This window comes from Thalia democratica, chromosome 9 (assembly GCF_965202585.1).
Source record: "Thalia democratica chromosome 9, ktThaDemo2.hap1.1, whole genome shotgun sequence".
Taxonomy (NCBI): Eukaryota; Metazoa; Chordata; class Thaliacea; order Salpida; family Salpidae; genus Thalia; species Thalia democratica.
In genome coordinates, this window is record NC_139173.1 from 22,755,282 (window position 1) to 22,827,370 (window position 72,089).

Here is a 72,089-nt window from a genome sequence, read left to right on the forward strand (position 1 = left end):
ATTAAAATAACTATTTACTAAAACAACTTTGTTTTCGTAACCATTGAAATTAGTTACATCAAACTTAATGAGAAAACTAAAAACTGTTCATCACACAAACTGTTAAAGTACCGTTATAATTCAAACAAACCATTTTGAATGTAGGTTAAAAATGCAGTATCAAAGGCGGGCACGGATCCGGCGTCACCTAAAATGTATTTTATTGTTTCAGTGAAAATACAAAACTCCTTCTAATTTTATCAGATCGTTCTTACTTATACTAAAGCTCGCGTCGTTTTTGAACGAGGCACTCGACCCCGTTTCAATTTTCAACCAGTAGTTAGTGTGGCGAATGAAGTATCCTGGCCAATTGAACGATTCAAATGATACGAAACCCTGTGTAAGAAGATGATAAAAATAAAACTGCATTGCATTTACCTAACGTTAAATTTTTTTAAAGTTTAACACACTTCGTGGAACGCGCCCATGACGGGCCGGAAACTAGCGTCTTTCTTGAAACTTTCAGTAGTTTCTTCTTTGCTTAATATCACCCAGTAGTTCTGGGACTGCCTTAAGAAATACCCAGGCGATTTGATCGACTCGAACGAAATGGTGTCCGCATTTCCGCAGAGACCACGTGTCAGCTTGAAGTGTTGAAAAATTCCGGTTTTTTGTGTGATTTTTCCCCAGTAAGCATTGTAAATACCAATTGCGTAGTCCGGGTAGTTTTTGGACACAAACCTCAAAGCTTTGCCTGATAAAATTGAATTGTAAGTACTTTGTTTTATAAATTCTAGATTTTCTTGTTTGCTTTACATATATTACTTTGTTGTATTCTTAAACGTAAAAATATTGTAAGTTTTCCAACTAGCTTCTTTACTATGCTACTATCGAACATTTTTTAAATCAATGTATCCATTTTTGTGCTTTACTTATGTTTCTAAAAACAATTTGAACAAGTAATCATAACGACTTAGCACAAGTCATATATTTAACTAATTAATTCGTATATTAAATCACAGCTTGTTCAGAATGTCTGTTTTAATTAGTATAACTAGTTAAAACACTCTTTATAACAAGTTTTTTTTAAAGTTTAATGCAATAACTGTCAAATTCTTACCAGATGTCACGTAACTGTTATCGAACTTCGGAAGCTCTTTAGCGTAACCTAAAACAATTGTTTGTTTTTTAGTCAAAATAAAAAGGTTGCTATTCTTTAAAAGTCTGTCGTATATATTTCTTACTTATACTAAAGCTGGCATCGTTTTGAAACGAATTGCTCGATCCCGTTTCAACCTTCAACCAGTTGTTGGAGTGTCGAATGAAGTATCCCGCCCATTTGACCGACTCAAAAGAAACGAAACCCTGTATAAAGATAGAAAGTATAACTAATAGGTAATGTAAGAACTTTTATTTTTTAATTTTTGAGCAACGTACTTCATGAAACGCGCCCATAATTGGCCTGAAACTTGCGTCCTTCTTGTAAGCTTCATTGTCTTTATGACGGTTCAACACAACCCAGTAGTTCTTGGACTGTCTCAGGAAATGTCCAGGCGATTTGATCGACTCGAACGAAACGGAGTCTGCATCCCCACAGAGACCACGTCTCAGCTTGAAATGTTGGAAAATTCCGTCGACGTTTGTAATTTTCCCCCAGTTGGCATTGTCGACGCCCATCGCGTATTTTGGATAGTTTTTCGAGACGAACCTCAGAGCTTTGTCTGAACCATTTAAATGTTGAAAACTTTTTTCATACATATATTTTTTTTAATTGTTTGTTAAAAAAATTAAGCCATCTTAACCGTTAAGATATGTAGGTTTTTAAAAAAGTTTAAAACATTCTAATAACATCTTAACGACTTTAAATCAATATTTTCGATGTTTATTTAAACTTATATTTATAATTACTGATAAAAGTGACTTAAAACAAGTAAAAATGCATTTGAAAAAAGTTTACTTACCAGTATTAAACTAATTTTTATTACTGCAACTAATTGAAGTAAAAATAAAACAAAACGTTTAACGTATCACTTGTTGAAAAATTTTTGAAATAAAAACATACCTGATGTAATGTAACTGTCATCAAAATTTTGGACTTCCTCAGCATTACCTAAAATGAATATATTTTACGGCAAACATATAGTTAGAATTTTTGAATTTTTTCTTTTTCATTTTAAGTCATTTTGTACTACATAGACAGTATAACAATTTTAAGCTAAACCATAACAAATTAGTTTGTAAAAAGGTTATAATAGTTTTTGCTTTATCTTTATAACTTTCAAGAATTCTGACTCAACTTTGATTATTTTTGTTTGTAGTTTTGTACATAAACCTAACCATTATATGGTATTATAAGTTAAAACATACTTTTTTTTACAAACTCAACTACACTTTTATAAATTATCGCGTAGTTGCTCAGTAATATTTTCTAATACAGAATTACAGCTTGATAATCCGTTAAGCAGTTAAACTGTCTGAATTGTTAATAAACTTTTATGTTATTTACATATAAAGGTTTTTCTATTTTAAGTTTATTTTTCAGATCTTTCTTACTTATACTAAAGCTGGCATCATCTTTGAACGAGGCGCTTGAACCCCACTCAATTTTTAACCAGTAGCTAGTGTGGCGAATGTAGTATCCCGACCAATTGAACGATTCAAACGATACGAAACCCTGTTAAAAGTTGAACGTTACATTTGCCTTAATGTTAACAAAAAACTGTAAAGAAACACACACATCATGAAATGCGTCCTGTACTGGCCGGAAACTCGCGTCTTTCTTGAAACCTTCAGTGCCATCTTCTTTGTTTAATATTACCCAGTAGTTCTGGGACTGCCTCAAGAAATATCCCGGCGATTTAATCGACTCGAAAGAAACGGTGTCCGCATTTCCGCAGAGACCGCGTATCAGCTTGAAGTGTTGGAAAATTCCGGTTTGATTTGTAATTTTTCCCCACTTTCCACTTAGACCCATCGCATAACTCGGGTAGTTCTTTGACACAAACCTCAACGCTTTGCCTGAACAATGTTAATATTAAAAATCTTTCACACGTTTGCATGAATGATTTAGACACAAAGGTGTAATGTTTCAATTGTAAAATCTTGTAAAATTTCGTACAAACATAATTTATACAAGAATATCGTAAAATTCGAAAGCCAAAGCATCCGTACCGTGCTTAGTTTATTTTTTTAGCAATACAACTCAAACAAAACGAGTCTTAATAATGTTGATTGCTCTCTAACTGAGTAAATTTTATATCAAAAACAAATGTTGCTATAGCTTTCCTTTCCTGTTTTCGCTAAAACTTAAAGTATATTATATAAAAAGAAGTTTAACGCATCAGCTGTTAAAACACACACGATTTAAAACTCACCTGAGGTGATGTAACTGTCATCAAATTTCGCTGGTTCTTCGACATCAGCTGAAATAGTTATTTTTTAGTTATTACGTTATTAGTTGTTGTTATTTTGTAAATTTTATTCCAGATCTTTCTTACTCAGTTTGAAGCTGGTATCATCTTTGAATGTGGCGCTCGACCCCCATTCAACTTTCAACCAGTAGTTGTTGTGCCGGATGAAGTACCCCGCCCAGTTGACCGACTCGAACGACACGAAACCCTGTTAGAAGACAGCACGACTAAGTAACGCTCAACCTAAAACAAGTTGTAAAAAACGAAACTGCGAGCAACGTACGTCGTGGAACTTGTTCAAAAGCGGCCTGAAGCTCGCGTCCTTCTTGAATCGCTCGGTGTCTTGTTTCAAGTGCGACTTGACCCAGTAATTTTGGGTTTGCCGCAGAAAGCGCCCCGGTTCTTTCACGGACTCGAACGAAACGGTGCCCGCTTCCCCGTTGAGGCCGCGCCTCAGCTTGAAGTGTTGGAAAATTCCGGTGTGGTTCGTGATCTTTCCCCATTTTCCACTGTCGACACCCATGGCGTAGGTGGGGTAGTTTTTCGACACGAACCTCAGAGATTGGCCTTGAAAATAGTTAACATTGTTGCACTGACTTGTAAGTTAAATTTAAATTTCTTGAAAAAATTCAAACAGTTTAAAATCCTTTGTTTCGTACAATAGCAATACACTGCAAGTTTTTTGGACGCCAATAGTTATATCATACAAATGCAGCGTTTGAACGTTGATTAATGTTTTTACTTTTTATATTACAGTAGACTACCGCTTAAGTACGCACTTTTTTTGGTACGCATCACGCCTTAAGTACGCACTTATCAAGAAAGGTAGAATGGCCAACCTGCTGAGTTAGCCTAAGACTTTTACAAATTTTAAACTAAAGTGAGTAATCCTGAGCAGTCTAAGTGGCCAGAAATTGTGACAGTCCTGTTATTAAAAGTTAATAAACTAAATATTTATGTAGTTGTTGCAGAAAAATGAAATGAATAATGATATTTGAGCTGTAATGCTATTAAATAAATAAATCTAGATGACAAAGCTAAAAAAACCTACAAATACGACATAGTTAAGTGATAACTTAATTTAAATGTACCCTCATTGATGTTTTCAAAATGTTTGGTAAACACAATGTAGTTTGGTACTTAACCTCTAACAAAACAAAATATAGCTTAGTATTCTTTTTTATACCATTGACTGACATTGACTTTCTATATTAATAGTATGTAATAATTATGTAGAAACTTTTTATAGACAAAATAAATCATTTTAAAATCTAATAAAAAGTTTTGCAGATTAGAATTATGTATTAAATGTTATTTAAAATAAAAATACTTGTTTATTTGGCTTAATTATTTGGTGGCTAGTTGTAAGAAAGAAAACAAACAACTAAAGTTCATATTATACTATGTCTTCAAAAAGTACGCACTACCCGTGCTAAGTACGCACTTTTTGGTCGGGTTCAGTTTGCGTACTTAAGCGGTAGTGTACTGTACATACTTTTTTATTTGAAAAGATGTCACACGTGTATTTAAGTCTAGGTTTGAATTTAATTTTTTTAATGTTTACAACGCAACACTTTAATATTTTGTACAATAAGATGATTTGAAATGTTCTGCAAAGTTTGTAACATACCAGATGTGACGTACTGTTCAATGTCCAAAATTTCTGTAAAACAAAATTTCATTATTAGCTTTGAATGTTTTTTATAACTAGCAATAAAAGTTACATTTTTACAAGTATTATTACAACAAAATTTATATAGTTTTTTTTTTTTTATCAGAAGTAAACCTAGGCTATTAGTTTCATAAATTTGTTTTTAAGCATGCAAATTAATTAAGATGATTAAAAAATTAAAAAGAGTAAAAATAATTTTTATTATTAAAGAGTTTAAAAGTTTTATGGTTTTAAAACAGTTAGGGCAATTTATTATAAAAAATTTTTAAATTCAAAAGAGCTAGCGTAAAAATGACATTATCATACTTAAGTATACAAACCTATAAGTATAAGCATTTAATCAAACTAATACAAAAGTCTAAATCTTTTGTAGCTTTTAACTTTTTCAAGCACTTCAAAAACTTTAAAATAATTAAAACTGTAAACTAACTATCTTGGCTTGCCATGTTGCTTAGGTTAAGTATCTAAACAATCTATTCAAAGTTCTGTTTAAGCAAGCTTTGATAAGTAGTATTTAAAGTGTTTGTAACTTTATGTTCAACGTTTAATAATAGTCGTTTAAAATAATAATAGCGTAAAAAAGAACAAAAGTGTTACATTTTACATTTGTAATAAAAATGTTGTTGGAAATATACAACAACAACAACAACAACAACAACAGCCATCAATAATACAACTGTTGATAAGGAAAGTCGTTTTGATAGATGAAAACAGAAAGTTAATTAGTAAAAATACTATGTGTAAAACTTAACCATTATTTTGAACTAAATTTAAAATATTTAAAACATTTAAGAAAAAAATTATTTAGCTTTTATAGGCAATTAAGACTTTGCAATACTTGATATCGTACAAATTTCTATTATTTAGTGCTCAATTTTTTTGTACTGTTTTTAAGGAAATGTTAAATATTTTTGTTTCACTACTAGGATATTATGTATGAAAGTTATCCTGTATAAACATTTCAGTTCTCACTTAGTACAAAGCGAAAAGTACTACCATTAAAAATTTGTTGCTTTTATCAGTAAAAACAGCTATAAAACTATTCAAATTTATAAAAAATTGGTGATAAATGACAACTTAAATAAAAGCTTTGCATGAAAATAGCAATTACTGATGTATAAAACTTTGAACGGACTTTAAAAGTATAGTAAAATAAGAAAAAAGTAGTTTCCGATATTAATATAAAATTTTAAATAATGTTAACACCTATTTTTACTCTTACTTAGATTATTGAAGTAAATATAAAACAGTCATTCGAAAAATATTAAATAATAACTTGAGACAAAGTCTTTGAATTTACAAAATATAGATTTCTTAATTATTTTAAAAGTATGTTAATTGTTCGTAGTAGATAAATTTAACGTTTATGTAGTATTTCAAACGAACAAATTGTAACAAAAAAACTAATAAATATGATAGTAAAATAATGTATCTAAAACTTTAACTGAAAATCTATCTAACTGTTGTTATCAACTGTTACTGTAAATATAAAAGTATAAAAAAATTTGCATGTTAAAACGCTATTTTTTTTTTAATAGAATGCCTAGTCACTATTTAATGTCTATATATTAAAATCTCAAACTAGTTCAATAAAACATCAGTTGAAAGTTTTTGAATTATAGCTTTGTATCTGTGCAGATATTAGTTTGTGCCCATTGTACTTTTTAAAAGCTTTAACACGATAAAGAAGCACCAGCAAACATGCACTTTATAATACTTTTAAAAAATCACGTCTGCCTTCAGCTGCTTATTGCGTTTTGTGCTAACTAACATATCTTACCAAGCTGCAAGCTGCTTAAATCAAAGCAAATTACCAATTACTAACATCCTGCGTGGGTGGGTGAATTCATAAACAAACGTTAGCAATAACAAAGTACAAGCTGTGTACGTACAGTTTACTTTAAAGTTTAACTTTTTGCACTAAAGTTTTTCACGTTTTCCTAAGTTTTTTCTTAATGCTACAAAAAACACTTGATTTCGCTTCAGTGTCGTTAACCGTCGTTAGAGTTTATTTTAAGTAAGTTTGAGTATGTTTGAAGTTTGTATTAAACATTTAATGTTGAGCTAAACCTAAGCCTCAATGTAAAAAATAATACCAACATTAAAGCTTGCCAATGTCTATAGAGTGTTTTTGTGCAATCCAATATAAATTTATCAAATACATAAGCTGAGCAAGAATAAGAAAAGTCTCGTTTAAATACTTATTTAACTACTTATGTTTTAAACATATGTTTGTTGAAAATGTAGCTAAATATCAACTGTACCATTTTTATTTTCATTATAACAAATTTATCATCTTAGATATAATTTTAACAAAACAAAAGTTCTTACCATTGTAAAAATAACGTTTTCTGTGATTGTATTTAAACTTTTAGTATACTATTTTTGTGGAAATCTATAATCATTGTATTAAGGTGTAAACTACCTAACATAATAACTTGTTATAATAGAAACATCTTTTTAAACTTTATTACTTACACAGTAAGGTCAAGGATGAATAGTTGAAGATAGTCTGCCTTTTCCAGGAGAGATTCAGACAGCTTGTGATGGTTCGAAAAATTAAGATTGTTTTAAAACAATTGAAAAATCTGTCTCAATTATTGAAACAGAAGCACTTAAAAAGTGATCTTTCGTTATTAAAAAATTGTTAAGTCTTATTGTAATAAAAACAAAATAAAAAGCTTGAAGCAAGACCAAAAATAGCTCGAACTCTTGAATGTGTAATGGTACAAGTTTTGTTCTGAGCACGGTAAAAATTCAACTCTCAAACGTTTTGGTCAAAGGGTCTGGTGTAAGAAAGGCCTTTCGGTCATCGAGCTACACACCAAGTACACCCATAACACCTAGCATTGGTTGAATAGAAAAACAAGTTTACATTTATTTTGGATAAATTGTTGAAAACATTTTTGGTAATAGCATTTTTAAATCAAAGTTTCAATCGCCATAGATAATTTATTTCGACTGTTTTAAAAGTCTTTTTTGGCTTTAGATGAAAGTAGTTGTTATATCAAAAACTAAGTTTGCTTGTAATTAATTACTTTTTTCAACTTTAGTGCAGAAAAGAACTTTATTATAGCATGACTACAAGTTAATGTAAGTTTGTGACTAATTTTTACGTAATCAGTTATTAGATGTGGTGTTTTTATTACTTGTTTCTTACTAAGTTGAAATAACCACTGTAAAGCCAAGGTGTAAACAAAAGTCTTTAAGTTTGAAAATACACTTTTGTATAAGATTTGTTACAAAAATTTCTTTGAATAAACTATAAAAATATTTTCAAATGAACAAAATTGTTATAACTATACTATAATAACTCAACAAATATTAAAAAAATAAGATAAATCACCTTTTTCATACAAAGTTTAAGCTACTAAGCCATTTTATTTTTATTGCTTTGTTTAAACTTTATGACTTGTTTTTAGATAAAATTATAATAATTTCACGTTTAATACTGAATAATTAAAAATATTCTAATTTAATATTGATGCTATTGAAATTATCTTAAGGTAGTTAAAAATTACATGTCAAATTAAAATAAAAATTGGTCAGATTTAAAATTCAAAAACTAACTAAATCTTCAATAAAATAATTAAAAATAAAAATTAAATGCAACAACTTTTGTTGTTTTTAAGACAACTTTTTATTTGTTTAACAAAACTTTAATCAGAAGTACATTAACTTTTACAACTTACATTTTTTTAAAGAAATATATTTTGAATTTTTTGTCGTTAATTATAGATCAAATTTTATTTCCACATGAAAGTTTTGCTTTTTTTAAACTTCTTAAATCTATAAGTTGAAACTAGCGAGTTTGAAGTATAAGTTATTTTTTACACTTTAAAAATATTAATGTTCATATGTTGATTTGTGTAACACGAAAAATAGGAAAAACTTGTTTTTATTTTAAAAAGTATTACATACATAGACAACTCAAGAAGGTACTCTACTAGATTATAGAGATACGCAACGTATAACCTGGGGACCGGGTACGAACAGTGGTGTGAAAATGTGGCCCAAGAGCATGAAAATCGAAAACTTACGGTAGGTGTTCTATTAATGGCAAGTAAAAGAAAAGTGGTTATAATCGAGGGAAGATTTAGAGCTTACAGTGTATATAGTAAAAATAAGACCACATAGAATTGTTATTTTGTCGAAATAAATTGGATAACTTATCAAATTTCGTGAATTAAGTAAAACTTACTTAATTCCTTTGTCCCGCCAAGGATTAAAGTATAAATAAAATGTTTATTTTGTAAATAAGACATAAACTTTTACGTATCTATCAAGCTGATAATAACATTGCCCACTCCTAATTTAAAACGATTATTGCCAATTTTTGCTGAAAATTAGCACTTTTAAAAATAACAGTAAATTTTGAGCTCTTAGATTTAAATAAAGTTCTTAAGTTTGATATTTTTTGTAAGCTTAAAGATCATATATAACTTTAGGCACAAATAAGAAAGTGTGCATGTACAAAAAATTTTGACAAATCAACAGAATAACTAGTTTTTTATATCAAAACAGTCTAATAACATAAATATAAAATAAAAAGCTTAAACTTTTAAAAATTCATCTATCTGTATTCAAAGTTTCTACATCAACATAATTTTAGAAAGTATATTAAAATTACATCTAGAATTAAGTACTAAAGTTTTCTTTTATCCCAAAACTATTACAAAATTAATTTAAAGTTAATATTATAAAACAATTAAACCCATATTCTTAATAAATAAAATTGCACAAGAGCTTTTTCAGTGCAACCATGCAATGACAGTAGCCTTTTTTATAAAGGTTACTATTTAAACGTTTTTTACAAAATAATATTTAAATCGCTACTTAGTTTTTATTAAAATTCAAAATACAACATACTTAAAATATAGAGGTTTAATATGTTAGGTATTTTTTAAATAAAAGGTACTGTTGCATTCATAATATATACAAAAATCACATACAAAAATATATATAAATATTTAATATTTATAAAAAAAACTTTTGAGGGCCACATTTATTAAAAATAAGTTCTTTTAATCTGTATAAAAGTTCTTTTAATCTGTATTTAAGATAAAAATATGACAGGTTAAGCAACTTAGAGAACTTAGAGCACTAATAAAGAGTATTTATTGAATTAAGAACCTAACTGTAAGTTTGTTTTACAAAATCTTGAAATTTAGTTGTTTTAAAAATGTAAATTTTTGGCTGAAAAGGAGCTCGCGGGTCACAGATTTTGACTTTCAGGGTCGCATTTGGCCCGTGGGATGCAGATCGCCGACTCCTTAGTATATTGTTGGTTTATGATTTACTATTTAGACAAACATTTTTTTTATCTTTACGGCTAAATGTCAGTACAAATGCTAGAAATCCTTATTAACATTTTAAAGAAATTTGACAATTTGTTGGATAAATTAGTAAACTGGAGAAAATGCTAAAGAAGTAATTAATTTTGAAAACAAAATGAGTTTTGAAAAGAAGTGAATATATTTAAATTTCAGAGGGTAGTACATATCGTAAAGTGAATGTATAATTGTAGATGTAGACGATTTATTTAGAATTTGAAGAGTGAGTAAGCTAGCACTCGAAAGTACATATTAGGTATGTCTGTACCAGTTAAACAAACAATTCAAGTTTTTAAAACAACGAGTTTTTTAGGGACATCTTTTTAAAAATCTTAACATGAAACGCTATAGAACGTATTATTACTTAATTGTTACGTAATTAATTTAATAAGCTGTTGTTTCATCTAATTTTAAGATCAACTAAGCGCGGACTAACAGTAAGAGAATTGTTATTCAAAGTCACCTAACGAATACCCCTTTGGCAGAAATTTTGCAAATCAGACCGGACCATTTTAAATTCTTTCATAAAAGTATATCAGAAACTAAGGTTTGCTGCCTCTTTAGGTAGCCATCAATCACAAATTAATATTGCGTAGGTACAAACAGCACTAACCTACGTAATAGAAATTCAACAAAAAACAACTTCATTAAGGTTTTAATTATTCTACAAAAACTTTTCATCGAAGTTGGAGATGTCCGAATACACTGCGTGTCTAAAAAATACAACTTTTGAAAATGAACTTATAATGTGTTCCAAAAACAAAAATCGCACATTTTAAGGTCTTTTCAAACTTAGTTTTTTAACCTCTCAACAATTTGAAAAAAATAAAATCATCCTTATGATAATATTTATTTGAGTGGCAGATCAAAAAATTTACAGAATTAAAAAGTAAATCAGGGGTCGGCGGGCGAAATTTCCAACTTTGATGTTTAATAAATTTCAATAATTGACAACATAACTTCAGTCTTTTCAATCAATACACTAAAGTAGAAAACTAAACCAACAAAATTACTTATACTATTAAAAAAAGCATGCTAGCTTTAAAATTTTGCGTTTAAAGTTAAGTAAGCTATTTGTTTTTATTAAACACGGCCCCATTTTGAAACAAAAATTTAATCTAGATAATTTAACTTAATTATGTTAAAATTATAAAAGGTTAATGAAAATTGCTAGTCAGGTACTAATACCAATACTATTATTGTGATTACTTTAGTGCCTAACTACTTTCGAAATTTTTACACCAAAAGGATTAAAAAAAAAGACAACCTTATCTAATAATCAATTAAAACAACTTAATTGTCATATTTTAAAACTTAAACTAGATATTTAGGAGTTGCTGATGAAGAGCAAAAAACTGTCCTAGATATTTTTTATAGTAGTTTTTGAGTAATAAAGGGGGCCAAAGCTTTTTTAATTTCTTTAAAGGAAGACATTTGAAAAAAAGTTTGGGAAACCTAGATCTAAACTGTATTTCCGTCTTTATTCTCATATCTGACATGTAAACTGCTACTGATTTCAAGTTCAAAACTAATTGAAGTTTTATCAGATTTAATTTTGGGTTTGCCACTTGAGTTTAGATGGTCACTTCTTTCTGTATTAAGTTTTTAGTTTCATCTGGTGTTATCAGGACTTTTGAAGATTTAACTTTTGCAATCAGCATACCTTTTTTTAACTAGAAAATATATTTTTTTATAGCTTAATTTTTTTCATTAAAATCCAACAGAGTTTAAGACTTATCGAGAACTAAATACTTTTTGACAATACAATGTTTAATATCAAAAACAATTTATCAAGTACTAAAAAATCATGTCCGTAAAATCAAGACTGTAGTTTATAAGTTAATCAACTGAGAAATTTGTAAAAAGTTAAGTGTTAAAATTGTTAAACAGTATTTAATAAACGTTTTGAAAAACAAGCGGTTTGTAAAAGTAACATGCATTGGTAACAGTACTTAAACACAGGTTAAACTACACAAACAAATAAAAAAGCTAACACTTAATTAAAAATTATTTCAGTTAAACTTTAGTAGTTTAAGTTAAAAACTTAATTTATGCAAGAATTGAATTGCTTAGATAAAGAAAAAACATTCTATTAATTAAATTTTTTTAAATAAGTGACTTTACTTAGCATACGCTTGATAAATAAAAATTTTTATTTATTTATTAGCTTCAAAGTAAAAGTTTTCTGTGTTTCAAATAAAACCATTCACTGTTATACCCACGTTTCAAATTTAAGAATCAACAAACAAAGTATTAATATAACTAACAAGTATTTAAATATTTTTTTGTTCTTAATCAAACATTAATAAGTACTTAAAAAAGTTATATTAACATTTTCACTGACATATCAGGTTCACTTATTTTTTTCAACAAGCGTCCGATAGTTATTGTTTATAACTGTTATTTATTAAATTTCAAAATCAGTTTTTTTCTATGGTCAAAAACTATTTGATATCAGTCTACTGTCTAAAATTTCTATTTAATTTCGTTGTCAGTTTAAAAACGTTTCAATTTATTTTTAACATTTTATTGTATGATGAATCTAAAAGGATATTGCTTAGGATTGAAGGTAAAAGTTTTTTTATAGTTAAAACTTCAATGATCAGAGAAAAAAAGTATTTGCTAATTTTCTAGATGTAGGTTTTAGTTATAGTACTCAAAAATGACTTAAATATATTAATAAAAAGTAAGAACATAATAAGGTAAAATAATCTGTACATTTTTGCTCATTATTTTAATATTCTAAGAGCTTTTCTAAAATTATAAGTATTCAAGTCTATACTGTTCATACAAAACGTCTACACAGTTTAATACTATGTAGGTTTTAAAAACTGTTTAGTGTTGCTTCGATGTTAATATGTTGAAATTTCTTTTTAATAAAGTATAACTTGTTGTACAGAGAACTAGATGGAATTTTCATTGACTCAAAAACATCTTTGTATTTTTTTCTGAAATGACTTTTACAATTACAGTTTTATTATTGAGCCAATCCAACGATTGATTAGGTGTCAATTTAGCAAGAATTTTAAAACTAAATTCAAAATAAAATTCTGTTATTAAAGAATCTTTGAAATATAATGTAACATATTTTTGAAAGCTGAATTTGAATTTAAAAAAAATATAGAAATATATTTATGGTGTTGTCGTGGTTTAGTGATAAAAATGACATGGATAGTTTTAATAAACTATAAGAATCAAAACTTGAAAAACCTCATATTATCGATGAATTTCAAAGACACTGGAACAATGTTGTTTTTAAAATTTATAACTTATTGGTTGAGATCCGCCTCTGAAAGGTTGCAGTTTGCCGCCTATTGTACTATTTTGTAAGGAAATATACCATTTAATTGTGTATAAAAAAATAAGTTATTATCTCTTAAAACAGATGAAGTAAGACTTGATAACAAAAATAGGACTGCGTGAACTTAAAAGCCTTTTCAACAGTTGTTAATTAAAAATATTGTTTATAAGTCAACATTAAACTTAAGAAGATTTTAATGCTGAGCAAAATTGAAAAACTTTATAATACCAATTTCCTTATTATTTTTAACTTAAGTAATTTAATTCAGACGTTGTTTCATGAACGCAAAAAAAAGTTCCATCAGACGAGATTAGCAGACGATGGTTGTTTCTAAATTAATGTATATCTTCTTTTCATTGAGATAATACAAAAGTATTCTAAAGCGGTCTTAGAAAAACAAAACGTTTTAAACACGCCTTAAAAACTTAGCTGAGATTAATTTTTAAATGTGAAATAATTTTGTAAAGTGAAAAAGTTTCAAAAAGAGTAAAGGTGTTAAACAGTAGTGATTTGGTAGTTATAAAAACGAAAATAAACCATCTATTACTAACTGTTTATAACTAACGTATTCATGCAATATAGTTTCTAAACTTCACATAAAAAATAAACAAGTTAAAACTACTATTTGAGTTATTGTCACAACTTATATGAGCATATGTCACAACCACAAATTAAAATAAAAACAGTTTTATTATATAATTTTAATGATATGAAGTCCTGTAAGAACTTGAAACAAATTTAAACAAAATCTATATCTGAAATTTAAGTAGTAATGCTGTTTGACACGAAATTATCTAGAAGGATTATATTATAACATAACACAAAATTTAACTAAAAATAAGTCTAAAATCACTGAATTGAAATTGGATTATATTATTTGATCTCTACTTTTACAGTTTAAAAAATAATTTTCAAAGTTTTTTTTATTTTGTTTATGAAAACTTTTATGCAAAAACTTAAATAAAATTCACTTTTTGCTCTAATTTTTGATCCACGCCTGATAAATCTCAGAAGTTGTTGAAATCTTCCTATTAGAGACTAAATTCAGAAGAAAACCCAAGACTTAAATAATTCCAGTGATAACATTTTCGATAAAACTAAACATTAATGGTACTTAGTAATTTTTAAAAAGATAAACAACTTTAATCACTCACTTTAGGTGTGTACTCTTTTTTTAGAAAACTAAAGAACAGTCAATAGTTTTAATTTGCGACTCTTTACTTATAATAAAAGAGGTCTCTAAAACTTTAAAAATATTGCTATATTTATCCGAGCAAAAAGTATGCTTTTTAACCTTAGTTGTTGTAAACTTAACATTTACTAATCATATATAAGCTGTTTAGTCATTTAAAAGCTTAAAATGAGTTAAACTTTCCCTTTCTTACACAAAAAACCTCTTTTAAATACAACGTAGATAGTAGTTTCATATACATAGCTTTAGATAATCTAGGCCAGTGCTTCTGAAATAAGGTTCCGCGGAACCCTAGGGTTCCGCGACGCCTCTCAGGGGTTCCGCGAAGCCTTTCGAAATTTAAAAAAGAACATTTATTTAATTAAACATTTTATGTAGAATTATAATTAGGGGTTCCGCGGAAAAGTTGAAGTTTGGAAAAGGGTTTGCCACTAGTAAAAGGTTCAAAAGCACTGATCTAGGCTATCTGAAAAAATCATCTTCAAAATATTTTTAAAATATTGATACTTTCCTTATTTTAAAAAACCAGTAATTTCAGACTGTCCAGGCCAGCTATTCTTAACCTGGGGTAAATTGCTGTGTTTTAGTGGTAAATTTTGTTACGAGCATAAAGTTAATTTTATAGGCAAATTTATTAATTTTTTAAAAAACATAAAAATTTAATGTGAATTATTTTCCTTATCTTAAAAGCTATCTAAAAAATTTTATTTTTATTTTAGAGAACGCACCTTTGTCTTCAATTAAAAAAAAAAATATTTGGTTTGGGGTTGGAACTATTTCATGGGGTCCCTCCAAAAATAAAGGTTTTTTTTTTCTTTTTTTTAATCATATGGTATTAAAACCAAAAATAAATATTATTTTTTTATATTTTTCCGTTAGTTTGCATGTTATTTAAACTCTTAAATGTTTATTTTATAAATAATGTTAATATTTTTTACGATTTGGCCCCAAATCAAAATGATGTATACTACACTATCATTTACCTTGGCCATTTCCTAGATAAAAAATTGATAAAAGGAAAAAAAAGAATTAATAAGAATGTGAATTACAACAAATTTAATTAAATTATTTTAATTAAATTTTATGTAATTCACATTCTTATTAACTTTTTTCCTTATAAAAAGAACATTATATGAAATAATTCCAACCTCAAACCAAATATTTTTTTTTTTAATTGAAGACAAAGGCGCGTTCTCTAAAATAGAAATAATTTTTTTTAGATAGCTTTTAAGATAAGGAAAATAATTCACTTTAAAGTTTTATGTTTTTTGAAAAATTAATAAATTTGCCTATAAAATTAACTTTATGCTCGTAATTTTGTTTAGTACAAGTTAGTAATTAATGTTTATTATTTTTTTTAGTTTACAAGTATGTGTTTAACTGTACTTTTTTTATGGTTTTATAAGCTCTTAAGTTTTACAATTTTTTATATTTAATAAGCTTAAAGTTCAAAAATTCTAGTTTTTTTCTCAAAATTAAACACTATTTTGTAAATTTAGGCTTAATTTGGTAATTACCTTCTAAAAAGGGGTAAATTTGGTAATAACCTTCCAAAAAGGAGTAAAACATAAAAAAAAGTTTAAGAACTGCTGACCTAGGTTATCTCAAAATTCAATCTTTAAAAAATTTATAAATTATTGATACTTTCCAAAATTTAAAAAAGCCTAAACTCTCAGTTCCAAATCAGCTCAACTTTGATATAACTGTGGCAGTATAACACACTTACTTAACAGAAATATTTAAGAAAGAGCTGAATTATTATAAATAGTTTCTGAACGTTTATGGTGTTTCAATGAAAATTTAAACATTGAAAAAATTGTGTTTACGTTTTTGAAACAAGAAAAATTAAGACTGAGTAGTTAAAAAAGTATTATAATGCAAATAACTCAACTGTAAAAAAAAACATTTAAAATCAAGGAGTTTTATACTATCTTTATTCAAAAACTTAAGTTCATTAAACTTTTATTCTAATTTGTTTTTTTTTTCATAAAGAGTGTTTAAAATTAAATTATTGAAAAGCGATTTGAAATTAAAGAAAATTATTTTTATATTTTCGAACTTTTAAAAGTTGCTCTAATTTACAGACATCAAAGTAAATATGAAAAGTTATATTTTAACACATTGAAAATATAAACCGTTTAAAAAAACTATGATTTTGAAAAGGGAAACAGACAAAATTATTGCATGGAATTCAATGACAATTTAAAAAAATAAAAACTTCAAATATCAAGTTTTAAAAACAGAGGCTCATTTAAAAGCACTAGAATGAATTAAATTTTTCAAAGAGTGGAGAGTGCTAACAAAGTATTATTTGGGTTGATAAGCTTTTCTTTAAAGTACGCAGAAAAAATGTAAAAAAAATCTAAAACTTTTTAGCGACTTTAAAACTCTACTAATCCATAACCTTTAAATTCTGGTAATTTATATTATTTTTTTAAGTTAAAATTCGAAAAGCTGTTGCTCGTACAAATATCATACTTTAACAGTGAAAACATATAAAACCTATATAAAAACTTAACATTGAAGTTATGATTGAATTAATCTTTCGGTGGAGTCGTCTATTTCAACCTGTATAAATTAAAACAAGTAATAACAAAAGATTTGATAAAAACTAAATATCAAAAAAAAAAATTTATTTAATTACTTATTATTGTATTAAAATAAAACTTTAAAAGTTTTCTAGGTTTTTTTAAATCTTGTACAATGATTAAAACTATCTTAAGCATTAAAAAAAACAATAAATTTTTGATCATTTATATAAAATTAACTCTTTTCAAATAAATTTTTGTTATATTTTGTTTTAGCTATGAACGTAATTCTAAATTTCAGTGCAACAAACTTTTGCTTTTATTGCTTTTCTGTTCAAAGCTTCTTCTACTGTTTGGGGGGCGACGAACCCAAGAGTCCTGGGCAGAGCAAACAGGCAAGCGATCGAGAAGAAGCAAGCTACACTGAACATCAAGTAGGGAAGACTGGCGTGGTTGATTTTCTGGGAAGAAAATATTTTTTTTTTTCACACAAAAGTCACAAAACATTGTCTATGGAAAACTTTAAAACAAAATAGCAACAGCATTTAAATAAATATTAAGATTTGTTGTTGTTATATTTGAGTAACTGTTTTTACTAAAAGCGTGTGTTTATAAGCAATATGACAAAATAAAAGTTAAACAAGTTTGTTTTACTAAGTTAAAGTTGTTTTGAGCAAATTAAGTAATTGATATTATATAAATTTTGTTTAAATTTTTATTACGGGAACGGGTCATATATGCACGAAGGTAAATTTTGCACGAGAGTAAAAAAGAATAACAATAAAAAATTTATTACAAAAAAATAACGACCAAGAGTAATGGTTATGCGTAACAGTGATGGTTAAAAAAAGCGTGATTTCAAAAAAAAGTAATAGTTATAAAATAAAAAGAAGAAAAAAAGTTACCGACTAAGGGTTAGGGGTAACAGTGAAAAAAAAGAAAAACATTTAGTTTATAAAAAAAATTCAATCCGTACAAAAGTCTCTTTGGGCAAAAGTGACCCTTCGTGCATATTTGACACATATTCATTTAATATATAAAAAAGTTAAAGATTGCTAACCAAAAATACTGTAGTTTTAATTATTATTATTGTTGTTGTATATTGTGCTTAGATATCAAAATCTGAGATTTTTAGACAGATGAAACACGATGAGTATCAACGAAAATCAAATACTAAGAAAAACATATTTTTTTAAGTTATAAATGTATAGAAAGTAGTACTAAATAAATAAAACTCAACAACTCAAAAAAAAAATTACACAAAAACTATATTTTAAGTAAAACCTCATTGTAAGATAATATTTATAAAAACCACAACAAGTAAACACAACAAATCTTTCAATTTAAATAGCCGAAATAGCTTTTTTAATAACATATAAAGTTTCATAATTGATAAAACTTTTAAATACTAAAGAGAGGACATGTGAGGAAAGTATCATTAGTTCTTATTTGCATTCATTAGTAGTAAATTTTTTGATAATGTACAGTTCTTTTGAGTATTTGGGTAGTTTATCGAACTTTACTGTCAACTGTTTTATTCAAATTACATTTTTTAAGTTTAGATCGAAAATTCTCTCACACGAAAATACATCATGTGGTAGCTTGTTCCACAAAACATTATTCTGTGGAAAAAATAATTTTGCCATTGGCTATTTGTAAAATAAAGTTTGCATTTTATTTTCTTGTTGTCTCTTTTTAAATACAAAGGTACAAATATCATTCACTTTCAAAAACTTTATTACTAAAACGTCTTAACAAGTTCAGTATAGAAAATTTTTACGTGCATTTACTAGAAAAAAATGTTATTGTAGAAAACTATTATCTTAAATTAAACTATATAAGACAAACTTTATGTTTTTATAAAAATTTAAACTATACAATCTCTTAAATGCTTTAAGCGCATAGGCGGGTCAAACATCTTTTAACTATTGACTTTAGATCATAAATTAAAGCTTAAATGTATGAATTAAATAAGTTTTTATAGAGTACGAAACTTGAATAAACTTTTAAGATATAGTTTTTTTTTAATTTCCTATACAAACTTAAAAGTTGTAAATTTTATCGAAGGCTTATAAATTCCTAATAGTAATCTATCGACTTTCTGTTTATTTTTGCAGTAAAACAATTTTGATAATGAAGTTACTCGAATCCTCTTAGTATGCCAAATTTTTTTGTGTTTTTCGTTGTGATCTTGTGATAGTAAGTATATAAAAATATGTCCAATAATTGCAACATTTTGTTTATTAAAATAAATACATTAAAAACTTTCAAAACCATTTGTTCAAAATTGTAGGAAATTAGGTTTTTAATGAAACAGGTTTTTCGTCTTTCATAAAGAACCTAAGAAACTCTCAAACTTAGGTTTTTTAGATGTCTAAAATTAATTTAAATCAAAACAAAAGTAAATTTTAGCTGAGTTAACAAACTAAAAAATAAGACTAAAACATTCACTTAAGTTTATCAGCCAACGCCCTCATTCAGTTAGGAAGTTAAACTTTTTACATTGACTTTTTTTTTGAAATTGATTGCCTAGAAACTAATAAGAAGCACATATTAATAGATCAAAGCTCTTTAAAAACCTCTAATACTGTTACAAGTTACACAACCAATGAAATACCAATATACAATCAATAAACATTAGTTTTACAAAAATCTTACATGTAGAAAAAATATACATATAAAATGTAAAACCTTTTTTTGTTTAACCGTGCTACACAACATAAAGGCTTAAAAAAATCTCAAAGCTGCTTATCATTTCAAAGAAAACTTACAAAAAAAAGTTCAACTCACAAGCAGTGAGACGAATGGTGCGATCAACACCAAACATCAAGCTAAAGTAGACAAACAAACCAACAACCAAACCTTAACTAAAGAGCAGACAAAACTAGTGCTTCATTAACACTTTTAATTAATTTCTGAAACTATTCTAAACTAAAATCTCCCAAATAAAAACGTTCAACCAACGAGTGGTGTTACAAAACAATTGTCAAATACACATCTAAAAATTTATTTTTTATTTTAAATAAAACTTTTCACAAAATAAAAACGTTCAACTCACGAGCAATGTGACGAACGGGGCGATAATGGCGCCGATGCGGCCGACGGTGGAGCAGCAACCGATGCTGACCGACCTCAATCCGGTGGGGAATATTTCGGTGGTGTACACGTACAATATGTTGAAGCAGGCGGATATGGCCAACTTGGCCGACAGGCCCAGCCCCAGCTTTGTTCCGTCGTTGGGTTTGCCTTTTGTTTTTTTTTTGAGTTGTTTTCAATAAAAAAATTGTTATTTCTGGTTATATTTTTTATCAAAGACGGGTGAGTATGCTTTAGCGTAACCTGCTTTATGAGCAAACGAAAACCATGAAGCTGAATCATGCAATTTTATAACTATTACCATGTTTATAAACCAAAGAACTAAATAGAACGACACTATTTATCAAAAACTACTAAAAACTTATAAAATAAAGAAAGAAAATCTAACAAAGTTACAAACGTAAAATTTTAATTCAAATATTAAAAGTAACTGATTTCTCACCTGAAACTATAGTGAGACCGATGTTCGAAACGAGGCAAATGACAAACGTCATCAAAATTGTACCTTTCCTCCCAAACCTAAAACATAAATGTTTGAACATGTTAGTATCAATAACTAGGTGGTTTGAAAAATAACCGCCATAACAAACCGAATACTATCTTATTAAAGTTTCTAAACAACCATAATAAATTAAAGGCTGCTATGTATCTGAACAACTGCATTTACATAAAAAAAAAACGATCAAATTCAAAAATCATTATCACCTCCTAGTGCCCATAAAGTAGATGCAGATGAGACCGCCCGGCACCTCCACCAGGGCAGACAGGAATATTCCCAGGTAGATGTTCGGGGTCAGGTCGCTCGCACCCATCGTCAGCCCGTAGTAGATGAGCGCACTGCAGAACCTGAAAAATTCTGAAATCAAAATTTTATCAAAAAAATGTAGTATTTTGAATATGTGGTTGAAAAAGATTTAGGGGAGCAAAAATAAGATGAAGGTTCTTGTACTGGAAAATATTTGTTACAAATTTCGACAGTTACTTAGCTCACGTCAAACTGCGGTTCTTATTTTAATAGAAAAAATATTTTTTTAAAGGAATCGCAGTCCTTGAATTAAAAAGGAAAAATTTCTAAAATTAATACTTGATCAAAATAATTAAGTACCTTGAATATATGGTTGAAAAAGATTTAGGGGAGCAAAAATTGAAGGTTCTTATATTGGAAATTACACAATTAAATTAGGATTAGAACTGATTTTAGGGGGAAATGTAATGAAAAATAATAATCATTAGTTTATACACGTTAGCAGTATTTAATTGTGACAAAAGTACATTTTGTATGAAGGCCTGTTATAAATTCGACAATAACTAAGTTTCACGTCAAACTGCGGTTTTTATTTAAGTGGAAAAATATAAATGTTAAAAAAGAATCGCAGTCTGATATAAAACTTAGTAACTTTTTGAACATTAAATATTTTTTTTATAAATAGTGTGGAATATTTCACTCACCAAATGACGCTGTTACTGAACAGCCACACAGCCATCCTTCTCCTTTTGAAAATGTCTATGAAAGTTTGCTTCTTTTCACTTTTGTCAGAGCCGCTCTTTCTCGTTAAAACGATATCTGCAACAAAAAAATCTTCAACTTATTATTATTGTGGTTTATTGTGCAACCGTTGGATTGGGAATCAGAATCCGAGCTGCTTCAACAAAAAGTACATGAAGAGAAAAACTTAAAATATAATAAAATTAAGAAAACTAAAAAAATAGTCACGAGTCATAGGTTAACATTGAAACTAAAAAACGAAAACTTAGCATATAAAAATGATAAAAACATTTTAAAGCAAACAGACTTTAATAAAATCTACTGAAATATAAAGTACATTTAGTCAAAACAAACCTCAAGGTCAACTAGTCAAAACGATTTAGAAGCTTCAATTTTGAAACAAAAAAACTTTCACAATTAATTTAGGATTAGAAACGAATTTAGGGAAAAAATGTAATGAAAAAATAATTATCATTAGTTTATAAACAAAAGCAGTATTCAATTGGGGTAAAAGTAAGTTTTGTACTAACTATTTAACTTACTTTTACTGCGGTTTAAACTTTTATTTCGGTTTTTACAGGTTTTTATTTATAACTATTCTACTTAAATCAATTTTTTCAATTTAACGAAAATTCTCTGTCCTCTCGCACGAAACTACACCCTGTGGTAACTTATTCCAAAAAATCATTGTTCCATGGAAATATTAATTATCCTTCTGGCTATTTTTAAAACATTTTTTGTATTTTATTTATTTTAAATGCATATTTGTATTGATAAAAATTAAAACTTGATCGAAACTTACTTTATGATTAGCATTTACAATTAAAAATAAAAATTATTAAACAAAATTCCCATCTTCTGTATTCTAGAGACTTTTAAGTAAAATTAGTAAATATTTTTTTAATATAACAAGTAAGATATGTTGCAATGGTTGCACATTAATCGTTTTAACTTTTTTAACATCTTTTTAATGATATGGTGACCAAATTGGAGTGTTGAACTCCAGCTAAGGACGAACATATAGTATGAACAACTTTGTCAAAGTGGTAGTTGAATAAAATTTAAACCTTTTCAATGTTTGATTAGTGATACTGATGAAATTTGGTATATATAGTCAATATCATTGTTTCAAAATTTCAAAAAACTTTATTCTTAAGTGTTTAAATACTGTGGTTTAGTATAAATTTGAGCAATTTAATATTATCGATCTAAGAATCAAACCCGTTCATTCCTTTGTGTAACAACTAATTATAATAGATTATTAGTTCTTTAAATATATTTACAGTAACAATATTAGAATATTTAAGTTTCTAAATTCTTCCTTTAAGTGTGTTGTACTCCTTCAGTTTTTATTCAACTTGCTTGCTGAAGATGTACTTAAAAGTAGTACAAGCAATAAAATGAATGTAAATTTAAAGCTTTGTTGATTTTTTTGAAGTATAACAACTTTTATATACAGCTATATATTTTCTGTATTTGATACTTTTCATATTTTCTACTTGTGTAGTGATTTATAACAGCTTCTTTCAAATAGTTACCAATTTTGTTAAAGTACTTGTCAACGATTCTAAGTGTGTTACAATATTATAATTTAGGAACACTTATTTCTCGTAAGTGAGTAATTTGGAAATTAAGCATTGTACGCTAGTCTCGTGAAGTAAGGCGCGCAGACTGGCTCAAGTCCTTGGAGACCGCATACTAAAAAGCCAAGAACTAACTAACCCCATAAACATCATCTGCATTTAAAGTATAAAAACTCCGTGTTCGTAAACTCAACAAATATTTTGGCACCATCTGCAAATAACTGCTGGGACTCTACTGCTACATAATTGAAATTTATCAAAAACAGAAGTGGGCCGCAGCCAAAAAGCTTGCATTAGATAATAAAAAATAAACAACCTCTGGCGTTCAGGCTTCCATTTTCAGTTGCCAGCCTTCTCATGACAGCTTGAGCCTCGGCGATTTTTCCGACCGAATAAAGCCACCGTGGCGACTCAGGAAATCTAGGATATACATAGAGTTTAATTAGGAGTTTTATTATATTTTTTGCCACAGTTGTTTTACTAAATGCCTTTTGCATTGTAGCTTTCATACGGTATAAAGTGTTTAACTGCCGCTTAGGTAAGCATTTATTAGGGACGCACTTTTTAGCTGAAAAATGCTGTGTTCAAAATGTTTTATTATTACTTAGAAATTAAAAAAAAAGCAATTTTAGAAGTAGTATTACACAAGCATTATATTTAAAATAAAATAAACTGAGTTAAAATTAAATAAATTAAAACTAATGGAATCAGATAAAAAGTTATGAAATTAGAAATTCTATATCAATTTTAATATTTGAATTTAAATATTAGAGTTTATTTTTTTAAAGAAAACAACAAACAGTGCAATTTAAATTTGCATACCCCATGGTCAAACATAAGAATAAAAAATATTTTATGGGTCATACAAAATGTATTTAAACGAAAATAATAAAAAGGGCTATTCTAATTTATATACCCTATGATTAAAACATAATTGTAAAGAGTATAAACATCTAAAAAAATATATAAACGAATAATCAACAACATATTTGACATCTACAAACCCCATGACTTAAACATAATTATAAAATTGTATAAAAAAGCGATATTAATGGAAGTAAAGAACATTGCAATTGACATTTACTTATTCCATGATTGAAACATAAATGTAAAAAGTGTACTAATGAGTATATATTATGCTAAATGCAGATAACTAAAAACCTAAATTTCTTAGATACGCACTTTTGCCCCGATTTCAAAAAGCGTATCTACATGACAGGTTACTGTAGTTTAAAAACTAAAATTGTAAAAATTTGAAATTTGTAAGAAATATATATGGCGATTCGCAATCAATATACACAAGATTTTTAACATTATTTACTGTCAAAAACAATTTCTATTAATATTTTTCGTAAAAATTTAAATTATTAAGTTTACTGGGATACTTTGTAACAAAAGAAAAAATAATAATTCCAAGCATTTTTTAAAGATCATAAACTGTTTAGTTTATTAAAAAATAAAAAGTACTTATAATTAAAAATTTCAAAAATCATCTAATTTTCACTTAATTTCAACACTGATAACCTCCTATCCTGAGAAAATTGCATTTGAATTAAAACTTTCCTTAGCTGCACCGTACGACCACCAACAGCATTGACATTCTGGTTTTAATTTTATTTGGACTCACCAGGCAGACATGGTGACGATGAACTGATACAACGGTGACTACGCCTGCCTGGTGAGTCCAAATAAAACGTAAATCTTTTTAGGGACTGTTAAAGGTTGCCAAATATTTTTGGCAAATTTTCTACAGGTTTTCAAAATTTCCTCCAGGTTTTTAAAAATACACATTTTTGGGTCTATTTTTACTTTAAAGTTAAGTTTAAGGTAAAAACTGTGTTAAATAGGATAAAAAGATTGAAAATATACTGTAAAGCTACTTCAAATGTGTTTTTTGATATAAAAAAACCTTGATGATGACAAATATTTTTATCTATATGGTAGATTTTTTGTCTTAAATCAAAATTTTTCTACTAAACATGTAAAAATTGTTTAAAACTCCGGAGGTTTTTCCATTTTTTCTTTTTATTTTTCAAATTCTAGGTTTTTTAGCCTTAATTGTCAAGTTTCAGGTTTTTCCAGGTTTCCAAGTTTTTTAGCAACTCTAACTGTTGTATATGGTTATGCGGAGCTTATTGAAGGATGACGAGAAAAATATTTCAGCTTTGCTGAGGAAAGCCGAGATAACTCTTAATTAAATTTCTTAAGATAACACACAGGCTCCTGTTTTTAGTAACCAATGAATTAGTTAGGTTTTATTATGGAAGAAAGAATCGAACAAGCACACAGTTACAAACGTAGTACTTATATTCAAAACAGGTTAAAAAACATGACTAGGAAACAATAAGCTTGGGCCATTTTGGATACGATCTAAATTCAATAAAATAGTTGGTAAAGTTATATACAACTGTTTGTATAGCCTTATTATTGCTAGATAATGTATTTAAATAACTAAATTTTTATTAAATAGAGCTATTCTACCGACCCAGCTTTGTCAGACTAGTTAAAAGCATTAAAACTATATTTGACAAAAATTTTTCAGTAGAACTGGTTTTACTAGATTCAAATAGAGCTTTTGATAGTATGGATAAAATACTAGAATGCTGTGGTACAAAAATAATTTTTTGGTTTGAATAATATTTAAGAGAAAGCAAACAGTTTGTGATTTTAATGAGGTATCAATTAACCTGTGAAATTGTGATGTAAGTGTGCCAACAGGAGACTTTTGTTATTTTAATACACATGAATGATTGGAAGAAGTGGTGTTCACATTGTGCACGAAATTTGAAACTTACAATAGATGTTCTGGAGTTCATGGTTAAGAGCAAAAAATAGATTCTTAGCATCTTTGCTGGGAGTTTTAAAATTTATATTAGATTTTCCGCAAAATATTTGAAACTTACACTGGATAAATTGGAGTTCATGTTTTGAGCTTGGGTGCATAGAGTTTTATTTATAGAATTTAGTGTGCACAGATTTCAAATACCGTAAAGATCACTGAATTAAACGATATTACTAGTTTAAAAGTATTAATTTCTCAATTGACACATTTAAAGTCAAAATATAAAAACAAAGATAGTCCAAACCTTAATGTAAAATAAAAAACCTTTTAAAAAGCTATAATTTAAAATACATGTTGATAAAAACTAGATGTATGCTTTTTTAGCAAATAAAAATAACTTTTGGAAAACTTAGTTTTAATGACAAGAAAGGTTAAACATGTTTAAAAAAGTTAACAGTTATAAATATTTGGGTCTGATATTCGATAGAAGTCTTAATAGGTTAGAACATAGAAAGGCTAACAGGTTAGAAAATATTTCAATTAAAAAGAAAATATATCTATTTTTTAAAACTTAAAATTAGTTAACATATCAATTTATTCAAAAAGACCCAAAGATAAATTTCCTCACAAAACGTAGTTTTCTGTTATAACGATTAACACTGAAATTTTAGTTTAATATATTTATTTATTAGAAAAACTCACAGTTTGGTAAATACCAGAAATTGTACAAATGTAATTCCTCCAATTATAAAACAAATATATCTCCAACTTTTTACTAGGTAAGCCAAACCGGCTAAAGTCATCATCCCAAAACTGAAAAATGTTTGAAATACCATCCCTAAAAGTGTTATTGAAAATTTTAAATCTTAAAAATAAACTATCGTTAAGTATACAAAAAATTTAAGTAGGTTTCATATATAAGTAAAAGATACTTAAAAACAACTTTTTTTTAAAGTAGTTTGATAATTAGTTTGTTAAATTACTTCATACTAAAATTAAATAACTAAGAAAAATTATTTTCTCAAGCATATGAATTTAGTAAGGTGTTTTTAAAACTTAAGTATTTAAAAACTACAATTTGGCTGTGTAGCTAGAAAATATTTATTAGTTTTAGGCAAAAGTTTTAATTGTTTAAGATCTTAAACTCTTATAACGTATTTTCTTATTCTTCTGTTGAATTAGATTTTAAATAATAATTCTTTTATTTACCTTCCAGTAATATTGTGAAAAGTCCCATATTTTGTGCTTTTTAATAATTTTTGTTTTAGAACTTTAAGAAATAACCAAAATAAAACTAGATATTTAAACACTACCCTGATTGGGAAACTTTAAAACTTATTTATTTACTAGTGCTACGTGTATAAGTTTCTTTTTCTCAGATTAAAAGCTTTTCAGTTACAGTTATTTTTATAACTTATCTATGTACTAAATACTCATAAAAAGATTCACTTGGTATAAAGAGTCTATAAGCTAAGCAATCAGACAAAACTTTTTGCTTAAACCTGTATCCAGGGTTCGTGCGCGAAATTCCTTTTCATTTAGCCTGACAGAGACCTATTTAGCCTGACATTTTTTCAAAGTAGAAAAAATCACCTTCAGAAGGCATTTTGGGTATCGGGGGGTCTTAATTAGCAAATTAACGCAATAAAAGTATTCACAAAACTACTTTTAAAGAAAATAAAAATTTAAATGAATTATTTTTCAACATCTATCAATCCCTTACCCAGCAACTTGAATATTTTTAACTGGTCATTATAATTTCTGCTTCAATGAATTCATACCTTTATTAAATTTTGGGGCTTAGTTACATCCACCACTTATCACCCATATACAAGGTTCGTGTCAATTAGTACTTGAATTTGTCAATTATAAGTTACATGACTAGACCAGTAGCTTTTATTAAAACAGAAATGTGAATAAGTCTGTAAAAGAAAAACAAAATGTAATTAAACACATCTCTCAAAAACTTTATGTTATCATTAAAGCATCTTAATTTTTAAAATAACTAATTAAAATAATCATGATATTACATAAGCAATTTTTTAGTCTTGTGAATATCTCTAATAACTTTGAATAAACAGAAAATAAAATATATGAACAAACTGCTAAGAGTATTAATCTATAAAGTATTTGGTATAAAGCCTTTATATTAGAAATTAAAACAGTTTAACCAACTAAGCTCTGAAAAACAAAGCTCATGTAAACAAATTCAAACAAACAGTCAAATTGTTGAACTAAACTGTATTTTTTTATGAATTTTTATAATTATGACGTATATAATCTACTAAAAACAAAATAATGAAGATTCTTAAAATTATTTTAGAGATTCAACAATAGGTTTTAAGCATTTATTTTTACAAATACTGACTGATGTTGTCTTTAATAACTAAATCTTTATTTAGAAATAAACTCACATCTCAATTTGATCTTAATTAAAAAAATTTCATGCATTTGAACTGACAAAAACTGAGATTCTCAAATTTTTAAACACAAAAACTGATTTAGCCTGACGTTTTTCAACTTTTTTCAAAAAAACTGATTTAGCCTGACTTAGCCTGACTTAGCCTGACGCGCACGAACCCTGTGTATCCCTTTTAATTATTAGTATTTTTTAGTTCAAAAAAATTATATTGTTAATTCTTTACAACAGGCACAAAAGATTGTAATAACATTAAAATGATAAAAACTTAAATTGAATAAACAGATAGTAAATTTAACAGCTATAGAGCTATGAAAACTAATCACGTTTATCTGTGTTATAAAACTAAAGTTTTTATAAAGATTGTAATGTACAATACTTAATGAAAAACTCTAACCATCTTTACATAAAATTAGTTGAACAGCACTACTCATAGCACAAAAATACTTAAGTTTAATCAATTGAGTACATTTCAAAATTGTTGTAAACTCTACTTGTTCTATTCAGATTGTTTTATTAGAAAACACCTTAAAGAAATAATATTTATGCATTAAAAATTAAACAACTTTAGCATGTTTACCTGTCCACTGCCAGGCGGAAGTGCCGACCAGCTCGAGCAGCAACGTGAAGGCAGGCATGAGACCACCCACGGAAATTCCCGCGAAAAACCGGGTCACTGCGAACGTTTCCCACGTGTTCGTGACCCCAGAGAAAAATATGCAGACAGACGACAAACCAAAACCTTTGAAAGTGTTATTAAATTTAGTTTATTGAACTTATAGGTGTCATATTGTTTTAAATAAACTTAAGATTTTAAAAGTAAGATTTGTGATTGAAAATAAATCGAAAAACTTAAAAATGTTAAACTTGATTGTTTTTGTGTAAAATAAACAACTCAACTTTAATTGTATTTGTATTCTTTACAACATTGCATAAACATTTAAGAGTAAAATTTACACTATTTAAATTATTTAAGTAAAACCAAGTGTATTTATTTAATATATAATCAGTAATATATTAGCTACTACTTTTTTGTTACATATGCAAGAGTTTTCAAGCCAGAGTATTACAAACAGTTGTTTGAAAAAAATTCTACATAAAACAAGCTAAAACCAAACTTTATAAAAACAATTTCATACACTGTTAAAGAGAATTTAAAAAATGAATTTTAAATACATCTAGGTAGCTTATCATAGACAAAAATATAAAAGATAGAACATAACTTAATACAACTTTGATTTCTTAAATCATCAAAATTATCACTATTTGGTACGTAATTTTTTATGTAGAAAGGAAACGAAATACTTATTTAACAAACTTGTGTTTTTGTAAATATTTTACTAAACTTTGAGTTGTTTATTACCCTTTTTAAAACTCAAAGTTGCTTATTGAAAAAGGTTGAAGAATTCAATAAGTTCCTACTCAGAGGCAGAAACAAAAAAAAACATCATTAAATTTAAAATTTATCTTTACATACAGTCTCACTTAATCAATCATATACAAACTTTTTCAGTCTTTTTTTTTAGTTTATCTAATGAAGTTTCTTATTTTACATTTTAGATACTTTTTTAAGTTTTATATTCTTTTATAATGTCAATGCTTGCAAAGGAAGTATAAGAAAATTCAAACTAATATATTCATTAAGCAGACACAAATAAATACTAGTCTTAAACTCTTCTCAAAAATAGTTTAGTGTAAAATTTTTTTTTAAGAAAACTCTTTTCATCAATTGATATTAATTTTTGTAGAAATAAATTTTAATTTTGTAGTTTCTGAACAATAGATGTGGGGCAGAAAAATTTAATTTACTTATAAACTAAACATTTGACTACACTAAAGACATTATTTTTAAAAAGGTAAGTTTTTATAAAAATTTAACTTACATATTAAAAAAGCATTAACATTATTTTATTTAATAATTCATTTCAAACTAGCTCTTATTTTTTAAGAGACTCACATGGAACTAGGACCGTTTTTCTACCGTAGATGTCAGAAACTTGACCCAAAACCGAACATCCTAACATGTAACCGGCCATGAACAGGCTCTGCATTAGTTCCACTACCCATTGTGATTGATACAAATTAAACTGTTAATTTTAAATGAAATAACCAAAGAGTTAAAAATACTTAATAAATAGGAGTTTTTAAGGTTTGTTAATGAAATAAACTTGTTGTGATGAACTGTTTAAAACTTTTTAAATGTAATAGACACTTACTTTTAATTTTTATCAAAAGAACTATAGTTAAGAGGAGAAAGATTACAAAAAAGCTCTGTTTATTGAAATTAAATATGTATTAAATTCAAGTTTATTAAGCACTACTTTATTTTATTCAATAATATACTTTTTTATGTTGAAACTATGCTATTTTATTTTGTTTTTTTATGCTTTCTAATACTTTTTTCTTATTAAATAATGGAGAGCAAATTTAGCAAAAACTTGTTCTTTAATTAATAAAATTTAAACAAGTTATATATACAAAACTAGAAAAATACAATATAATTTAAACTAAATTGTTTATTGCTACTGTACAACTGAAGCCTACTATTTGATAACCTTAAAATGTATTGAGAACAATATTATTTTCTAAAACTTTGTGATAAAATGTTTTATATATAATTAAAAAACAAACATCAGTAACAATGGTTTTAAGCTGTTGTTCACTTTTAATGCTCATGTCTGGAGTTGCTCCAACTATTACCATCAGCACCATTTGCATCCCAATGATAAACTGAAAACATATTTTATTTATAAATAAATAAATCAATAGTTGTACATACCTTTATATCTTTAGTAGTGTAAAACCAAGAAAAAAAAACCACAAAATATTTTTATATAGCTTTGGATGTGTTTTTAGTTTAATTTGTATAATAGTAAATCGTTTATAACTGAATCAACACACTTTTATATCTAAATAAAAAACTAAACTGTTAAAAAAAATTTGCCTGAGTTAACTGATTGTTAGCAATCTTGTTACTAAAAAAAATACAAAAAGGGAAGAAAAAAAGGTGCTATTTTCAAAATAGACGATTCAAATTCTTATAAAAACATTTAAACGGTCAAAACTCAAAAGTGTTATATATTTGAAAAAAATAAAAAATGTGTATGTAGGTCTAATTAACTTTTTTTGTTTTTGCAAAACTTTAAATATTTTTAGAGACATGGCTGCAATAATTTTTAAAGTATAGTAATTTGTTGTAATGTTCAAAATTCTCTTTTAATATACTTTTTTTAATATTAAAAAGTGTTTGTAGTCATTAATTAGACCTATATTTTTAATTTTTTAAATACATCAATTTTTAAGTCGTGACCCTTTAGATACTTTTTAAGAACTTGTATAGTTGGAATTTGAATTATCTGAATTAGAATTATCATGTAACCAAAAAAAAAAGAACTGTTTATGCCTCAAAACTAGTGTATTTTTAAATGTTTATAACTTTGTTTAAAAGAGATAATTTTTAACAAAAAAAAATAGTTCTTTTATTTTACATTCTGATTTCTAGTTACATAAGTTTGAATAAATCAATATTAGGTAAATGACACTTTGTTGAAACTTGAAATAAAATTTCATAACTTAAAATATTGTGAAAAATGTAAGCATACCTTTTCATAAGAAACGATCATGTAGATAAAGTTTTATTCAAACTAACTATGAAGCATTTATTCAACTGAAAATCATCAGACACTTTAAATAGTTGTGATAAAAAAAAAAAATGTTAGGTAGTTTTTTTATAAACTGATTTTAAAATTTTTAATTATCTAAGCAAAGGCCCTGAAATGACATTGCGCCAGCTGGTATAACTGCAGTTGTAGATGAAACATTTTATTCCGTTTGAATACAAAAGTTTTTAGAATTTTAGTATTTCTGTAAAAAAAAGGGAAATATTTTTTAAAGGCTCACTGTGTAACACCTTATAAAAGATCATAAAAAAACAAACTTCAAATGACTATACATAATAATGTGGCAAAATCTTTATACTTGGTAAAAAGTAAATAAGTAAAATTTTTCTGCTCTTTGTTATGTTTACTTATTATGAAACAAATCGATCAGTTCCAAAGAAAGGCAATCATAACTATAAATAGACTGTTGTAAAAATATAGGGTTACTGAGCTACTTATTTAGCTAAACACCAATAGCTAAACAAACACAGTTTTTAGCTACTTTATTTTTCTAATTCATAAAAAACCATGATCATTTAATGTATACAATTTAAATTACTGTACACATAAACATACAACAAAATTTAATTACAGGGTAGATTTTAGAAAATTTTGTAAAAGTTTTATGATTTTCTTCTAGGTTTTTAAAGTATTTTTTATTGCTTTATATTAGTTTTATTTTAAATTTGAGGTTAAAAAAGTCATAGTATATTAATACTGAAAAAATACTGCAATGCTACTTTATACATCTTAGAAAATAAAATCAAATCTTAAATGGTTACAGTAAATTATATTGTATACAAAAGTTATTTCTTAACATGTTATCTAAATTTTATTTTTTTGAATTAAAAAAATTGTTCCACTCCAGGTTTTTTAAATTTCTTATAGCCTAAATGGTAAAACTTATGTTTTTTCGAGCTACTTCCAAATTTTCAAAATCTACTACTGCCAATATTGACCATGAAAACTTAAGCACTCTTACACAGCCTTACATAGCCATGACATTACTTCCTCACTTGTACTTAGATTTTTATGATCATTTATATTTAAATTTTTTAATTGCCTTTTCTAAAGAGCAACCAGGGTTGTCACAGATCAAAATGAAAAAAAAAACCTTACTTTTTTTGATGTTTATAAATTAAATTCTTAATTAAAAACTTACTCAAAAATACATAACCAAAGACTTTAAAAATAAATAAAGATAATAAATGATTTTAATTAACTCCAAAAACTTAATCAGACCTGAAAAAAATAGCTATCTTTTTGATTCTATAAATATTTCGTTTATAAGGCTGAAATTGAGTAAATAGTAAAATATATTCTTTAATAGTGAATTTTATTAACAGCATAAAAAAATAACTTTACTACTTATACCTGAATGCTTTAATAACTTAAAATAAAAAATATGTAGTAATAAAAATTAGCAGATTTAATAATGTTAATCATTTTTTTATAAACAACACAGAACCCAGAATACATTAAATATTTAAGTTTAAAACATGTACAGTTATTCTATATTGATAGTTGGAAGATAAAATTTTTACTTTTTGTGAATAACTAGACAACCAAAAAGTGTATCATGCCAATCAACTTTCCATAGTTGTGATTGTTCACAGTTTTTTAATTACTTTATTTTTGTAAAAAAAAACATCAGTCTCAAAATCTAATCTTTGCAATGATTAATGATTATTTAGACTCAATGGATATTCTAACGTTTTAAACAACAATGGTTTCAACATCAAAAAAATATAAGTTTAAAAAACTCACATTAGCTAAAAAGATCAAGAAAACGAGCAGAAGCTGATACCTTTTACATGTTCCAACTATTTTAAATGCTTCTTCAATATCCATTTGAAGTATTACTATAGCTATCTAGTAAAATTGAATTTTGTTTATTAACATAGCTTGCATGTAAACATCAGCTGAGCACGATAAAAAGTCCCTATGCTGTTACAAGTATTTTCAACAATAGTAAGTATGAACCGACAACCGAGTATAAAAAGTTGGCCTAAATATTTTTAACTTTTTCACTTTTTACGCAAATATATTTTATAGGCTTTGAGTTTTTGTTGTTTTAAGTTTATAATTTAGGCAAAACCATTTTGAAAAAAAGTTAATAAAAATTAATTGAACTTTAGAAGTAAATTATTTAGTTTAGCCTCTTATTAAACTTATCTTTTTGCACTTGATGTTTGCTAGAAAGTTTGAGTTTTAGATAATTTAATGTGCAAACAATTGTTTTAAAGTGAAATCAATGTTTTTTAATTTTTCAACCTATGCATAAACATTTTCATAAGTTTCTATACTTTTTAATAAAAAGCAATTTATTTTGCACTCAACTAGAAATTAGTTAAAAACAGTTCAATTAAAAACAAGATTAATTTCCTAATATGACTTTATTAACAGGTTTAAGTACTAATATTTTAAAAATTTGTTCTAAAAAACTTGTTGCATTGGTTTACAACTTAAACATTTGATAACATTAAAAAAATTTTTTTTGTTAACAAGCTGATAAACTAACAAAGAAAAAAAGTATAACTATGTGTAATAGCTCGTAAGAAACTTTGTAAGCATTTGGTGTACGACTCGATAACCGAAAGGTTCCTTTGTACACCAAGTCCATAGACCAAACTTTTTGAGCGCTTTTTTTTCGTTCAACAATCAATATATAAGAATAAAAAAGATTCTTATATGTTTTTTTTATATAATGTTATGCTATAACAATAAGTAATAAAAAAAGTATAAAAAAATTAAAAATAAATTTTTATATAAGTACTATTATAGGAAGGTTTTTGAACGTATTTATATACCATTTGCAACTTAATATCAATAGGTTCATTTTGTTTTTTATATTTTATTACACAAAGCTTTTCAAAATCATACAAGATTTCTTTGTCAAGTGATAAATTTTAAATGAAATTTGAAAAAATTTTTGTTGAGTGAATAGCTTAAAAATAACTTTAAATTATGACGTATGAATAAATTAAAATAAATACAAAAATAGAGATTCAGTAATTAAAACTAAAGGCATGTTAAAAAACATATTAAACAAATAGACAATTAAAAAAAACAAATATAACGCAGTTAAAGTTAAAAAAAAATATTTAAATTTTTGTTTAGTAAGTAAATATACAGGGTTGTTAAATGATTTTTGAAATCTTCTTTCTTGGCCTTCTTAGTTTCTTCCAGGTTTTTGAAAGTGAAAGTTTTATTGCCCATTTTTTTTATTAAACAAATTAAAAGGTCAAAAACCTTTTTAAATAGTAGAAAATTCTTTAAAAGATACTGTAATTCTACTTTAAAACTGTTTTATAGTAACTAAATTTTTAAATGAAAAAAAAAATGTTATTTATGATAGTTTTTTCATATCCAATGAAAGTTGAAATATTTTAAATGTAAACGCTGATAAAATTTAACTAAATTCTTAATTAAATAAATAAAACGCTAATCTATCATTGACTTATACTATAGAATTGCAAGATTAACTACCGATTCCAAAGCCCTCAGCTTTTTCACTGATTTGTAAACATTCTAAATCATTAGACGAAACATCCATTTGGTTTAATTAAATTGATTTATGTTGTTACTCTTGTCGTATTTGCTAATAAAAATAAAATAAATTATTAATAAACTAATACAGAAGTTTTATGACTGTCTAAGTTAGTACAACACTATTATAAAAAATTATTCTCAAATAAACTAACCAGTAAATTTTTTGTTTGATGTTTTCTTCTAAAGGATCAACCTTATTTAAAAGAATTTTATTTAAAATAACTAGTTGTTCCTTATCAACTTTCAGTTCTCTTACTTTCATTTGAAAGAACTTATTCTGCTTTTGCAGTTTATTAATAATTTTATTTAAATCAGTCAACAATACGCCAGCTCGAGTTGAAAAGTCCAAAAGAGCATCTTAATAACATTTAGTATATCAAAAAGTTAATTAAACTTTTTGTTATCTCTTTGAAAGCAAAACAAAACTCTAGTTTTAATTAAGTTAAAATAAAATATAAATAATTAGCAACAACCTATTAACTAGTTTATTACTACAACTTTTTCCTTATATTTTTCCTTACTTAAACTAAACTTATTTATCAGAATGAAAAGACCCCAACAAATCAACTTACCATTATCTAAAACTAAATTTTCTTCTATACTACTTTTATATTCCATTATGCTGCCAGTTTCAAAAAACTTTAATACTTTTACAAAAGCTAAAAAATGAAAACTTGGAAAAAAAAAAACAAAAAACAGAAAACTTTTGTACAAAAACATCTGTTTAAACGAAAGCTGTGCAATGAAACATTTGATATAAAGTTGCAAGTTAATTTTTCGTTATTTTATCTTTTACATTTATATCTCTTAAATATTGTGCTTTAAACTAAAGCCAAAAGATACAAATATACTTTCAATTAAATTCAAACTAAATTTTTTAAAGAAAACAAAAATGAATACTTCAAGTTATAAACTTAAGCATAAAAGAGACATAAGTTAACTTATAATACAGAAATAGAGACAAACTTAAAATCACAACCTTACATTAGTTAAATATCTAAAATATTAAATTTGATTAAAAAAAAAAATTTAACTTACCATAAGAATATTTAGTAAGACATTTTAATATTAATCAAAAAAATTACTTATACAAGTAAGTAACTTATTTTTGTCTAAAAGTAAATAATTTACTTAAAGCTTCTATAATACTGAGACTTCTACGCAAGTTAAGTTAAATTCTTGTAAGTTAAGACTAAAAAATTTTTAATAACAATTATTTAAAAAAATGTTCAAAAAACAATTTAAAAATTATTTTTATAGCATAATAGTTGTTAGAATGTGTCTTTGTTACAAAATTGTATCTTTAAATTCAGTCGAAGTATAAAATCAATGAGTACAAAAGTTTCTATCCAACTAAAATGTAATTAAAAAAGGTTTAACTGTAATAAAACATATTAGAGTAAAGTACTAAAAAATGTGTATTTTTAACATAAGAAAAAAAAATTGCTTAAAAATTATAACACTTTTCATACATTTCACTGACTTTTAATTAAAATTTGAATAAAGAACAGATATTTTAGTTTTATAATTTAAGAGTTTTTTTTTAAATAAATTGTTAGATATCTAAAACTTACATAAAATAAAAAATAACAGTACATAATTTAATGTAAAAACTTAATATTTTGCAATAAAAAGCAAATATTTTACGTTTTAAAATGTGTTTTTTCATGCTTTTTTAAGTAATACATCGTGTAACATTTATGGCTGCAAAAGCTGCATTGAAACGTAGGTTCGCTATGGTACAGCATGTGCATTTTCAAACCAATTTTCGTTTTGAAAGATCTACCGCCCGGGCAGATAGTGCACACGAAATTCCTCACTTCACTGTGGAGTATCTGGTGCCGCTTCAATTGATCGTTCCGGGAAAACCTTTGGTCGCAAACTTGACAAACCAATGGTTTCTCGCCAGTGTGCGTTTTGTAATGCCTGGCAAGAGCCGACTTGGCGTGGAATTTTTTCAAGCAAACATCACACTTGTGCGCTCTTTTGTCATCGTGGACTATCATGTGCTGGCTGAAAGTGTTTTTGGTTTTGTAGTTTTTGTGGCAAACCGGACAATGGAACGGCTTTTCTGTAACAACATAAAGTAAAATATTTGCACAAGGAGTTTGGCAGAGAGTGATAAGAATGATTTAAAAACTACAAGTGTCTAATACTAAAACATGTTTAATGTCTGTTTTTTAAACCTAACTTTTATTCAAAATGTGAAAAAGTGAACTAGTTTTGTATATTTTTAACTTATATAAAAATGGTTTATATTTAATACTGATTAAACACGTAACTTTAACAAGATTTCTAGTATAATTTAATACTTACAAACACTAAAATTTAAGAAATAAAATAATTACTGGAGAAAAAATTGGTTCACTCTAACTAGATTAACTTTACTTTTTTTCATTAGTTTAAAGTTGGACTACTTTGTATAATACTATTTTAATACAACAAAAATACTATTTTATTTTACATTACAATGGTTTAAATTTATTAATGTGTATTTGTAACAAACATGAGAAAAAACATAACATTAGTATAAAAAAAATTTTTTAATTACTTATTAATTGTATTTATATCAATTGTCAAAAGCTTAAGTTTTTAATTTATTTCATGACTATAAAGTATTTCTCATATTCAGAATATTTTACAAAGATACTTAATTTTAATAATTAATAAAATTTAATTAATAAACTTTAATGAAATATGAAAAACACTAGATACGAAATGAGACAAAAAGGTTACCAATAGGTTTAGAAGAGCTGCAAACCTTGTCATTAGAAATCTTCTTTAAATTTTTATCCTTTATAAAAGTTCTTGGAAGTTCTAAAACATTTTATTTTTTTGTTTTATGCTTGAAAACTATTTTAAATACTACTAAAACTTTATGTAACTATTCAAAATATAAATTTAATCGTTTGTTAAGGCCATAGGGGGGGTAGAAGCCATTTTTTGACCAAAAATAACATATAAACTTATATTATAGTAAATTTCATAATCTTTCAAATGCTTTTTTTAGATTTTAAAAATATTAAGTAACTTTTTTTTTATGACTGGTTATATAAAGGGTTGTCTTTATAAAGGGTAACTTTAAAGCCGTTTTTCTCGAGTTTTTAAAAACGGGCTTTAAAATCTATCTTCTCCTTCATTTTTCAAGCAATCTTCTTCACATTTTCAGGAAATGTTCCTTACATTATGAGAAAAAAACGTTATTTGTGAATTCTAATAATTTTAAAAAATTAAAATTTTATGACAAAAAAAAAAAAAGTGATTTTTCATCAAAAAATTTTTTTTTTCAAAAAAAAGGTATTTTTACTTAAAATTTTTCTAAAGTCACAAATAACGTTTTTTTGTTATTGTATAAAGAATAGACTGTGAAAGTTTGAAGAAGATTGCTTAAAAAATGAAGGAGGAGATAGATTTTGAATGCATTAGTCTTTTTTCGCCGTTTTAGTTTTTCCTTCTCCATAAGGAACCTGTTATGCGGCCCGACTTTGGCCGGTCATATCTCAAAAACTAATTCGAATTTTTAAAAACGGTAAAAAGCAACTTGAAGCTTAGTAAAAACTCTATAAAATAAGATCAACTTGTAAAAAACATGGCCTACCCCCCCATATTTGGCCTACTATTACATTTAGATTATAATCACTTTTTATTTATATTATATAAATTATTATAAATCATAGTTTTATCATTTATATATTTATAACAGCTGTAAACCTTTTATTTGGATCACTTATACTTGTTGAAAAGTTAATTGATATGTTTATTTAGAAAAGTAGAAGAAAATACTTTTTTTAGGTCATTTAGAAATTTCTTCTTTTAATTATTCTTAAATATTTTATATTTTATGTAACTGTATATTATGTAGTAGCATACACTTCAAGATAGTTTCAAAAAGTTTCTGACACTTTAGTGCATGGCTCGGAATTAAGTAAATGTTCTTTTTTAACTTCCTTAAACATACCTGATTTAAGATATTTGATAGCAAAAAATATCTTTTGTAAGTAAAGTTAAACTTAATGCCAAGGATTGATTATTTTGAACTTTAATGATGAAAAATTAAAACATATAAATTTTATTAATAAAATTTTAAACTTTATAATGTTATAATAAGTATTGCTAATATTTATAGCTAATATTAATAAAAGTTACTCTAAATACATTTTTAGCAAAGTTTCAAATACAATCTTACACATGTAAAACACTGCAAAAGGTTTATGTGACTTGTTTAATTTATTAAATTAAAATCTGAAATAAAAAATATACAAGCTAAAAATAAATATACTGTCCAAATAAACAATCATGGTAGTATTTATAATTTAAGGGTTGCCACTCGTTTTTTCAAAATTTTCCAGGTTTTTAAAAGTACACATTTTTGGGTCTATTTTTAGTTTAAATTTAAGTAAGAAACTGTGTTAAATAATATAAAAAGATTAAAGAGATACTTTAAAGCTACTTAAAATGTGTTTTTTATTAAAAATACTTTTGGTGATGACAAAAATTTTTTATCTATATTATAAATTTTTTGAGTCAAACCGAAATTTTACTGCTGAACATATTAAAATTCTTAAAAATTCCAAGTTTTTCCGATTTTTTTAAAAATATATTAAATTCCAGATTTTTCCAGGATTCCAGGTAAAGTGGCAACCCTGTATTTACTTTCAAAACAAAAATTTCTGTAGATTTCAAAGCATAAAAAACTTATATTAATTAAATACTTGTCAATTAAATAAACTAACTTACCTTTATTTAAAACTAAGACTTGCTTTGTAGTTTCCATTAAAATAATAAACAAACAAAAATGTTTTTTTTTTATTAAATCTGAATTAAAATTTACACTTTAGGTATGTATAAGACTTAAATTGTAATGAGTGTTGTTTTGTATACTTCTGTAAAAATAAAATAAATTATTTACAATACATATAATTTTAAAACATTCTTTGCAGTACAACAAATAGTCATCTTAGTCATCTATACTACGCATAATATAAAGAAATAGCAAACTTTTCAGAAAAAAAAGTTAAACATATTTGTTTGATTAAATAATAAACAAATATTTAAAAAATTAATTTAATAAAAAACACATATCTCATGCCAATGTATATCATCACCCTTTCTTAACAACTATAGCTACTTTTATTTCATTTATGTCAATGTAAGTTTCTGTATTGGCACACTTATAAATTTACTGAATTAATTTTATGACTTGTCAAACTAGTAATATAAAACAAAAAAACATGCAAGTAAATTAAAATAACGATGTTGCCCCTGCTTGAGTTCTTCCTGATCGATTTGCCCTTACTTTGCTGTTTGAGTTGTTCCTGCTTGAGTTGCCTTTACTCGAGTTTTCCCTGCTAGAGTTTTTTCCTGATCGAGTTGTTCCTGCTTGAATTGCCCCTGCTCAAATTTTTTCTGTTCAAGTTGCTCCTGCTTGAATTTTCCTTGCTCGAGTTGTTCTTGCTCGAGTTTTCCCTGCTTGAATTGCTCCTACTTGAGTTCCTCCTGTAAAGTTTTTCCTGTTCAAGGTGTTCCTGTTCGAGTTGCTCCTGCTAGAGTTGCCCCTGCTCGAGTTTCTCTGCTTGAATTGCTGCTGCTAGAGTTTTCCCTGTTTGAGTTGCTCCTGCTCAAGTTACCCCTGCTTGAATCGCCCCTCCTCGAGTTTCTTCTGCTTGAGTTCAACTTGTCTTATTGTTCTTGTGTTGTGGTAATTTTAAACAATGATCATGATTTAATTCACATGGTGTTGAAAGTTCATGCAGCTCCAGAATTTAACTTTTCAACATTTTTTGTCTTGAAAACTTCTATACATTTAAGATGCAGCTGACACAGATTGAGCTTGCAGCTCCAATTTTAAAAACATTTTGAACATCAAATATGAAAATTTGAAAAAGAATAATTTAGCAGGGAAAATAACAACGTTCATGTACACATTTGACTGTATTTTTTGTACTACTTCATGATAACATAACCTCTTATTTTTAAGGTAATATAAAAAATATAAAGTGAAAAACATAGTTTGGAATTGTACATTTGAATCAGGGTACCATTCAAAGCAGCGTGTTTGAAGGCTTAACTCTAAAATCAAAAAAAAATAGCATAATTTTTCATTTTTTTAGGTGGAGCTCCAGCTCCAACGTTCCACCCAACGCAACGCCCCTGCTGTGCACCAGTTTTTTTAATTAGAGAAAAACCAGAATAACTAACTACTATATTTACATTATTCACTACTTTTGATAGCAGCTAAAAAGTTTATATTTTTATTTCTTACCTTTTTTTTTTTAATTTGCACATTTTTAGTTTATTTTATATAATTGTTTAAAAAACAACTATGATTTATAAAAATAAAATTAAAAACTATGATTAGAAACAAAAGAATTAACTTTTTAGCTGCTATCAAAAACATAAATGTACATAATAAACTAAAAATCTGCAAGTTAAATATTTCATTTACCATCAGATTTTGGTGGCAAAAAAATTACGACCAATTCAAGTATAATAAAAAAGTAAACTGCATATAACAATGTTGTTTATCTATGATGTTATTAAAAAATTATTCATGCATGAAAATCTAAACAAAAACTGAAAAGTTATATTTTTGAAAACTCAAGCTTAAAGTGTGTAATTGGGTAATTAGTAGTAATTTCAAAACAAAATTAATTTAATTAACGTAGTGAGTCAAAAAAATTAATTGAACTAAGAGCTTTTTTTTTAATAAAAATATATACATATACTTAAAAATTTATCTAAATGGAATTAAGAACTAAAATTAAGGAGGTGATCGCGGGCCACTTTTAAGTCATTGATCAGATTACCATTTATCTGAAAGTAGAATTTAAACCAAGTATCAATAAACCATTAACAAAAGTCAAAGTCACTGAAAATTTCAAAATCTAATGTGTATCAAGTTATTCTAATAGTCAAAATTTAAATTGATTTAAGAACTATCTAAAAAATCAATAAGATACAAAATAAATAAAAATTCTAGAATTTATCTAAAATGAACTAAGAACTACGTAAAATTTTAATTAAACAGAATATCAACGAGCTCAATGAAAAAGTCAAAAACCTATTTTGTGTACTTTAAAGGTGGCAGTCAAAGTTCTCAACTTGAATAAAAGGAGAATGATCAATAACAAATTATAAATTTTATTAACAATACAATGTTTTGTGTACTCGTTAGAAAACGAGATCTTCAGTTGTTTAAAATTTGTAAAAAATTTATATAATTACATGTAGGAAGACATTATGCTAAACGTGAAATAAAAAATAATAAAAAATTATAACAAAAAACTGAATAAAATCCAAGTAAAACTTATAGCTTAAAATTGCTAGTATATGAAGATTATAATGTTGTTAGGTTAGACTTAGAAAAATGTAAGTTACAAAATAAATATATAATCTTAAAACTTAAACAAATAAATAAAATATTAAAATAAACAAAAATAATTATACTAACATTTAAAAGCCTTGCGAAATTTGTAGATAACCAACAAAGAAAACAACTTTTCAACTAAAGCATCATGTTAAATTTACTTGTTTAAAAAAGTTTGACTATTGTATTGTGAAATAATTATATATTGGTATGAACAATTACTTGTACAAATTAAAATAGTGATTTGCTTATCAAAATGCTCTTAAATTTTAAAATAAAGCTTTTTAAAATGTACACAAGAACATATTAATTTGTTCCTTTTATTAAAAGAAGTTCCCCGTCAGCATTTGCTATTTCCATTTTTTCATAGGTGCAGGTCCTGCAGATTCTCTGTGGTTTCCTTATGTGCCCGATGTGGTGTAAAATTTCCCATTTGATGTTTTAGTTAGTATTGTTGCGTTTTAGCTTCCTAATATAATTAGACAGTTCGATTCTGTTCTCCTTGTAAACTTTCATATCAATATTATGGCTATACCACCTTGTTTTGAAAGTTCCTCCGTGTTCCCTACAATATTGTTTTGTTTCTTTTTTTGTCGATAGCTTTATAGATAACATTCTTGGTTAGTAATTTGTTTTATAGCGAGCATAAAAGTAGAATAATTAAACTATAGCTCATTTTAGTGTTTATGTTTATACTTGTTTTCATTTCAGATTTTACATTGTTAATAAATTATTTAACTAAATTGACAAGGAGTTATTATTCATGTAAAATCTTATCAACAATCTGAGAAAAATAAAATGGTTGTAGTAAAGTGCCCAATCCGTGGATGCGAGTTCCAGACGCTAGATCTATCCAGTGATGTAGTGAGTAGCCTTCTCAACCTCCACAAAGTGGAGCATCAGCAAGATTCTGGGTTATCCAATAATGGAGTAATGCCAAATGCACCTCAACTGATTCGACCAAGGGTTGACCGGGGGATCAGCCAAGAGAAATGGCTTGCTTTCATTTGGAGGTGGGAGGCATTCAAGATTGGTTCAAATATAAGCAATCAAAATGCAAGCATACAGCTTTTTCAGTGTGCGCAGGACAAGCTTGGTGATCTTATGTTAGCAAGTGATCCTTGACTGATGGCCAAATCAGAAAGTTACGTTGCTAAACTGATGGAATCGATTGCAGTCATAAAAGTTGCTATTGGTGTAAAGAGAGCAGAACTTATGAACCTACATCAGGACCATGATGAACCGTTCAGAACGTTTGCCACACGTGTACGAAGCAAAGCAGAAACCTGCAATTACACTACAGTCAGTCAGTGTGACTGTGGGAAAAGCAATGTGACGAGCTACACAGAAGAAGCAATAAAAGACATGATGCTTGCTGGCGTTGGGGACAATGACATAAGAAGAGAAGTTCTCAGTACTGAAGATATCTTATCCAGGTCATCATTTGATATAATTGCTTTTATTGAAAGTAAAGAAATTGGACGCCATGCAACTGAGAATTCGCAGACTATATCTGCAGTCTCTTCCTTTCAACGTCAGAAGAAGGGACGTGTCAACATAGGAGATAAATCCCAGCATGTTCCTTGCCAAAACTGTAAAAAGCTTTTCTATCCTTTCAACGAAAATGGTAACCGAAATAAAAAGCCTTTCAGATATTGTCTATCTTGTTGGCATAGTCAATCAAAAAAGGTTAACGCTGTTCAAATCCAAGCTGATCATTCTGATTTTATGCAACAAGATACCCAAATAATGTCACTACACGCAAGTAAAAGAATCATGTTGAATAACACCATATTCAGCAAGAACTCCTTGCATAAAGCCAAGGCAACAACTGATCATCCTCGTGCATCAGTCAAGATTGCTAGACATGGCACAAACAAGTTTGCATGGGTAAATGCTTCAGCTGATACTGGTGCACAATCAAACCTTTGGGGCTGGAAAGACTTTCACAATGCTGGTTTTGGAAAGAATGACTTACTTCCCGTATCAGTCAAAGTTCGGGCTGCTAACCAAATTCCAATAAACATTATAGGCGCTTTTAGAGCTACTATCAGTGGAATGTCTCCAAAGGATGAGGTGATTAGCTGCAACAGTATTATTTATGTCAGTAACTCAGTGACTGGGATTTTTCTCTCGTATGAAACGATGGTTGCTCTTATAATTATAAATAGATATTTTCCCAGTGTTGGTTCTCAGCTGCTTTATAAGCATTCTAAAGTTGTTGCAAGTTTGAGTGAAAAAGATAACTGCAGTTGGCAAACCGGAAGCAAAGTCCATGATGAACCATGCAAGCATCCGTTTAAGGCTGAAAATTCCGAGTATGCAGCTAAGGAAACTAATGAAGATGAAACTTATGTAATTTCAACAAGTTCTTTATCAGAAATTCCAGTCCGTTTGGTTGAGTTTCAGAATTCTTCACTCTCAGACAGCCGTCTTAATCAACTCGAAAGTGTCAACTTCCAACGTTCCAAGTTTACTTTACGTTTTGGTTTAGGGAATTCACAGATCTCAGTTCAAAGAAACGATGACACGGGATCCATTAGAAGATTACGGTCCAGATAGATATTGCTTTTGGAATTCTTATGATTCAGGCAGCCTAGATAGTGATAGATTTCAAGACTTCAGTGGAGCTATCAACCACAAAGCTAGGAAGTTGCGACCTTTGAACGTTGGCAGTAGGTGTCTACTGCAAAGCCAGAGCGGCAGTAGTCCACATAAATGGGACAGAAGCGGAGTGGTAATGGAGGTGCTTCCACATGATCAGTATGTAGTCAGAGTTGATGGTTCACGGAGACTTACTCGGAGGAACAGAAAGTTTTTAAGGATGTACAACCCAGCCTCAACAAGCATTGAAGCAAAAACTTCCCATGGTTGGAGTAGTAATCTACCAAGCTCACATGAGTGCAATGTTGGTCATCAATGTCCTGATTCTTCTGTAAAGATTACAGAGGATTCCAACGGTGCCAATACTGGTAAAACAAGTGAGGTTGAAGCTGATCATGAAGAGGTTGAAGAACAGTACATTCCTGCTCCTATAGTTCCCAAAAAAAATAAGGTGTTGCTTGCTTTGCGTAGGTTGAAAGACTTCAATGCGCCAGGGAAGCTTGAGAGTGGAGTACTACAAAGTAGAAATCATTGTAAGTGAAGTCTATTTGTTCCTATTTATACAACATTTGGTGCTGAGTGTTCAATTGCTGTTGATAGTGATAATTGCTAAGCCAGGAAGGATTCAGCGTGGAATTGCATGAATTTGAATTGTTTTGGATTTATTTAGTGCGTTTTATTGCAGTTTTGTTTTTTTTTTTTTCTTCCTCAAATAAATCCCTCGTTTAAGTTAATTGAGCTTTGTTAATGCATAAAATTTAGTTTCATCTTAGTAAAATGTTTTTGTTACTTATTTAAATCCCCTTTTGACGAGCTATGTCATTACCTTAAACTTGTTACCATCTTAAATGAGCTGGAGGGGATGTAGAATAATTAAACTATAGCTCATTTTAGTGTTTATGTTTATACTTGTTTTCATTTCAGATTTTACATTGTTAATAAATTATTTAACTAAATTGACAAGGAGTTATTCTTCAATAAGTTCTTGTTTCTACAATTACATAATGGCTCTTCTTTGTCAGTATTTTTTAGTTTTTTCTACATTATTTAAAGTTTTTTTGTTGTGTTGTTGGATTAATTATATAGTAAATTTTAACAAACAGAAAAAGAAAAGAAACAGAACAAAAAATAATTTATTTAAAAAATCTGTTTTCTTTTTCATTTTTAAGCCAATCTTTTTAAAATTTTCACAGTAAGTCCATAAATAATACTTTAATAATTTGAATGCAGGAATTATTTAATTAGGAAAAATATATATGTAGAAAACACTTTTTTTTATATCTAAAACTTTTATCTTTTTATTTTTTAAAACCCATCATTCAAAAGTTTTTATTAACTGTAAAAGGAATGTTTTCTGAAAGTTTGAGGCCTCTAGCTCATAAAATTAAGAAGAAGAAAAAGATTTTAAGTAATTTTTTTAAATTTTCAAGAAAAATGACAACAAAAAAATTGCAGTCCATACATTTGTGTTGTAAACTTTTTACAAAGACATCTATATTTGAAAAGTTAATAAAAGTTTTATATTCTATAAAAACTGGCTTGTAGTTTATACTTAAACACATATGAGTCAATGTTAGTTTTAGTAAAAATAATGTTTCACCCCCCTACGCCCTAAAATCATATAACTATATTTTATAAAATATTATGTTTATCTCTGATATCTGAAAAGATAACAAAACATAATCTATAAGTTTTTGAAATAGCCAAACCTTGTCTCAGTTATAGTGTTAAGTTGAATTCTTTTTTAAACCTTTGTAAATGAACTGAATAAATTTAGCATCAACATCAAACTTTTCAAGGACCACAGCCTTAATTTACTAGGCTTAATATCAAGCAATGTCTGAATGTAAGCAAACAGGATTTTCTCTCTTACCAATACTTCAAGAGATCAAAACTTGTTTTAACAATCTTTTTATAGATTTGGAAAGATCACATGGAGTAAAGGATTGTAAAAACAAATTTTATTTTAAATTACTTTTACAAATATCTTCAAAATTAATTATTATTTGTTATCAAATAACAGTTCTTTTGGCTCTATTTACCTAGGCTACAAAGTATAAGCTAAATATAAATTATTACCTTTTGAATTTTAAAATTACAAATCTTTGTATAAACTAAAACTTTGCATACATGCTTTTAATGTAGAAACATAAGGTTAATATTTTACTTTGGTTCTTTTTTATGCATTTTATACTTAACAAACATTTTATCTTACTAAAAATTGCACTTATAATAATGAAGCCCAAAGAGAAACTGATTCAAAAATAGAATCCTAAAACCACCTTAAACTCTATGCAGTAAAAAAAAGAAAGACTAGTCAGCGATTAAATTAACTTAAAAATATTTAGATTAAAACAGGCAACTGCATAAGTATCAGTCAAACTTTTTGAATAGTAATTTAGAGATGTTAACTGTATATATAATTAAAATTAGGATTGATTAATTTTAAAAAATTATATAAATATTAACAAGAAGTTAAAAATATCAAAGATTTAGAGGTTTTACAGATACTGCTTAGCTTACTGTGATTAGTATGTATACTTACTATTAATATTTTTTCTAAATACAAATTTACTTATTGCTGTTTTTTGGATTAAGTTTTTCTAGGCTAAGTTTCAAACATAAGCTAATTATTCTGACTAACAACTTGTTAGTGTGCAAACTTTAGTTGCTAATAAAATAAGAATTATTGTTAAGATTAATAAAACTTTGAAAAAGATAATATAAAACTCATTTAAGAGATTATTTACAAATTTTATTTAGGTTTCAACAAATTATTTGTTATAAATTGATATAAAAGTATTTGACTTAAATTTGAACACTAAAAACAAAACTTGCTAAAGTGTCATGTACAGGATTGCCACTCTTTGAGTGAAAAAATCTTCCCTGAGTTACCTTAAACTTCCCTGAGTTTTTTTTACCTTAAAATTTTAATTACTTAATAAAAAGTTAAAATGTTAGTTCTAAAACATTGAAGAACTAGCCGCAAGGCTAAAACATTTCTAAATAAGCACTTAAAAATTTATAAAATAACTTTTTTGAAAAAAATATTGAAACTAGATTAACTAAATCTCATTCTAGATCTATAAAAAATTTTCCCTGAGATTTTTTAAAAAACCTTAAAACTTCCCTAATATTTTTAGAAAAAACCAAAAATGTCTTTAGTTTCCCTGAGTTAAAAAAAAGGTCAAAGTTCCCTGAGTTTCCCGGAGTCTTCCTGAGTTTCCCTGAGATTTTCTTCAATTTGAAAATTGAGTTTCCCTGAATTCCCTGAGTGTGTGGCAACCCTGCATGTAAAACTTAAAACATTTATTACAGGGTTGCCACTCGTTTTGTAAAAAAAAAAATCCAAGTTTTCTAAATTCATTCCAGGTTTTTGAAAGTACACATTTTTGAGTCTATTTTTAATTTAAAGTTAAGTTTAAGGTAAGAAACTGTGTTAGAAAGTAAAGATACTGTAAAGCCACTTTAAATGTTTTAAATAAAAGAATTTGATGATAACAAAAATATTTTAATTACAAGATAGATTTTTGGATTCATATTGAAATTTTACTAATGAACATGTAAAAATTGTTAAAATTCCAAAATTTTTCAGGTTTTTTTAGTGATATTTGTTCAAAATTCCAGGTTTTTTTCTACCTAAATAGTCAAATTCCAGGTTTAACAAGGTTTTTCCAGATTTCAAGGTAAAGTGGCAACCCTGTTATAAAGTTAAAACTTTTCATACTTATTACTACTTAAGTACTTGTTTTAACTTAATTTAAATTTGAATTGGTGTTCTTCAGTGAGTTTTAATAGGTATATTAAGATGTTTTGTTAACTAAGGCTAAACAGTTATTTGCAATTTATCAACAACTTAAGTTTGCACAAAAATAAACTAGCCAAAATATTGGGACACTTTCAAAATCCACCCAGTCAAATTTGAGAACCTTATCAAACGAGGGTAAGAGTTAGGGGTAACAGTGATAGTGAGAAAAAAATAAAAATTATATTAAAATTCAATTCAAAATATATTCAAAAAATATTTAAGATAAATTAGTAAAAAAAAAAAGTTTTTTTTTTATTGGGTGGATTTTGAACGCGGGTGGATGTTGATAGTATACTAAAATATGATCTATAATTGAAAATCTTAGCCCAAAAAAGATCATTCTACTAGATTAAAAATTGTTTAAACTTTTTTACAAAAACTTGAGTGGGAAATAAAATTATTTAATTTACAAATTTAAATTATTACAACATTAATTTTATATTTACACTTAAGTTAGTTACAAACTTATACTTTGGAAATGCTTAACCAGAGTTGGAAACTGAGTGAAAAATAAACCATTTATGAAGGTAAGTCTCTTTAAGCTACAAGTTTAGTAAATAATCAACATTATATGATATTTTAAATTTTATAATGGTGTTTATAAAATGGCTTTTAGCAATATTTTTTTGTTGAAAAGAAAGATACAATTGACTGTATAACACTAAACTTATAACTAAAAAATGCTTGGGGCTTCTTCATTACATTTTTAATAAAATGGCAATTTCGAATATCTTATTTAATTTTAAGCAAAATATCTATAGTTTAAAAATATTTCTTTTAAACACTTCACTGCTAATTTTTCTTGCAAGAATTTAGGAAAATAAACTATTTAAATAACCTGTAAAGTGCTACCCTTAAATCACTAAAAAAACTACACTAAACTTTTTTTTGTTGAAAATTAAAAAATTCTCATATATTTCGAAAAACATGCTAGTTATAAAAACATTGAAAGTTTACATAAGCCAAAAATAATTTAAATTGAATACTTTTATAAAAGCTTTAATCTAAAGCTTAATTTAAGTTTACAAAATATTTGTTATAAAACTATTTCAAATATTATCTTGATTAAGTTTTAGTGAACTTGTTTAAACTACCAAAATAATTAAAACGTTTAAAAGAAGCTTATTTCACCTGAAAAAAAACCTTTTATACTAACAGTTTTAAGCATGATAAAAAAGGTTTCCTGTACATTTTATGTTTTTTTTATGAAGTATTTAACAGCTTGTTGGTGCTCGCGGGAAAAAAATTCAATTTTCCAAAATCTTTGCGGGCCGCAGTTTTAGTTTTAGTTACACTAATAAAAAACCTTTATTTTTATTCAGTTATTATTTCAAAGACTTTTAGCTATATATAGAATACATATTAAAATTATACATACTTAATGGAATAAAATTCTTATAAACAAATATACTCAAGACTTGATAAACAATGTACTTAAAAAGTTAATAAGATTAACTTTATATATTTTTTATTTTACTTACAACTTAAATCTCTATAAAAACCAAGCTTGAAAACCATCTATAAGTCTCTTTTATATAATTTTTATATTGTCAACCACTTTTTCATATTTCTGAAAAAGTTAATAGTTGAAAATAGTTGTTGTGCTTAAGATAATTTGCACTTTTTAAAATATCAAGTAATTTGTTAATTATATAAATTTGATACCTATATGTTATGTAATAAAATACAACAATTTTTTAACACAATTAATGACTAAATACTTTAATGAAATACCTTATTAAAAATTAATTAGTCTTTTACATGGTTGCCGCTCAAAAAGCAAAAATTTCTGAATTACATAAAACTAGCCTAAGTTATTTTGAACGTTAAAAAAGCTAAAACCTTACTTTGAAAAAACAAAAGCTTTAATACTTAACTAAAGTATCATTATAAAAAAGTACAAACTATTTAAAACGACAAGTAAAAAATTATAATTGATAAATTTCACTACAGTCATATCAACTATTCTGAGAATTTAAAGATTTATTCAAAGTGTTTAAATGAAAATTTCACACGTACACCTAAGTTTCCTAAAATGTCTTAACTGGGTTAAACAAGTGTGAGTTTTTCAACTAGTTTGTTTGTTTGTTTAGCAACCCTGTTTTAATCAAAACTCACGAAATAAAAAAAAAAAACGAAGTTTTTTGACAATGAAATAAAAATATACAACAAAAAAAAATTATTATAATTCAGCTTGAATGGACAGTTAAGTTTCTTAAATATTGTTGACGAAAGTATAAAAATTTGTTGAACCATTAATGAAGTAGAAAAACTTATTTTTCATTGATAGCTGTAGCAGTTATTTATTGCTTTATCTGCAATGAAAAAATTGCTTGTGAAAAAGAGTAAATTAAAAATATAAGACGATTTATAAGAATCACAAAACGTTAATTAGGAGTTGTTGCGATAAACGAAATAAAAAACACAAATCGCTTGAGTCAGTTTTAATAAAGCAAATGATTATTTCAGTAACTGCGTTGTATACATACTTAACAGAAAAATTTGGCATGGTAAGTTATAAAGTAGCAATAAATACTTAAAAGGAGACACCGTTCAGATTTGACAACTTTTTTAAAGAACTTGTGTTGGTGGTAGTAAAAGTTTTTTGTTAATTTCTTCATTGACAGCAAAAAGTCGCTTTTAGGCAGTTTCTAATATTTTAAAGTCAAATGAACCAATTTAGGACTTTAATCGATATATTAAGATGAAAGCAACAACAAGTATGCTCATCTGAAAATATTTGTTTGAGGTGTTTTTACTTAAGTATCATTTAAGAATGTGGTTTAAAAATGAGCATCTCTGTACATTGGTGTGCGTAGAAATGAATTTAAAATACACAGAAAACTTCTTAAAAAAAATCAAATTGTGTCAAAACCAAAATGAAATAAACATTATTTCTTATGCTTGTGTTATTTTAAATATTTTTGTGTACCCTCAAGTATAACATAAAGAGATAAAACATCTATAAGAGACACTTTGATATAAACTGCATGTCAAACAAATTTCTTAAGTTTAAAAAAATTACATTTTAGTTAATTACTAAAGATGTTCTCACTTTAGGTAAAAACTTTAAACTTTTTGCAGTAAAAGAAAATTGAATTTCGTTTAACAAAATCATTCAACGTCGTAAGTCAACAAACTCTGAGCTCCATTATGCAAAACTGTCACTGATAATAAACATTAAAAAAGTTGATATTTTAAAACGTTCTAAAACTTTTTTTGACAATTTTTACTATTAATTTTACACAATTACGAAAACATAATTGCTATAAATCAGAGTTTGACTAACATTAAACATACATTAATTAGACAATTTCAGATTGAGATTTTTATTTAATATCATAACGTTGTCATGTCCACACTTAAAGATTTTATTAGTAAACTTTATAAGTTATTACATACGTGCTTGCATTTTATTTTATTTTGTTTTTAATTTACTAATTTATTTTGTCATTATTATTTTTTATTGTATTATTTGTTCATTTGTGTTTCTTAGTTATTTGTTTATTTATTTATCTATTTTGTACTTATCTAATAGGCTATACCTATTTGGCCATTGAGCATTTTGGAGTCTTGTTAATCTAGCAAGCTCATTTAATTTAATCAGTTGTTATAAGAATATAATTAGTGTTGATTAGTGTTGTTTAGTATATATGGCTTTGTCTATCTTACTTTATAGAGTTATTAATCGTGATCATTGTTTTGCAATTAGCATGAAACACCGTGTTGAATGAAACTCTCAATCTGAAATTGTCTAATTAATGTTTATTTGCTCCTTTCTAGTTGAGCTCTTTATTGGGATTATAACTTAATATAAAGTTAATACAATTAACATTAAACATACTACAAATCAAATTTGTAGAAAACTAAAGGTAGAATTTGGTAGTTAAATTTTTATTATGCATTGTTATTAACTTTATACAAAAAAAAGATAGTAAAAATAGACAAAAAAAAATTTAAACTATAGTTGTAGCATAATATACTATAGGTTTTGTTATTTATTTTAAATTGACTTCAAACAATCTACATATTAATGACTTTATTACATTTTATAATTGAGATTTATTTTTGTAAAAGTTATTTCATGGTAATAAATTTCATTTAATATAAATGAGTTACTGGAATCTGACTATTAGAATATTCAATTCAAGTTTTAGTTTTTAACTATGTAGAAAATTTAAAATTTAGGTGTCATGAAAGTTTACATTAAATAAAAACTGTTAGTAGCTTCGTAACTTCTTAATTTTTGGCCCTGATAAGAAAAGAATGTTGAACTTTTAAACGAATCTGGATTCTAGAAAATTTGTAAATTTATTACATTGAAATTCTAGATAAGTTTAAATAGAATTATATATCATCAAATGTACATTTTAGATTTCTTATTAAAAAAGTTTGTGAACAATACAATTTCTATTGAAGTAGAATTCAATTTTTTTTTTGTATTCAAAAGTTCTTTGATATACTGAGTAAAATATTTAACTTTATTATTATTATATAAAAGTTAGAAAATCTTTATAAAAAATAAGTATTTTGGCATAAACTTTACAAACTAAAATTTATGATAACAAAAAAAAAAATTTTTAGTTAAATAAAGTTTAAAACAAAACTTTGACATGTCACAATGTTAATCACATGGTCAGTATTAAGAGTACTATAAGATCTTGGTTATTTTATTTAATATTTTTCATTTGATTTAAAAGATTGAATAAACCTAACTTTTAGTGTTTTTTTAAGTTTTCCTTAAGCTTAGCTTATGATTTCTAAGATTGATTTCTTTTTAAGATTGATTCTGTCTTTTTAGAGTGTACCATTTAATAAAATAGAATTAAAATCTGAAAAAATATTCACTAAATAGTTTGTTTAATCAAGAACTACACATATGTTAAATTAAGTTTAATTAAATGCTTGTGTTATTTTAATGAATTTAATGAATGAGCAATAAAATAACAGCAAGATATAAAAGTTAAATATCATTACAATACAATCAAGTTTAGCTGGTAGAGCTTTTGGCAACAACATTGAAATAGGGTTGACAAAAAATTAGATACTCATGACAATTATAAATCTTTTATATTCTCAGGGTAACTCAGGCTAGTTTATTTTCTTTTAAGTATAACTCAGGCTAGTATGGTCATTTTTAAAATACTAGAATAATTTTAAGATTTAAAAAAAATCCTAGTCCATTTTTTTAAATCATAAATGAGATAGTGTTGTTTCCAATACAATAATATGATATTTTATAGAAAAAATTGTTCAAAAACTTTGTTTTTATTGATATTGAAAACAGTTCAGATTTAAACAGGGTTGCCACTTTACCTGGAAACCTTGAAAAACCTGGAAAAAAATGGAAGTTGACAATTCAGGCAAAAATAACCTGGAATTTTGATCAAAAAACCTGGAATTTTCAACAATTTTAACATTTTCAGTAGTAAAATTTCAGTTTGACACAAAATTTTTATTATATAAATAAAAATGTTTTCCATCATCAAAGATTTTTTTTTAAACAAAATTAAAGTAACTAACCAGTATGTTTTCAATCTTTTTATACTACTTAACATAGTTTGTAAAATTGAACTTAGCTTAAAGCTAAAAATAGACCCAAAAATGTATACTTTTAAAAATTTTTAAAATGTTGTTTGTATTTTGTTAAGAAAACCTTAGTTGTGTAAACATAAAAATTTTGATTATACTGTTTCGTTGTTTTCTTAAATTGTTTTATAAGTTGTTGCTCTGTTTTATTATATTTTTTTTAGTTGCATTATAATTAGAAGTACTTATGTATTGTTAATTACTCTTTGCTTTATTAGTAATTACGTTGATTGCATTTTAACTATATAAGCTAGATTTGAAATTTAATTTTATTGCTTAGTATACAACTGACGAAATAAGCATGAAATATATTTTGTTCTGAAAAATTGAGTCTTTATATATTGTTTGAAAGAATTTATTTTCGTGTCAAAAAATGTTTAATTGCTTTTAAAAACCTGGAAGAAATTTGGAAACCCTGGAATTTTTTTTAATCGAGTAGCAACCCTGTTTAAAGAAATATATATTAGAATTATGTAAAGGTTTTAAAAAACTGTGTAGTTTAAGCTTACTTATGAAAGATTTAAGCACGGTTGCCACATACTCTCGATACTCAGAACAGTTTTTATTTTTCGGAACTTTCTGGACTACGCAGTTTAACTCAGGCTTGTTTGAAGTTTTAAAACAAACTCCGGATGACTAAAGCCAGTTTGGCTTTTTTTCTATAAAAAGTCAGAAGATTTTAATGATTTTTTCGAAACATCAAGCTAGCTTTTTAGACCCGTTCCCAGACTTAGTTGTTTCAATTTATATTTTTATAATTTTTACCAATTTTATTCAAAAACTTATTAGCTAAAAATGTAATGCTCGAACAACTAAATGACGATTTTCTCATAGAAGTTTGGCAACTATACTTTTTAAGGATAAATACACTCAACACTTGTGGTGTTCTACTGACTTTTTCAATGTTGAATATTGAAATAAAAAGATATATAAGCTTGACTTCATGACAAAAGAGCCAGTTGTAACTTGAGAGTTGTGAGCAACATCATTGAATTTGGATATAGACAAAACTCTGACTCAGGATAATTTAATTTATTTATATAGTAGGATAATTTGAATAATTCAGGTTAGTTTGATTTTTTAAATCTCAAAATAAGTTAGACCAGTTTTTTGTTTTTTTTTTAAGACGCAGGATAGTTATAAGATTTTTTTGAAAACTTCATTTCTTTTTTTCTAGACCTTGAATGAGATTTAGTTGTTCCATATTAATTATGTCTATAATTTATAACCATATAGTTCAAAAATTTGATTTTCTTATTTTAAAAGTTAATTAAATAAATTTTATAACCTTTTAAAAACTTTTTATAGATTTTTAAAATTTGAAATGTCTTAGGACAGTTTTTGGTCACTAAAGTAAATTGTATTGGACTCATAGAAGAATTATAGAATAATAGACTCTTAAATCTAAAATTTGAATATTTTTTGACAAATTTAATGTCAACTTTTTATAATTTAGACAATATTATGATGTCCTTTGAAATTTTCTATAAATTTAGAATTTTTATTCCATTACCTTTAAAATTATTTTTGGCCAAATATTTTTAACACTTGAGCTTATAAAAATTAGAATATACTTACATAACTCTGGAGATTTAAATTTAAATTTTTAGTAATAAAAATAATTGATAACGAAGCATAATTTGTTTTTTGTTGAATAAAGTTTTAAAGAAAATGTTAAAACATCACTATATTGATAGAATTGTCACTCTTTAGGGAAGTAAAAGAATTAAAATTTTGGAGAATTCATTAGTATTATAAGACTTCGGGAATCTGATTTAATATAACCTGTTTGTTAAAAAAGAGTTAGTATTCTCAACTTTACAACGTCTTACATTTTAAGTTTATTTAAAGCTTAGTACAAGATATTTAGCACTTGTTTACTAAAGTTTGATTAAAAAGAATATGTAAAAATACATTGACTAATTAAGTTTTTTAATCAATAACTACTACTATATTGAAATAAATGCTTGGTATATACTAACTCTTTAAATAGAGAATATTAAAAAACAGTATATGAAAGTTTTATGTCACTACAATATAATCAGTTTTAGCTGGTAGATTTTGAAGCAAAAGATTGAAATGGGGTTGCCACAAATTTAAGATAACTCAGGATAAATTATTATTTTTTTAATTTCAAAACTACTTTTTAAGTTTGTGTTTTTATAAAAGACTCAGGATTGTTTTGAAAATTTCAGTATCGTTTTTATATAGATTCACAATGTGATTTATGTTTTTTAGTTTGTTAATTTTTTGTTTGCAAAAATAAGCAAGAAAAAATTAAATCTAGTTAAAATAATCTAGAACATTTACAGTAACTCAGGACACTTTTTGGTGTGAAAGACTAGTTTTTGGACATAAAAAATGACATTACTATTAATTGTAAAACTAATTGAGATTTTAGATTTAAGTATAGTTTAATTTTTAAGTAAGTTGTTCTAAAATTTTTCTCCAAATATATATTTGAAAGGAAATGTTTATAAGTTTCTCAAGTAATACAGATATTATGATAAGTAACTTACTTTGTAAAATAGTTGTTAGTTGTTAAAAGAAATCTTAGTTAAACCAAACTAACTGTTTATTAATTGTATGCTAGATATTGATAAATTACATGTTATTATAATGTTTTAAATTAATTTTCTTATTCATTTATATTTATTTTTTTGTCTATTAAATGAAATATTATAGAAAATCTTAATTTTAAAAAGTTAGAAAGTATTTATAAAAAAATAACAATAGTTGCCTAAACTTCAGTAATAAATACAAATTTCGAATTAACATTTTTTTTTAATTAATTAAAGTTTTGAACAAAATGTTGAAACTTCAATATATCAATAACATTGTCTATTTGACAATAATATGGTATTTAGGAAACTAAAAGACCTTGAGAATCTGATTTAATATAACCCCTATGATTTAAAATACTGAATGAACCCAACCATTATGTTTTTTTTTAAGTTTACGTTTAACTTAGCTTATGACTTTTAAGATAGATTTCCTGGAGTCTATAATTAAAAAATAAAAAGGAAAAAATTAAAATAAACTCAATATTATAGTTGATTGAACCACAAAATAATGCGTTCAAATTTTTCGGTCTTGGGACCAGGTGCACAAAAAACCTTTTAGTTATCGAGTCGCACACCTGGAATACTTTTAAACGTCTTGTCCAGGACAAAATAAGTCGTTTAGTCAACAACTACATCTACCTTAAATTAAATGTCTGTGATATTTTAATGATTTTTGAATAGGGAATATTGGAAAAACAAAATATAAAAGTCTGATGTCACACTAATATAATCAGTTGTAGCAGGTAAAGAATTAGAATTGCCACAAACTCAGAACACTCAGGAGTCAGGATACTCTGATTTTTTTCAAACCTGAGGATAAGTTATAATTCATATTAGTTTGTTATTTTAGTACTAAGGATAACTCATGCCAGTATGGTATTTTCAATTAAATTTTTATTCGTGGACTGTTTTATTTAGTTAGTGCATTTTTTACTTAGATTATGATTTTAGAAATTTTGATAGTTTGGAATAAGAAAACTTTAGTTTTTGTTGTATGTTTTCCTGGATGAATAAGTTTTATTATTGCAATTAAGCAACATTATAAAAGTGCAGTTTACTGTTTTGTTATATACTTGACAAGTTCTTAATTGGTTTCTCTCAACACAGCTGAAAAAGCAAAAATGTTCCATCTAAATATTATAATAAAATAAAGTACAGTATACTACCGCTTAAGTACGCAAATTGAACCCGACCAAAAAGTACGTACTCAGCACGGGTAGTGCGTACTTTTTGACGACATTGTATAATATGAATTTTAGTTGTTTGTTTTCTTTCTTACAACTAGCCACTAAATAATTAAGCCAAATAAACAAGTCTTTTTATTTTAAATAACACTTAATACAATAATTCTAATCTGCAAAATTTTTTAATATTATTTAAAATGTTTTATTTTTTCTATAAAAAGTTTCTACATTTAAATAATACACACATTTATAATAGAAAGTCAATGTCAGTCAATGATATAAAAAAGAATATTTTGCCATATTTTCCATATTTTGTTTTGTTAGAAGGAAAGTACCAAACTGCATTCTGTTTACCAAACATTTTCAAAACATCAATGTGTATACATTTAAATTAAATTATGAATTAACTATGTTGTAATTGTAGGTTTTTTTAACTTTGTCATCTAGATTTATTTATTTTATAGCATTACAGCTCAAATATCATTATTCTTTTCATTTTTCTGCAACCACTACATAATTATTTAGTTTATTAATATTTAATTACAGGACTGTCACAATCTCAGGCCACTTAGACTACTCAGGATTACTCATCCTAGTTTAAAATGTGAAAGTCTCAGGCTAACTCAGCAGGTTAGCCATTCTACCTGGAAACATTAATTAATCCAGAAAATCTTGATGACTGAAAATTAAAGCACAGGTAGTGCGTACTTAAGGCGGGGTGCGTACCAAAAAAAGTGCGTACTTAAGCGGTAGTCTACTGTATTTACACTATATCAGAATTAAATAATTATAACTTCTAAAATTTATTAAAAAAATTTTTTTTTTGAAATGCTTAGTTTGGAAAAGTCATGTATCTTCTTGACAACTTACAAAAGTAATTTTCGAAAAAAACAATAATAAATATTTTGCAATGGCAAGGTGTTTTGTAAAAATTCAATTAAGTTAGTTTCAATTACAATTTTGAACTTTTGTTTTCGGGTAAAATTATTTTTTTGCTTTGATAGATTTAAAAACAAATCTTTTTTTTGTAATCTTTTAAATAGTTGTTTTAAGATAAGTCCATTGACACAATCAAAGTACTTAAGTAGTCTTCTTCGAAATATGTTTTATCACATGAAACTAGTTATATACAGTAGACTACCGCTTAAGTACGCAAATTGAACCCGACCTAAAAGTGCGTACTTAGCACGGGTAGTGCGTACTTTTTGATGACATAGTATAATATGAAATTTAAGTGTTTGTTTTCCTTTTAACAACTAGACACATATTTTGTTTTGTTAGAGGGATTGTACCAAACTACATTGTGTTTACCAAACATTTTCAAAACATCAATGTGTGTACATTTAAATTAAAAAATGACTTAACTATGTTGTGTTTGTAGGTTTTTTTAACTTTGTCATCTAAATTTATTTATTTTATAGCATTACGGCTCAAATATCATTATTCTTTTCACTTTTCTGCAACCACTACATAAGTATGTAATTGATTAATATTTAATAACAGGACTGTCACAATCTCAGGCCACTTAGACTACTCAGGATTACTTACCCTAGTTTAAAAGTTGTGAAAGTCTTAGGCTAACTCAGCAGGTTGGTCATTCTACCTGGAAACATAAAATAATCTGGAAAAACTAGATGATTGAAAAGCACTTGGTATAGCTCCTGAGCTTTTTCACAAGCTAAAAAGTACCCATGAAAAATATCAACGTTTGCTAAACAAAGCAGCCTTAAGGGCTCGCATATAGATATAAATATACAAAAAAAATATATACATAAAAATTAAAATTTTTTTTTTGCTTTCTTGATAAGTGCGTACTTAAGGCGGGGTGCGTACCAAATAGAGTGCGTACTTAAGCGGTAGTCTACTGTAATTATGTATAGTCGATTAATTTATAAATTATATCTAACAGAAGCTTTAAAAAACAATAATGAGCACAAATTTTGTCAAAAACCAGGAGAGTATGTCTTTAAAAAGTTATCTGAAAATTGAAAAATTTTTAAATTCGTGTAAAGTGTCAGGAAAAAAAGAAGCTTGCCAAAAATATAAGGATGCTGACTTAACAGGTTCGATTTTATTTGAATTTTTACTTTGATTTGATTAAAAAAAAATTGTAAAAACAACGTATGCATTTTTTCTTATTTGTGTTATGAAATAAGCCTTCAAAACTTTTAGTTTTGTTTTAGTTTCATATGCTCAATAAAGATTTAAGCGATCTTAAATAATTTTTTATTGTTTTATGTTAAAAAAATTCGACAATGTTGTTCTATACTAATTTTAAGTAATATGTTTAAGTTTGTTAACTTAATAGAAAATGATATGGTTTTTAGTTAAAATATATTGTTTTTACTAAATACATATGATGCCCTTTATTTTGCTAATTAAAATGCAAACAATTGTTATAGAAATAGTTTAATGTTATAAGATGGATTAAGATAAATATACTACTATACGTAAGAAATATTCAAACAGTTTAATTTTATTTTTCTAAATAGTTTATGCTTTTCGAAGTGGTATTATGAGTTTTTAAAATTAAGTATGCATGTTTTAGAGTTTAAAGAAAATTACCGTTTAGATTTTATCGACAAAGCACTACAATTTGTAGTTTATATTTATTTACACAGAGTAGTTGATTAATTTTTTATCAATCATTTTAAATTGATATTCTAGATATAAGTACTAAGAGTGGCAAAAAGCTTTAGTTTTATAAGTAAAATTGATGATAAAAAATTCACATGTACAATTTATTAATACTAAACGTTTTTTTATTACAAAAAAAAACTATTTACATATGTTTAGAACTCAAATTTTTATCTTTTAAGTCTTCGTCACATTTGAATATTATTGAAAACAGAACTTATGTTTGTAGTTTCTTATTGAAAACTTCAAATTACTTCAAACTAGATGTTTGATTATGAAAACCTTATGTTCATTTTATATATAGTTTACTTTAATACTAAATAAGCAAGATAGTTTTGTAGAAAACAATATTCCTACATTTTGGAATAATAAAAATAAAATTACAGCTACAGGAGCTGAGCAACTAGATGAAACCAAGTTGATAAAGACACTGAAAGCTAACAACATTTTATTGATAAATAACCTAGAAAACAAATATTTTAACCATATCAAAAATAAAGTTAATCTTCAAAATGTTGTTACGTTTTACCAAATATCCAGTTATTTCAATTTTACCGACTTCGCTGAACCGGCTAGACGCTTTATTGAACGTTGCTTCACATTAATTTATGAAAATTGTAACTTTTTAGAGCTAGACTTTACTCTAATGGCAAAAATTATTTCCAGTTCTGAATTACGTATTGATTCTGAGCTGGAAGTAATAAATGCAGTTGAGGCATGGGTAAGCTACAACTTCAGAGAAAGAAACAAATTTGGAAGTAGACTTTTATCGAAAGTTCGCCTTCATTTGTTATCAGAAAGCGCTCTCGATAGTCTTTTAAACGGAAAGTTGTCTTTCAAAAAAAACTTTGGTTGCTTTTCGATGCTATCAAAAGCTTTAAGTGACAGGAAAAGCAACCACCAAAACAAGTTAAGTAGTTCAAGACTAAGTCGATACTGCAGTCAAAGTGCGTTTGATGTAGTACTGTGCGGAGGTACTGATAGTTTCGGTAGATGTGACAACACCACCATGTTTGATGGCAAAAGCTTAAAGTTTACAAAAGACCTTACTCCGATGCAAACTTGTAAATGTATTTACGACTTAGTCTATTGCAGAGGAGCAATTTTCGTGTTTGGCGGTTTTGGCGGTTTTAGGACAAACGATTTTAAAAAAGTTGAAAAGTATTCCTTTGCGAACAATACTTGGGAATATGTAGGTCGCATGTATGAAGATATAAGAAAGTTTTGTGCGTGTGCTTTCATGGATCAGATTTACATCATTGGGGGCATGGATGAATGGATTTGCGATGGTTCCATTCTTGAAGATGATGATTGTACAGACTTGTGTATGGGATTTGATACGAAAAATAACAAATGGAGCAAAGCTTCTTTGATGAACGAGGTAAGATCAAATGCAGCTTCTACAGTTTTTGAAGGTAAAGTTGTTGTTTCCGGTGGAGTTGTTATGAAAAGAAAAAATACTGTTGAGGCGTACGACCACGTTGATAACTCATGGACACCAATGCCAAGCATGATTGAAGCAAGAAGTGGTCATAAATCAGTGGCTATGAGGAATAAGTTATTTGTCATTGGATGTGAAGTAGAAAACATACGAGGATCATGTGAAGTTTTTGATTCTGATAGTAAAAAGTTTGTAGCTTTGAAAAAACCACCAAGTTCATTTACGAGCAGGTTAAACTGTTTTGTCTGCTCGTTCTTGATTGGAAGCAAACTTGTGACGCTTCACTATGGCGACCAAACAACAGTTTTGCTTTACGATGTTGAAAAAAATGAATGGTGTGAAGGGAAACTTGAACGGAGTAACCATAATTGTGGATATGGTTGCGCAGTTACTCCTCAGTTGAAGTTTTAAAAAGATACAGTTGGATATTATTTTAGAGTTGCCAAAAAATCTGGAATTTAGAACAAAAATTACTAAAAAAGCTGGAATTTTTAAGAACTTTTACATTTTAAGTAGTAAAATTTAGGTTTAAAACAAAAACTTTATCGTATATATAAAATTGTTTTTGCCATCAACAATTTTTTTTTCAATAAAAGAACATTCAAAGAAGCTTTAAGATATCTTTTTAATGTTGTTATACAACACAGTCTTTTACATTAAGCTTACTTTTCAACAAAATATACATGCTAAAACATGTAATTCTAAAAGCCTGGAAGAAGTTTTAAAGACCTTGGAAAATTTTCTAAAATTATTTGGCAACCCTGCTGTTTATAAACTTATTTTCTACAAAGCTTATTTTAACTTATAATTTTTTTTTGGCTTGCTTTAACAACAAATTAATAAACAAAAAAGAATTTAGATTCTTAGATAAAAAGATGTTTTATTTTTAACAATAATTTTTTTTAAATGAAAACTACTGTTTATGTTTAAAGACTTTATCATACTATTTTTGTAGCTCATCTTTAGAATAGCAAAATTTTAATTTTTTTTTTTTGCGTTTTGTTGCAGAATTTGCTGTAATATTCGCCAAGTACTATATTTAATATTTTATTAGAAAACATCCTTTTTAACGTCAAAGTTAGTCTCTATAAATGTTAAAGGCATCTTTTTTAAGGTCTATAGTTTTGCAATTATTCTTAAAGTTTTTAAAATTTAGTTTTTTTAAAGTTTTATCTGAGACTTCTATTAAGAATTAGTAAATTCTATTTTTAAAATGGTATTAGCGTCTTCCTTTTGGTCTTTAGTTTTGCAAAATTCTTCTTGTTTTAGTTTTTGCATTATTTCAATTTTATGATTAAAACAAAAAGTAAATTTTTACTTAAAAGTTTTTGTTAACAATAAACTTGCTAGTAAACTATTTTATTTGTGACCAGTTTTTTAAAGTTTTAAACTTAAAATAAATTTGCTTAGGGTAATTTGACTAAAGAATATTCTAATTGGATTTAAACAAAACAAAATGTTGGGACAAAATGGTGTTTTTATCAACTGCATATAAATGGAAAATAATATCATTTAGAGTTCTAGAACTTAAGTTTTGTTGTATAAAAACTTGATACAAAGTTTAAAACAGATTTTAATCTTGAAGGGCCGGTTACTTTAATCTGCGGGCCGGATTCCATTGAAATTAAAAATCGTTTGGTGGCCGGTCGTTTTCACTCAGCCAACCCCTAAAGTTGTCTAACCCTAAACTAACCAAATTCTGGATCTATAAAAAACCAGGACGGATATTTTAAAAACAATCCTAAGTCTTTTATAAAATACTTGCCCAGCTCATTTTGAGATTTTTAAAAGTTATACTTATCCTGAGTTATTCTAAGTATGAGGCAACCCTATTTCGGTTGATTATCATTTCTAACCCAATCACTTTTTACCTGAACAAATCTAAGCCTTATATTTTTAACACGATCATTTCTAACCTGATCAGTATTTTGTTTTTTGGATATATTTTAATCAGTTTTCATCTTGTACCAAACTAACGTTAACAAAATTGTTCTAGTATAAAATATAATTTAAACTGTATAACATAACTAAATGTTTATTTAGCTCTAATTACAATAAATTCTTAACGACAATTTTATTTTGAATTATTTTAACTTCGAATTGTTTCCCTATTTTAGAGATTTGTTTTCCAATCAAACTGCTCAAATCGAACTTGATTAATTTGGTATTCAGATTAAATAAGATTTACTAGATTGTTATTTTTTCTTCTAAATTATTCTTTGCTGAATTTTTAAATAAGCTTTTTTTACTACATTAAAATTAAAAATTCTTGTCATTTACATAACTAAAAATATATTTTTACACAATAAATAAAAAAATTAAATTGTTACAAATGTAAAATTCAGATTAAAAAAAATTCATTTTACAGTCTATGAGCTTTGTTGTAAGTCTAGCGCAAACGTTGTATGGTAGTTAACTTATCTATAACCATTTAATAGTCTGTAATTTTCCACTTAAAGCTTAAAAACTTGTACAAATCGTTTTACAACTTGCAAAGACCTGTTTAGATAATGTAAGTGAAAGAAATAATAAACGATTTAGAGCATTTGTCTGTTAAAGTGTCTTTTATATTGTTTAGGTCTAGGTAGATAAATATTATAGATTAAAATGTTATTCGACATTACATGATATTTTGGTTTATCAAATTACATATCTGTTTTATAGGTTTTTTTTAGAAAGGTCATAAGACAAATTAATTTAGATACTTAAATAAATAAATCAAAGATGTTCACGTTCGCCTAATGTTTGTTTTAAGTGCATTATCTAATTTGAATTGTGCAAATTGTAGAACAATTCGGCATTTATTTAAGCTGAAAATTAAAATTAAATCAACTGACAATAATGTAGTAATAAATTAGTTAACAACTGCACATTAGCTTATAGACTGTAATATGAAAATCTTTGTATCTGATTATTACATTTGAAAATGTTAACCTTGAAACCTTTTTACGTTTAACATTAGAAATATTCTAGCGACAAAATTAAGAAGGAGACTTTACTTATATAGAGTTATAACAGCTTACTTTAAGAACCCTACAAAACAGAATTTTTAAAAGTTTTCAAAGAATTTATTGAACTCGACTATCATTTTAAAATAAGGGAAATTTTAAGGTATTTTTCTTGACATAAAAGTTTCAACACAACACACAACAGTTTCTTTGTTCTTAAGGTATATTTATCAGAACTTAGTAGCAAAATGATATAGTTTAATCAGATAACATTTATTTTTTGAACTTAGGTTTTTTGGTCGGTAATGAGCCCATAAAAAAGATGGGACATTTTGACTCTTTTTAGTCTGCGTAGCATGTCCAAAAAAATCAGTTTTCCTTGTAATATTTTTCAGTGAACTAACTACAATAGTCAAAGTTTTTGTTTTTATATAAATTTAATATTTATTGGGATGTTGGCAAATTTTTTATTTCAATTTTTGTTATTATTTATTATCTTCTTTTTTAGTCAAAAATATCTAAGAAAATTTAATTTCACTGATAATTAATAATATTTTTGATAGAAACTTAAAAAGATATATATAACTTATTTTTAATGTTAGGGACACAAAAAAACACTTATAGACCAGTCATGTTATAATCAAGATGCCAGTTAATTACAGCTGTTAATATCAGCTGTTTACTATAGCAACTAAAATGCTAAAGTAACAATTTGTAGCTAACTTTTTCACATTTTTTACCTTATATTAAAATTTCATTAGTTATTTTTTTTTTACTTTTGTTTTAATAAAATTAGTAAAAAGTTAACTTTTAAAATTTTTAATTTACATTGTACTTTATTATTATAACATTTTGTTTGTAAAATTAAAACAGTATATCATATTAATTTTTTACATAAGCTCTTTCTTTTATAACAAAAATAAAGTTCTTTAGCTTAATGCTTTAAAAAAAAAAACCTATAAAGTACAAAAAAAAATTTTCTGTGATTTTAAGTTTTAATTAACATTTTTGTTTATTGACTATAATTTTTTGTATCATGTGTTTATAAAAAATACATAATTTCTTCAAGGTACCACAAATTTAAATGTTTCAACATCTTAATATATTTATAAAAGTTTTTAAATTTTTAATTTTAAAAATTTTCAGGAAAAGTTCTTTGAAATATTAATGATATGGTTATACTTAATAAAAAAACAAATTAATATCAAAATGTTAAAAAATATATTCATCCTCCTATGATCTTAAAAATCAATTTTTTTTTCTTTTATTTCTTATTAACAACAATTTTTAATGGGCCATAATAATTTTGGTTAAATTCAATCTATAAAAATAGAACAATTAAACCAACGCCAGGCTTTAAAAACAACTTTATTGTTAATGAAAAATTGTTTTTAGATTTTTAAATGTAGTTAAAATTTAATAATATATATAATTTTTATAAATAAAATTTTCAATATAATGGTGAAACTATTTTTCATCCTTGTTATTAGTGCAACATAAACCTTGGCAAATTATTAATTTTTAATTTAAATTAATTTATTTTTAAACAACATTTTAAAATCTAGAACAGTTCTATTTATTAGAGAAAAGATTAAACATTGCATGTAACATATTGAGGTGAATATTTTACCCTTATTTATGTAAAAATATTAAAAGACAGCTATTCTACAATATACTATAAATAATTAAACTTAACTATGAAATTCACCTCTTTTATAATTTTTTTTTAAATATAAACAATTTTGAAAAAATTATAAACAGGTAAATTATACACATAAACTTATTACCCAAAACACTAAACCTAGTGTTAAATTAAAATGAAATAATTCATTCACCTAAAAAAAACAATTAGATTTTAAAATATGCTAGATAAACTTATGTGTATTATCGTTGTTTTACTAAGAAATGCTACAGATTATCAAACTGCATACAAAAACTGCTTGTTCAAGTAGGGTAGTTTAACAAAATTTTAATAGAAACATTTTGCAGTTTTATAAAGGATATTCATTTAATTTTACAAGATGAAGGCATTGATAATTAAGTAATTTTGTAAAATTCTTGGAAATTTTTTCAATTTTAATCACACTTTAAAGAGTTTTAATTAATTCTTTACCATTCAAAGACTTGTTTTTGAATATAAGGAATTCAGTAAAATTAAACTGACAAAATCTGGTATTTTTTAATATTTAGTTAAACTTCCTGACTGTTAAAAAAAAAACCTTACTATTCTTGTTATTTGTCTTTTTTTTCTGCTTTTCCTGAGTTTTCTGACTTTTCCTGACTTTGTTTCAACTCTGCTTAATTTACAAAACTAGTTGTAAAAACCTTGAGTTGTACACTAAAACTTTCAGGTATAATTTTTTTTTAGATAAATTACCTAATTATAATAAAAAAAGACTCAATAAATTTGCCACATTAAAAATTAAAAATTTTAAATAGATTTCTACTTAGCAAATAGTAGTTTCAAGTTTGTAAACAAAAATAATAAATTATATTCAAATTACTTTTAAGTGAAATTTATGTCTTAATAAAATAATTTATAATGAATCTTAAAAAATTATAATAATCAAACTTTATTTTCAAGTTTAAAAATTCAAATAATTTGATAAAAGTAGGATATAAGAAAAAAAAATTTGTCTATTTCATCTAATTTTTGGAAAAAAAAAATCAAATAATAAATTAACTTAACATCAATTAGTTCCAAAGCTACAATGTTTTTAGTTTATTAACCATTTAAATAAGTGGAAGATACTTTTCTTTAATTTTTCTAACCAAACATTACCTACAACTATAAGGTTAAAAGGTAGTTATGATTAAATTAACAATAAAGTGACTTAAATTAACCTTATGAAAATAAAAATTATAAACTTACATTTAAGGCATTCATATTTATAAAAACAATATAGTTTTAAATATGTTGGTGTAATTGAATATATGAAACTTTTAAGTTCTCAACTTGTAAAATACAGCTTTTTCTTTCATAAGAAATTTTAATTCTATTTCCGGGGATTTTATTTTTTTATTCTACTGCGGGGATTTTGTGCTATCCGATTTAACATCTCTGTTATAGACCTTTTATACACCTTTTGTGGTTCATAGTTTGCGTAGCATATTTAAAAATTGGTTTTACATTTTTTTAATCAAACATAGATTTTTTGTTTTTCAGTAAATTTAAACTAAGATAAAAATTGTTAAGCATGAAGACCGTGATTTCTCCTTATTTTAGAATGAATCTGTATTAATTAATCTAAATTAATCTGTATCGTGTATTAAATCTTACATGTACAAAAACAAAAGTTGGATATTAGCACATTGATAATAACAAAAAATTAAAAACAAAGATAAAAATGTAAGCAAATTGTAATGAAAGTAATATGAAAATTACAATCTTAGAAGAAAAATATAAACACTGAGTTTTGTTTAAGACAAGAAACTTAAATTTCAATAAAAAAGCAGTTTTTTAAAGATTAGTTTGTAATTAAAAAAATTCTGAATAAAGAAGTCTAAAAATCTAACAAATTTACTGATTTAGTTAGCAAAGATCGGGTTAGAAATGACCGAGTTAGAAGTGGTCGGGTTAGAAATGACCAGGTTAAAAATAATCGGGTTTAAAATGATCTAGTTAAAAATGATCGAGTTAGAAGTAAACGAATTAGAAATGGTCGAGTTAGATATAATCGGGTTAGAAGAGATCGGGTTAGAAATGATCAAATCCCCCTATTTCAATATTTTTGCTTCAAAATCTACCAGCTAAAATTGATTATAATGTAATGAAACAAAGATTATGTATGTTGTTTTTAAATTTTCAAAAAACTAGTATAATACTACAAGAAGTTATTTTGATACAGTAGTATTTATCAAAAATATATTTAGTCGGTGTGTTTTTACATATTCTTTTCTTTGGCAATGATAGCAAAGACTCTAGGAAACAAGTATAAAATATCTTGTGCTAAGCTTTAAATAAACTTAAAAGATAAGACATTATAAAGTTATAATTATTAATTATTTTTAAACAGATATGTTGTATTAAGTCAGATTCCCGAAGTCTTTTAACACCATTTAATTCTTCAAAATTTGATTCTTGAACCTCCAAATATTGACCATGTCATCAATACAGTGACGTTTCAACATTTTCATTAAAACTTGATTTAACAAAAAACTAATAATGTTTGACTATCAATTATTTATATTACTCAAACTTTAAACTTAAATCTCCATAGTTTTGTAAAGATATTTCAGTTTTTACAAGCTAAAGTGTTAAAAATATTTAGCCGAACAAAAAAGAAAATTTTAAAGATAATGGAATAAAAATTCTAATTTTATTGAAAAGTTTCAAAGGACACCATAGTAATATCTAAACTATAATAAGTTTACATTAAATTTGAAAACAGTTATCTTAGTTTTACCTATGATTTCTTCATAAATCGTCAATAATTTACAAAGTAAGTTAGTTATCATAATGTCTGTATTCATTGAAAAAAATAAAACCATTTTCTTTTGAAAAAACTCTTTGGAGATTAACTTTAGAACAATTAACTCTGAAATTTGATTATTAGAAAAAAAATCTTTGATCTTTTATTAACTTTACACTTAACAGCATTGTCATTCTTTGAGTCAAAAAAAATGACTCTAGTGACCAAAAGCTGTCCTGAGACATCACGAATTTAAAAATCTATTAGAAATTCTTATAAGGTTTTAAAATTTTATTAATTAAGGCTGCAAGTAAGAAAAATAAGTTTTTGAACAGTAGAGTTATAAAATATTGACACAACTTAAATAGAACAACGGAAACACATTCAAGATCTAAAAAATAAGTACCAAATTTATCAAAAATTCTTAAAACTATTCTATGTCTTTTTTAAAAACAACCTTGTCTAACTTATTTCTAGATTAAAAAAATTAAAATAAGCTGAATTATTAAACTTGTCCTCCGTTTAAAATAAAGTATCCTGATTCAGAGTTTGTCTATATCCAAATTAAATGATGTTGCTCACAACTCTCCAATTACAACTGATTGTCTTGTAATGACATCAAGATTACATATCTTGTTATTTCAATATTCACTAATCAAAAAACACAACAAGTGTCGAGAATATTTATCCTTAAAAAACACTACCTTAACACCATAGTCGCCAAAATCGCCACTCAATTATTCTAGCATTACATTTTAAGCTTATAAAATATTTTATTATGATATTACAATAAGCTTTAGATTTGAAACTTGTTTCAAAATCTTGCAACAAGATTTTAAACAAAATCGATAAAAAAATATTATAATATTGTAAGTAAAACAAATAAATCCTAACTAAGAGTAAAAAACGAACTTGTTGTTTTTAGAAATCATTAAAATATTCTGAATTTTTATTAAAAAAACCAAACTGACCTTAGTCATCCGGAGTTTATTTAAAAATTTCAAACAAGCCTGAGTTAAACTGTGTCGTTATGAAATTTCGAAAAATTACAACTTTTTTGAGTATCCATACTCCAGAGTGTGTGGCAACCGTGCTTAAATCTGTTATAACTCATAAGTAAGCTTTAACTGTATTAAGTCAATTTGAATTTTTAAAATATTTACATAATTTTAAAATATATTTCTTTAAATCTGAGTGCTTTTCAATATCAATAAAAACCAAGGCTTTGAACAAAATTTGTTACAAACCTTTAATTTACTATCTATTTGATTTGTGGTATGATAATCTGTTGATGTTTAATCTTAGTCAAACTTTGAATTATACCAACTATTTTTTAATAATTTTGTGAACTTAAAAGTACAAACTGTCAAAATTAGTTTTAAAAAGTTTATTAACATTCCAAAATACTAACTTTTAAACTTTTTTTATCAGTGGAAGTTTTGCATGATAAAGCTCAGAGTTTGTTAACTTATGACGTTGAATGATTTAGTTGAAAAAAAATTAATTTTCTTTACTGCAAAAAGTTTGAAGTTTTCACCTAAAGT

General features: G+C 26.1%; 1 protein-coding gene across 1 annotated transcript; it reads right to left on the reverse strand.

Moving 5' to 3' along the window:
• Window positions 1–16,910: 16,910 nt before the first annotated feature.
• On the reverse strand, window positions 16,911–34,327 carry LOC145843951 (solute carrier family 22 member 15-like). The gene is made up of 12 exons (XM_082951238.1): window positions 34,208–34,327; window positions 31,413–31,511; window positions 30,739–30,868; window positions 29,362–29,523; window positions 27,065–27,200; window positions 23,897–24,000; window positions 21,961–22,075; window positions 21,217–21,357; window positions 20,954–21,030; window positions 20,474–20,661; window positions 17,727–17,876; window positions 16,911–17,455 (listed from the first exon to the last, which is right to left on the reverse strand). Exons 1-12 carry the CDS (start codon window positions 34,289–34,291, stop codon window positions 17,414–17,416), a joined length of 1,428 nt encoding a protein of 475 aa, XP_082807364.1. The 5' UTR covers window positions 34,292–34,327; the 3' UTR covers window positions 16,911–17,413.
• Between the last annotated feature and the right edge of the window lie 37,762 nt (window positions 34,328–72,089).

Coding starts and splice junctions, on each gene's coding strand:
- LOC145843951 (XM_082951238.1), bottom strand. CDS start 34,291: ATGGATATTGAAGAAGCATTTAAAATAGTTGGAACATGTAAAAGGTAT. Junction 31,512..34,207: donor TCTTGATCTTTTTAGCTAAT/GTGAGTTTTTTA, acceptor ATATGTTTTCAG/TTTATCATTGGGATGCAAAT. Junction 27,201..29,361: donor TTCCGCCTGGCAGTGGACAG/GTAAACATGCTA, acceptor TAACACTTTTAG/GGATGGTATTTCAAACATTT.